Source organism: Notamacropus eugenii, chromosome 2 (assembly GCF_028372415.1).
Source record: "Notamacropus eugenii isolate mMacEug1 chromosome 2, mMacEug1.pri_v2, whole genome shotgun sequence".
In the NCBI taxonomy this organism is placed as follows: domain Eukaryota; kingdom Metazoa; phylum Chordata; class Mammalia; order Diprotodontia; family Macropodidae; genus Notamacropus; species Notamacropus eugenii.
In genome coordinates, this window is record NC_092873.1 from 24,801,668 (window position 1) to 24,856,000 (window position 54,333).

General features: G+C 52.0%; 1 protein-coding gene across 2 annotated transcripts; it reads left to right on the top strand.

The window, feature by feature from the left end:
• The first annotated feature begins 259 nt into the window (after nt 1-259).
• CARS1 (cysteinyl-tRNA synthetase 1) lies at nt 260-44,061 on the top strand. Of its 2 annotated transcripts, XM_072639458.1 has the most exons (23): nt 267-396; nt 7,575-7,820; nt 13,747-13,838; nt 14,845-14,933; nt 15,224-15,320; nt 15,974-16,072; nt 16,614-16,763; nt 17,336-17,476; nt 18,546-18,634; nt 23,236-23,357; nt 26,229-26,341; nt 27,259-27,387; nt 27,583-27,712; nt 28,740-28,843; nt 29,644-29,741; nt 30,872-31,061; nt 31,577-31,645; nt 34,058-34,139; nt 40,130-40,210; nt 40,429-40,496; nt 42,050-42,109; nt 42,294-42,377; nt 43,412-44,061. In XM_072639458.1, exons 1-23 carry the CDS (start codon nt 369-371, stop codon nt 43,544-43,546), a joined length of 2,496 nt encoding a protein of 831 aa, XP_072495559.1. In that variant the 5' UTR covers nt 267-368; the 3' UTR covers nt 43,547-44,061. The 2 variants fall into 2 exon arrangements, with proteins under 2 accessions (XP_072495560.1, XP_072495559.1); XM_072639459.1 differs by lacking the exon at nt 7,575-7,820 and having other exon boundaries at nt 260-396.
• The last annotated feature ends 10,272 nt before the right edge of the window (nt 44,062-54,333 follow it).

Consider the following 54,333-nt stretch of genomic DNA (forward strand, 5'->3'; position numbering starts at 1 on the left):
CGAAGGGCCGGCCAGGACCGCGGACAGCGCCGCCCCGCCCCTGCCCCAAGGGAAGCTTCGCGGCTCTCAGTTTCCCTAGGATTTCCCTGCAGGGCCGGGAGGGGCGGGGCCGGGCGGGGCGTCGACTCCCTGTTGGCCAGGACTACACTTCCCGGCATGCCTCGGGCCAGAGCGTTTCTTTCCCCTCTCCTCCGCGGGGCGTCGGGCGGTTGCCTGGCAACGCAGGGTGTCCCGGAAGCAGCGCCGAGCGGGGCGGGACTTCCGGAGCCGGGACTGGAGTTGCATCAGCTTGAGAGGCTCGGGGGCTGAGGGGCCAGAGGGGATCCCGACGTGAAGCCGCGAGCGGGGGCGGGAGAAGAGCCCGGGCAATGGCAGGAGCCGCGGGGGGCGAGCAAGGTGAGCGGGACCGGGGGGAGTGGAGCGAGGCCCCCGACGGTGTGGGGATCACAGAGAACAGGGGGTGAGCCTCCCGTCCGTGTGGGGGGCACAGAGAACAGGGGGTGAGCCTCCCGTCCGTGTGGGGGGCACAGAGAACAGGGGGTGAGCCTCCCATCCGTCAGGGGATCACAGAGAACAGGGGGTGAGCCTCCCATCCGTGTGGGGGGCACAGAGAACAGAGGGTGAGCCTCCCGTCCGTGTGGGGGGCACAGAGAACAGAGGGTGAGCCTCCCGTCCGTGTGGGGTGCACAGAGAACAGGGGGTGAGCCTCCCATCCGTCAGGGGATCACAGAGAACAGGGGGTGAGCCTCCCGTCCGTGTGGAGGGCACAGAGAACAGGGGGTGAGCCTCCCATCCGTGTGGGGACACAGAGGGCAGGGAGCGAGCCTCCCATCCGTCAGGGGATCACAGAGAACAGAGGGTGAGCCTCCCGTCCGTGTGGAGGGCACAGAGAACAGAGGGTGAGCCTCCCGTCCGTGTGGGGGGCACAGAGAACAGGGGGTGAGCCTCCCATCCGTGTGGGGACACAGAGGGCAGGGAGCGAGCCTCCCATCCGTCAGGGGATCACAGAGAACAGGGGGTGAGCCTCCCGTCCGTGTGGGGGGCACAGAGAACAGGGGGTGAGCCTCCCATCCGTGTGGGGACACAGAGGGCAGGGAGCGAGCCTCCCATCCGTCAGGGGATCACAGAGAACAGGGGGTGAGCCTCCCATCCGTGTGGGGGGCACAGAGAACAGAGGGTGAGCCTCCCATCCGTCAGGGGATCACAGAGAACAGGAGGTGAGCCTCCCGTCCGTGTGGGGGGCACAGAGAACATAGGGTGAGCCTCCCATCCGTCAGGGGATCACAGAGGATAGCAAGTGAGCCTCCCATCCGTGTGGGGACACACAGGCAGGGCTGGGAGTGAGACCTCCGTCCATCTGAAGAGCACAGAGGGAGGTTGGGGAGCGAGCCCCTTTCCTGCCCTTGGAGGTCTTTCCTCGGGTCCCCCAGCACCCCCAGTCCTGTGAGGAGACTGCACAGCTGGAGGGGGAGTCGCTAAGGCTGGGTCTGCGGAGGGGGTGGAGGCACAGGCAGATAGTGCTGGAAGAGGGATGTTCCCCAAGGTGTCTCAAGGAAGTTCAGTTTACCTCAGGAAGGCATGGAGCTGCCCGGTGCCCTCCAGCTGTAGATCCCCCAGTGGTTGGTCTGGGAGGGCGGCATCTCCCAGGTTTTCTTACAGCCGTGGGACATGGGGTGGGGGAGGCAGGTCCCTTGGGCGCAGTGCCTGGCTGGGCGCTGATGCTGAGAGGCTGCCTCCACCCCTGCCCCCTCCCTGTGGTGACCCAGGCTGGGGTCTGGGGCTTGGAATGGGGGTCCACCTACAGAATATGGCAGAGAGCCCTGGATGCCAAATTGGGGGTGGATCCTGGGCCTGCTCCTTATTGACCTCTCACAGCACCACATTGAATGTCTTCCCAGAGGCATCCTGCTTGCCTGTCAGAGTCGCCATCTTTTCCTGGGCCTCAGTTTCCCCAAATGTCAATGGTATGGGTGGGCTTAGTCCCCTTTTCAGCCCTCATCTGCTCTCCTGGGTGGCTCCCAGCAATCAATCAATAAAACCATATTAAGCTCCTGTCATGAGCCAGGCACTGGACTGAGGTACAGAAGGGGGCAGAGCAAGCTCCAGACAGGATAAAGCAGAGTTATTGAACGGAGAGAAGGCTTCCTCTTGGTGGGGGGATTGTAGCAGGGACTGAAAGAGAGCAGGGGAGAGCTGGAGTCAGTGTTCCCCAGGCATGAGGACGGCTGAGCCGGAGACCAGCAGTCCTGGATAGAAGAGGATGCGCTGGGGAGTCTGGACAGGTGGGCTGAGGACCCCATTCCCAAAGGGAAAGGTGAGCTTGGGAACGGATGACTGGCCTCCATTCTGACCTCAATATTTAGCCAACATGTGCCTAGAGTCCTGGGCCCTGTCGGGGGAGTAGAGGGGAAAATCTCTGCCCTCCTAGGGAACTCTGACAATAATACACGGTCAGGAGCTCCCTTCCTAGGGTGGTACAGACTAGGGAGGTTCAGGGCAGGCTACCTGGAGGATGTGACCGTAGAGGTTGAATAGAAATTCCAGGGATGCCTAGCTGGGGTGGAGGAGAAGGAAGGGCCCTGAATGCCAGACCAGAGGTTTCTGAACTGGTGAGCCCCACCACCTGATTCATGGGGCATGAAGAACTCTGTGGGAGGCAAGGGAGGCAGGCGAGGTGGAATGAGAGCATGTGGCAGATACCGCAGGGCTGGCCTCATAGGACTGCTAGGGAGGGGAGAGCCTCAGGTAACCCGTAAAAGCTCCCTTTGGCTGACTTTATGAGCATGCTCATCCCAGGCTCTCAATTCATTAACTGAAACCTCCTTGGTCCAACTTTATGGGATGAATCCCTGGAAACTGGTACAACCCAGCCCAAGCTTCTGGGCCAAGAGGATGATCTTGGCTTTCTCGGCTCTGGTACCCACTTAGGCTGCTGGTAGGCAGGCCTTGTGAGAGGGGCATTTGGATTATTCAGCCTGCCCTGGTTTCTCTGTGCCCTACTCTTAAGTCTTTATTTGGAGTTAGAGGTCCTTGCCTGGGGTGGAGCGAAGTTCAGGAGGATGGTCCTCTTTGCAGTATGGGAGAAGCTAATGGGGTCCAGCCCTGTTACTTACTGGGGAGACAGATCCAAGGGCTAAGTTGTTACCAAGAGAAAGGAGGTAGTTGGGTTGTCTGAGAGAACCGCAGCATGGCAGGGAAAAGGGGTCAGGCTGCTATTGTCAGGGACTGCTGTGGATGGAGCCCTGCACCCCTTGGGCCCCTCCTGGGACCCATGGACCCAGGCTTTCTGGTGAAAGCAGGAGTGACCTCATCTGTAAGATGTGGATGGTAACAGGCTCGTTGTGAGGATTGGATGAGATCCTACTTGTAAAGTGCCTGGCATATGGAAAGTGCTGTATAACATGTTTATTCCCTTCCCTTCCCCTTTAAAAGCCACACTGAGATTTTCTGTTTAATATTGGAGGCAGTAGAGAGCCCCTGGAGTCTCCTGAGCCACAGAGTGAAGCTTTTCCCCACCCCTCCTCCTTCTAGTACCTCAACAGCTCTTTGCCCACGTCCTCTGTCAGACTTGAGGGCTAGGGCTGGCTTTGGTCTTTCTTTGTATCCCCAGCCCTTAGCAAGGTGCCTGGTACACGTTTGTGGACAGACAGGCCAGGCTTTAGGAAGACCAGCCACTAGGGCAGCAATCCTGGTGGGAGGTGACAAGGCCCTGAGAGAAGGGGTCCTGTAGGGGAGAGGAGGTAAGGATGGCTGGGGCATGGAGGGGAGAGTGAGGACTCGTGGGGCAGGTGACTGCCAGATTGAGGCTGCCACTCCTGAAGCACAATGCTCAGCCACTTGAGGAGGAAGGGGGAACAGGCAGGAGGAGCTGGACCCTCCTGGCACGGCCCTGCAGGACTCAGGAAAAGCAGAGCACCCAGGCTTGCTGGAACGTTGTATCAAGTGGGAGCAGTTGGTTGCTTCCCTTCTATTTCCAAGAGGTCTTTGCTTTTCTTTACAATCTGAGAGTGGCCCAAGGGCCCAGGTACTGGTGTCTGAGCTGGAATTCCCAGAGACCCTTTGCTACCAGGATAATGCTAACTGGCCTCTGAGAAGGAGGGAAGCCTTTTGGGAATGGCCTCTTTAGCGACCTCTCTAGGAGGAGCTGACCGAAGGTACCCGTTCCTTCTTTCCTGTCTCTGGTCAGCCCTTTAAGCTTTCCTAGTGGGCCCCAAAAGCTTGTGTTAGGTCAGGCTCATTCTGTGGGTGCCACTAAGGAGTCAGACCAGGAAACAGAACAAGGTCGAGAAGTAGATAAGACCGACACCCTCCCATGGGTTTTCCTTTGGACTTGTGGTGAGTCACGGCTGTGCATTTTACAGGACAGAAGCACCCCAAGGCTTCTTGCAAAATCCAGGTTCCTCTTTGGGAGCAAACAACTGGGGCACGCCATCGGGGTGGCACTGCCCACCAGACTGCCGTTCAGTTTGACCATGCTCTGAATCAGGGTTGACTGTGACCTGCTTTCAGTGTGTGGGCAGCATGTGGCAGCCACAACAGTTTCCTTCCAATCTACGGGACTTGGCTTTTCCTCCACCTCTCACTGATGGCTCTGTGATCTTGTGGGTGGGAGGATATGCTCTCCTGGCCCCCCACTGCTGCTATTCTGCTGTGCTGATAGTATCACAACGTGGAATCCACGTGAGATCCACGGCTCCCTTTCCAATTCATGGATTCTGTGTGCCAGCCAAACTGTCTTGCGTCCTTTCCTTGAAACACTGCTCTCTCCTGGCCCCAGACCTGGAGTGCTGTTCCCTGCCCCAGACTCCAAGAATCCCCTGCTCAGGAGCACCTGCCTTGGAAGGATCCCTTCAGTCAATCAGCAGGCCTCGGCTGAGGGCACTGGACTGGGAACTGGGCTGTTACCCCTCCTCACACTTTGGGGTTTATTTCTCATTTGCTATCTCGTCTCCCCCTAATGTAGAATATAAGTCCATTGAGGACAGGCCCTATTTTTCAGCTTGTCTCTGTATCTCTCACATGCCATATAATACTTCACATTAAGGCAATTAAGGTCTGTTGGATTGGCCCAGAAGGAACTCCTTTAGGTAGGGACCTGCAATGTGACCCCTCAATCACTTGTTTATCCTATTAGAAATGAAGATTTTTCTTACCATGTGCCATAAGTTGTAAGCGCTTTGAGATCCTCATTTTAAAGGCACTGAACCAGAGGATTAGTGTGAGAAATATCACCCAGGAGGGGAGCTTCAGGTTCCCCCACTTTCCTTCCCACCCTCAGACCCTTTCTAAATAACAATCCTTGTTTGGTCAGCCTGCCCTCGGGTACCTTCTCTGCATTCCTCCATCAGTCCAGTAACGGTCTTGGTCCAGAGCATTAGGGACTCAGTGGTGCGAGGCTTGCAGCTTGGATCGTGCTAAGGGCATGCCTGGATTTTATTCTTTGTCATGTTCAGATCCCCTTGTTGGGAAAATGCCATCTGTGCCAGTGGGCTGTCCTAGGTCTAGGCCCCATGACCACTGCTCTGGGAGCAGCATCTCTGGAGAAGAGGCTGGGGAGAGCCAGGAGCACAGGAGGTGCTTAATTAATGCTTGGCGACTTGAGCCGCTGCAGGTGCTGGGGTGGGGGAGGGATATGGATCAGCATTGGTGTTAGTGGTCACCTAGGCTAGGTAAATCACTCCCTCCTCAACTAACTGCTTTTGTATCCTTAGAAACACAGCTCTGAATGGTGGGCCCAAAGCCCTTGAGAGAGCAGTGTCCTCCAGGCCCCTGTGCCCCCATAGAGAACAAGGCAACATCAGCATCCACAATGTCGGGCACTACTGGCCCAACCTCCTCAGCATCCACGCATACTGGGTGCCAGATACCAGGCTAAGTGCTATGGCCACAAAGAAAGGCAAGACAGTCCCAGCTGTCCCTGGGCTTCCAGGGAGACATGTAGATGGGGGTTAGGGAAGACTCCCCATGGAAGGGGGGATTTTAGCTGAAGAAAGCTGGTTCTTGACGCTGTCTGGTGATTTGACATTAGGGATGGGGGTGCTTTTATGGCTAGGAATAACATGAAAGGAAATGCCTGACTGTGCATTTTAGCCCATGGTTGTCTGGGCTGCCATTGAATTGTGGCCCACAGGTTCTTTTTGCTTTGACTGCCATCCACCAGGTGCCATCCACCAGGATACCCATGGTGCCTTTGGGCATAAATCAGGTGGCAGGAGTCTGGCCTTGACCTTGGACACATCACTTCTCGGCCTCTTGTCTGTGAAATGAGACTTGGGAGAGTACCTTGAGCCCCACCCAGAGAGTGGAAACCAAACTTGCTTTTAACTTATTGTCACACAGATTGATTAAGCTCATATGTGTATGGATGTCATGTTGAGGCCAGAGCAAGTTCAGTGGTTATGAAGATAGAATAGTTGTGTTGGCCTAGGAAGCCTGCTCCAAAGCCCCACCCCTCCCCCAAGGTGCCCTGGGCTTGGGAGCTGTTTGTTTGACATGAGTCAATGACATCTTAGCGCCCAGCCTAGAGGAGCTCATTTGGACCACCTGTGCACCTCTTGGCTATGAACCTGGGATCCCCAAGGATGGCTGCCAGAGACGTCTCCCTCCCCAGGGACACAAAGTGCATGAGCGATGGATCAGGGGGACGTTCTCTGTCAGAACCAAGGGAGGGTGACCCAGTAAGAGCCAGCTGGGGCTTCCTCTCAGGTGTCTTCTGCAGAACTCTGCTGTGTGATGTGCCCTTAATGAACTTTTATTAAATACAAGGAGGTGGGACACACACACACACACACATACACACACACACACACACACACACACACACACACACACACACACACACACAGAAGGAAGGAAAGGAGGGCAGGCTCACTTTACCCTGTATAAAACCACTATGCAGATTCTTACTAGTCCTAGAAATCATTGTGTTGGGAAGGTTTTCTACCCATTATTTCTTGAAGGCCCCTGGTAAGTTTGGAAGGAAAGGAGGGAGGTGGTGAGAGGCCCTGGAGTCCCCTGCCCATGCTCCAGCACACGCCCCTTCCTGTCCATGCACCTAACCAGTCATTCACCCCTCTCTGGCTCCTCACCCGTCCAAGGAGGGGCTCAGACAGAACGACATCAGGGGTGTTCTCCGGCTTAAAATGCTTTCAACTTTTCACAGTCAGGGTAAAGGGTTGGGGTCCTGGCCAGGGGGCAGGTGCTTGATGAGGAGGCCTAGAGAGAGTGAGGGGAGGCGGTGACAAGCTAGGGGATCAGGAGGCAGGACAGGCCCTAGAACAGTCCAAAGTGAGGAGAACATTGACTTTTCTGGAGCTTGTGCAAGACTTCCCATGTCTTGTTGCCAGGCAGGTCCCTAAACATCCAGGAATTCCTTTCAGTGATCATGGTGGACATGATACGGGAGAGAGGATAGCCCAGCCTGAGAGAGGGCCGAGGGTGGAGATGTGATTCTCCCACCTACCTCGGGCAGCCTGGCCTTTTCAACGCAGGGCTAAGGCCTTGGCAGCCCTGTCTTCAGGCCCATTTGCTGGACACGCCTTCCTCACTGATGTCTTGTCCCTCTGTTTCCACAGCTCTCGGCTACAGTTTTATTCTGAGCATTAGTGAAGAGGAGGCCAGGGTGAAGGCTTTGAATGAATACCTCAGCACCCGTAGTTACCTCCAGGGCCACACCTTCTCCCAGGCAGATGTGGAAGCGTTCAGGCAGTTTACAGGCCCACCCGGGGACCAGCATTTCCACGTGGCCCGGTGGTTCAGGCACATTCACGCCCTGTCTGGCGGGAGCCCTGGCACGCAGGAGCCTTATAGACTCCAAACAAGTGAGTAACATAGTGCGAGAAGGGGAAGCCAACAGGCTCAGTCCCTCAGCCACTCACACAGTCCTGTGCAAGGCTGGCTTTGTGTGCCCAGCACTCAAGGGGCATGGGACCCTTTCTGGGAGGCCTGGTCAGTCAATACCAGAGACATGTTTGCTTTGTATCACCCAAAGCCAAAGTCCCCTTGGAGATGGGCCCAAGACTCCCACGCACTCACTGGCCCACCCAGCTGCTGCCAGGGAGGAGCGACCCTTGTGCAGTTACTGCAACATGATGGGGAGCACCAAGACGGAGCTTTGGGCCTCTGTGGGTGCTGGCCAGATCCTGTCCTTGGCATCTGGCAGTTCTGAAATCCACCTCTTTGACATCATGTCTCTAACACTGGGGCAGACCTCGTCCCTGTTGGGGGGCCGTGGAGGATGGCCAAACTGGACAGCCCAGGGTCCCACGGTGTGGCAGGTGTTTGAGACCCCCCCATTCCCCCAAATGCATAACTGATAATCTGCTTCTGCTGATGGAAGGTAGGGGGAGTGAGCATTCAGCTTAGTCAGCGAGGTCGTTCTCTAGATATGTCTGTGGGCCTCAGTTTCCTCAGGGGTAAAGGGAGAGAGTTAGGCAAGGTGACCTGAGGTCCCATTGTGCCTGCCCTGACACAGTCTGGCTCGGTGACCTTTGGTTTTAGTGTGTGTCCGGATATGTGTGTGGGTACACATGCTGGAAAGCCTCTGTGAGTTGGGTACCTAAAGGAGAAGTCTCAGTTAGTGGTGGGCATCATGGGGGTTTGCCAGGATGTTTGAGATGATCATGTTCTCCTAGGGCTCTGACTCCCTCCTTCGCTCATTCACGATGACCACAGTCCATTTCCTGATCTGTGGTCATCATCTCCTCGGTGGCTAACTCCATCTCGTCTACACATTCCTTAGGACTCCTTGGGACCCAGGCTCAGTTGTTGGGACATCTCTATGTGGGTCTCTGCTTATGGGCCCAGTGGTGGCAGCCAGACAGCCCCCTTCCTGGTCTCCCAGCACCGAGGAGTCTGACTGCAGGTTGAGGTGGGGCACGCCTCCCCCAGGGCACACAGATGGCTTTGAGCATCATAAGCCTGGCGTGGCCTACCTGTGTCTAATGAGCCCCAGCTGTCAGTTAGCACCTTTCATCTTAGGCGTTAAGAGACTGGGTTTGTCATCTCCCAGGGAGAGAGTGAGGTGGTGGGGCGTTGGGGCAGGACTTGGCATGAAAGTCCCTGTAATTACAGAGAGCATTGAACTAATGAAATGAGGTCACTCTGAGAGTTAATGAGATAGTTAACATTGGTTGAATGTGGGGACATAGGTTCTGTCTGGAACCCGGGCCTCGGTTTCTACCTGGGCATTCACAGCCATAAAGAGCCCTGGGAAGAGTCACCAAGGCCTGGTAGCCTCTGGCTTCTCCAGATGCATCCTCCTCTGCCCAGCATGCCTGCCCATCCCCAAGTGGGCTTTCAGGGAAGTCTTGAGACCTAGAGTCTTTTCTGAGGCATCTAGTGACCCTTGGGCATGCACATGCACTATAAATTTGGGAGGTTTTTTTATTGCATTTCCTTAAGATGTTGCCTAGGTCAGAACTCCACTGGGCCCTCACCCACTCCCTCTTGTGCTTCCTGTCATCTGGCCTTGGATTCAGGCAGATGGAAGAGTCTGATGCCCCCCCACAGAGGCCTCAGGGACAGGCTGAGTGTGTGAGGTTCCCATTGGTTACATCGAATACCTGGGAAGTTCTGGGCTAAGCACAAGGTTCTGTTAGGTCAGGTGGGCAATGTGCCCAGAGTGTGGTTGGCATACTCTGTGCCTACCAGGGCTGTCTTTAATTAGAATCCTGAGAACACAAGCCATCCTGTCAGACTCCAGTATCATGATAATGTTGAGGTCCCCTGGATCCCACCTGGGAATTCACTGCAGCTTCTGAAGATAGAGAGGGAGGAAGGAAGACATTCTCTGGCTAGCTTCTTGTCACACACATAAGCACACATGCTGTCGACCCTTCCTCTCCTTTCCGCATCATTACCATCTCCTGCATCCCTCCACCTGTTGGTCTCAAAAAACATGGCGGAGGAGTAAAGGAATTCGTGAATGAATGCTTGAAAGTCTGTCCTATGTGCTGAGCTTTGTATCCAGGCCTGGGTTTACAAATACAAAAGCCAAAAACTGGGTGTGAAACCCAGAACATCCCTGTGCCCTTTCTCTGCCCTTTCACTGAGGCTACTTCTCTGGTGTTACTGAGTGACTCTCGGTAACTCTCCGAGCCACTCTGAACCTCTGACTCCTCATCTAGCGGGGGGTGGGAGTGGGACTCGCTCCCGTGACTTCTATTCCCTCGCCCTGCCAAGCCTATGAGCTTTTACACAGATTTATTGAAGTTGGGAGCCTTTGTCTTTGTGTCGCAGTTATTTGCTTCTCACTCCCCCTGGGAGGATAAATCTTCCCTTTGTCTGGCAGTATAGACATGGCCAGGAAGAAGGAGAAGATAGTTTGTCCTGTCTGCTTCCAAAACCTGGAAGAAGTCCTGTTCCTCACACTCTTGGCTCCTCCTGTTCCTCATGCCCTGGGCCCCTGCTTCCTCAGTCCTGTCCTTCACGCCCCCATCTTCCAGCTCCTTCACTGGTTTGCTTATCATAGGTGCTTAGTAAATGTTTGTTGATTTAAATTGACATCTGTGTTTTAGTTAGGACCTGACAGGGGCAGAAGTCAGTACTTCTTGCCTCCTTATTCCTAGAAGTCCCCAGATTGAAGTTAGCTTTGAGGGTGTGAGCAGTCATATCACATGGTTGGTGCTTAGTGAGCTGCTGACCACCTGGACTCCTCAGATTTTTTTCAGACAAATTACTTCCTCCACCTTGTACTTGTAAAATTGATTTTTCTTAACCTGAGTGTAAGAATTTGTGTTTATCCTTCTTAAACTTCCTCTCATTCAGTTTGACCTAGTGCTCTCTGGAGCCTGTCCGTCCCTTTGGATGCTGAGGCCATCAGTCAGTATGTTAATTCAGAACCAACTCAGTATTTGGGAGGCTCCAAAGGACAGTTTGGGAGAGGAGAGGTATTAGATTGACTATCGGATGCTAATCTACAGAGCGGTGTAGACCTCACTGGTGTGTGCCTGGGGAGCCTGGACAGTCTGCCAGTGCCACACCAGGAAACAGAATCACTTCCATTTGAATTGTCTTAGGAAGATTCTGAGGATCACCTGGCAAGATAAGGTACTAGACACTGAGGTCCTTACTGGAACTAAACTACCAAGCATTCAAACTCTGCTTCAGAGAGCGCAACTGTGATGGGCTGGGGCGGGCCACGCTGTTGCCAAAAAGACTGTTTTGTGGAGAACTCACATAAAGCAGGAGCTCACATGGTGGTCAGAAGAGGTGATACAAGGACATGCTCAAGGTCTCTCTTAAGAACTTTGGAATTGATTGCGTGACCCAGGAGACACTGGCACAGGACCACTCAGCATGATGTTCCCTCCTCAGAGAAGGTGCTGTGCTGTATGAGCGAAGCAGAACTGAGACAGCTCAGAGGAAATGCAGGAGATGCAAATTTAGAGAATCCACCCCCGATGTTCACACAGACTGTCTGTGCCCGGCCTGTGCTGGAGCATTCCCAGTTCACATTGGTCTGATCGGTTGCAGTTGGAGGCACAGTCACTGGACTCTAGCAAAGTGACCGCACTTTGGTTCTCTCTGAGAACCTTGGACGATGGTGGTTATTTTTCCCAACAGTCCTGGCTTTATCTGGGTCCCTGGGCCCTCCCTTGGAGACTTCATTTCGTGTTGATGTGCAGCGGTTAATGACTGTCAGCATTTGGTCCACCTGTATTTGTCTGGCAGCCCAGAGCTGCTTAACTTTTCCTCCAGACTTGTCTCGGCAAAGATCTGTGCAGTGTTCCTCAGCTCTCCAAAGAGCCGGTCAGACCAGGAGCTGAGGAGGTGAGCACAACCTGTTCTCGCCATCTCCAGCTTTGGTTAAGTTGGTCACTAGTCAATAATCCGTCCTCAGCCTTTTACCAGGACTCCCTATGCCTCCGCTGGTTCCATTCCATGCTCTTCTTTCTCCCTGGAGTCATTTTCCTTCCCCTGTGATGACCCGTTTCTGTTTGTACGCAATGCTCCCCCACCTCAGAAACCGCCAGGGCCAGGGCTGTGTGCTGGCCATCTCTGAAGCCCAGGGTCCGCCAGTGAGCAAGCATTCCGGTAGTGTGGAAGGGTCTGCTCTCTAGGCAGCAGATGTGAAAATCCGGGAAGGGATAAAGGAACCCAAGACAAGATTTCAGATTCAGAAAGCAGGGAGATAGGAATGAACGATGTATCAAACAGGAGGGAACTGAGACCTGCCAGTGCCTCTTAATCACTTTGTTGGTCAGTCAGTCACCAGCTGAGCCAGAGCATGGATTCAGAAGCATTAGATCCACTCTCCAGGGAGACTTTCGAGTCACCAATGACTGACCACATAGAGGAGAGTTTGGCTGGACAGAGGAGACCTGAAGGCAACCTCACCTGCTAGCAGGGGGAGCCCCAGAAGCCTGGGAAGTGAGGTGAGAGTGCCTACCTCCAGGGCTATTGCACACGGTGTCTGTAGATGGAGAATCTGCTGCCCTCAGGACAGTATAAAGGGGTTCAGGAGAAGGGGATGGGGCCAGGACCAGGCTCTAGGGTGCAGGGTTTTAGCTGTTGGAGTTTGCTCCCTGGGGTAGGGAAATGGGGGTCCTTACTAGGTTATAAGTGATCTGTCATGCCCCAGCCAGTTAGAGATTCTTGGTGGTGGCCGTTTGGTCTGTTTTGAAAGGGGATGGGAAGCAGAGAAGGGAGGCGCTATCGAAGATTCTGATTATTGGTGGGAGTGTTTGCCCAAAGCTGCACTCTGTTTGTGGAATTCAGAACATGTAATAGAAGGAACCTGGCTCCTTTGCCAGTGTCTGCTCAGTCTTTCTGGTTCCATTTCATGAGACACAGTTTTAAAAACTTTTATTCCTGTGCCTCTATGAAGTTGGATCAAGAGGCCAGGGGCCTGGCCTCCAGGTCAAGAGTCCAGCCTGGGACTCTGGGGAGAAGGCTAAGAGGTATGGGCCTGGCTGAGCCGGCCTGGCCAGCTTTTCTGGGCCTCCAGGTGGACAAGTTGGTGTCTAAGGCTACTTCAGCCCTCAGTCTCTGCCTCCAACCTTGGTGAGCCTGTCGTCCCTCCGGGCTCCAGGCCAGTCACAAAGAGGAAGTCATCCAACACTTGGCCACCATTTTGCCCCAGTAGAGCATGTGTCCAAAGAAGGTTCTCTGTATATAATCAGAGGTTCCCCCTTCCCCAAAGGATGAAGTTAAAGTATCATTATTAAAAACAAACAATTTAATTAAATTCTAGATTTAAGTTCTGCTAATGGTGACGTTGTTGCTTAGAAAGAGGGAGAAGTGTCTTAGGAAATCCATCTTCAGCCTAGTGCCAAGTAAGCGTGTGGATGCTGGCCTTCCTGATCAGTTGGAGGGAGGCGCCTTTCCAGTAGTGGTTTTTTCCCTAATGGTACTTCCAGAGGGAGCAAAAGCAGGGAGAGGCCCAGAGGCCCTTTCTGGTGGTTTCTTCAGGCTCTCCTGAGGGCAGACTTTAGAGGCCGGGGTGTGGAGGCCCTGGGTGGGCCAGCTCTGTGGCCTCAGGACAAAGGCTGGGGCCCAACTCTGCTGGAGTTTTCCCAATTAGTTGGGTATCTTCACCCAGAGGAGTCACTCAGCCTGCCTGCTCAGGCCTGCCAGAAGTGGGAGGACCCAGCCTGGGAAGTGAAGGACATTTCATCTTCACATGTATTTCAGCAGAGAACTTGATTTCCTTCTTAAAAGTCCAGAGGACACCTGCCCCTGCATGCTGACGAGTGTCCTGGAGCCTCGAAAGGAGGGCTGACATTCCTCTTGCTTCCTTTCCAGGTAAGGGCCGACGTGCCCAGCCTCAGTGGTCTCCTCCAGCTGGAACGGGACCTTGTAAACTGCGCCTGTATAACAGCCTCACTCGCAGCAAGGTGAGTGATCCCCAGACAGGGGGCTCCTGTCCTGGGCTCTTCCCAGGACACCCTCCTCAGCTTCTTCACTGACTTTCCCTCTCAGTGGACTCAGGGAGAATTTCTGAAGTCTGAATGAAATGCCTTTACTGGGTTTCTTCAGCATGGGAACCACATCTTAGGGATGCATCAGACATCAACCACGTGCTGATGTCCAGATGGGCCCAGCGCCGCTTGAGAAAAGCCTGGTGGGGCAGCCTTCCTGGACCATCTTAGCCTCAGGCAAACCAGAATGAGCAGAAGGGTGAAGCTGTTATTAGGTGGTCAAGGCTCGAGGCTTCATTTAGTGCCCATGAGGTGCCAGGCCCTTTGCTAAGAGCTGAGGTTACAAAACACAGGCAAATGCTCTCATTCTAAAGGGACACAGTGGATGGATAGGATTGTCAGCAGAGAAGGCATTAGCAGCTGGGGAGGACGCATTTAGGGTTAGGGTTACACAGGGAGATTGAAAGAAGCCAGGAGAGTGGATGAGCAGGGAGGCCCCTCCAGGCATGAAGGGGGCCCTGCAGAAGCCCTCAAGAGGTGAACCGCCTGTGGTGGGACTTGGGGAGCATACCAGCCCCATGACACATGAGTCCACCATTGCTAAAACTGAGAGGGGGTGGTGTGAAAGGCCCCTGGGCCTGTCCTGTCCTCCCCAAACTTGGGCTCTGGCCAATGGCCAGTGTCTGGGGGTGGGGCCTTTGGCCAGTGGTTGGGTTATGGTGGTGCCTTGTCTTGGGCAGGTGCTATCCAGTAGACTACAGCCCAATGTGGGCTTGGCTGTGACTTAGCTAGGTAACACTGCAGGACAGTTGAGGCTTCTGGCCTCATGCTGCACCCTGAGAGTCTGGCTGCTGAGGGGGAAGTGGCTGGTATGTCTTCCCTGGGCAGATTGAGGCTTATTCACCATCAAGCTGAATGGCCCCTGTCCCCACTGCGGTGCCCTGGATGCCTTCTGACCCCTATCTCTTCCTTCCTAACAAAGGATGAATTTGTGCCTCAGCAAGGAAGGAGAGTGACCTGGTACTGCTGCGGACCGACCGTGTATGATGCCTCCCACATGGGCCATGCCAGGTGAGGCCTTGTGCTCACTGTCTGGGTGATGTGCAAATCCAAAGCCCCCCAGGGCTGAAGCCTGGAGAAGGCTGGGGCTGGGGGAGGAGCTCCTGGAGGTTGTGGTTTTGACCTTCAAGGTCTTGTGGGCCCCACCTCCCACTCCCATGGTCACGGTGACTCGGGAGGCATGATATGTGTGCTGGGAAGCCCATGGGCCACAGTCAGCACATCTCAGCAAGCCTGACTGTCGCTACACTGGGCTGGGTGTCCCCTTAAGGAAGATTTTGTTCTTCCTTGAACACCCATAGGTCATACATCTCATTTGACATCCTGAGGCGAGTGCTGCGGGATTATTTTAAATACGATGTTTTCTACTGCATGAACATCACGGATATTGATGATAAGGTAAGCCAGAAAGAGAAGGAGTGAGGGGGGATCTTGAGGAGGTCATGGTCAGAGCATGATTTGGGCTGGGGAAGGGGGTCAGCCTGGTGGTTGGAAGGGCTGTGGGCACCCATGCCCAGTGCCCACCTAGGGAGCAGGCCTCATGAGGGGGAGGCAGCACAGCCACTGGGAAGCCCAGAACATAGTGGGGAAGCCTGAGGTGGAACTGGCAAGGCCCAGGGGAGTGAAATGAGCTGTCCAAGATCATGCAGTAGGGAGTAAGGGCCAGAGGCAGGAGGTGGCCACTGCCTACTGAGCTCTGCTCCATTCTCCACCACAGAGGCGCCCCCAGCTTGGAATCTGGAAAAGATCCCATCCCACCTCCCCTGTTTAATAGGGAAGGGAGCTCAGGGCATGAGGGCTCCAGGACTTGACTGAGGTTGTAAGCCCACTTCCCTTTTGCACTTAGAAAATGCCTACTATGTGCCAGGCATTGTGCAAAGAGCCTAGGGTACAGAGACAAAGCAACCAGTTTCTGCTCATCTGGGGAGACCAGGCATCTGGACAGAATAAGCCTGAGGGCTTTGGTGGGGCAAGAATTAGGAAAAGTGTACATAGTCAGCGGAGATGCCCAGAGTAGCTCTGGGTCACTGGATGTTCTTCCTTGCCCGCAGATCATCAAGAGAGCGCGACAGAACCATCTCTTTGAGCAGTACCGGGAAAAGAAGCCACATGCAACCCAGCTCCTTGAAGATGTGGCGACCGCACTGAAGGTGCGTGTGCGGTATATGGTGCACAGGCTTCCTGCCAGGTCCTGGCCACTTAGAAGTTTTCGGGGAAGACCCGGGACACTGAGGAAACCTCACGTCACCCAGAGGATTTCCTGGTAGTTCTATCCCCAGGGGCTGAGTGACCTCTTAGACATCTACAACCTCACTAGTGCTGATGAGTTTTTTCCTTCCACCAGTGTGGATTGCAGCCCCTTCAGGCCTGAAAATCCTTCCCAGCCTTGCGCTGGCCTCTTCAGCTTAGGGGTGCGAGGGCAGCCTGTACCCCCATTCCCTGAGAGCCCCCCCTTTACTAGGAGCATTCATGCTGTGAGCACTGAACATCTTTAAATAGAGGGAAACTTGAGGGGAGGGTCTGTTCCATCCTGACTGTAGGGGTCAGACTGCACACTGGGTGCTCAGTCAGGTCCAAAGGGCTGGTCCTTACTGTGTGGCCCTTGCCAAACTTCTGGTGAAAGGAACTCTGGGGGAGCGTCCCAAGACCCAGGGGCCTTTTCTGAAAGCCTTTCCTTCTTTCTTGGGGCAGCCCTTTACTCTCAAATTAGATGCGACCACTGATCCTGATAAAAAGCAGATGCTGGAAAGAATCCGGGATGCTGTGCAGCTGGCAGTGGAGCCACTGGCGAACTCAGTGCAAAGAAACAACTCGGGAGACGAGGTCGATGCCTGTGCTGAGGTGGGCCTTGGGAGAGCCCGAGCTGAAGGGGCCGACCCCTGAGCTTCCTGGCTTCTCCTGCCCGCATCCCTGCCCACAGGAGCTCCCAGTGCTGCCTGTGGGGCACTTGTCAGCTGGTTTGAGTTGCCTTTCCAACCTTAGTGCCCATCACTATCAGTAATCAGTAATCAGCAAGCAGCAATTAAACACCTCCTATGTGCTGGGGATCGCAATCTCTAGCCCACCAGCCTTGCTGCTCCCTGTCCTTTCCATCCCATCTCCCATCTCCACACCTTTGCCCAGCCACACCACATACATGGAGTTCACCTCCACCACTTCGTGTTTGATCCTTTGTTCCCAGGGTGGTATGGACACTTCCGGGCTTATTCTAGGTTCTCGGCTTTGTGCTGGGGTCTCAGGTGCAGGTTCCTGAGATGACAGCTCCCCTCCTTTGGTATCCCACACACTCAGACTACTCAGATTTCTTGAATTATCTACTTGGCTCTGAACATGAGAACACAGGAAAGCTAGCACAAGTAGGCAGAATGATGGGACTCGAGTGAGGTGGTCACTGGGCCTCTGTGCTCCCTCAGGTGCTGCTGGAGAAGGCCAAGGATCTGCTTTCTGATTGGCTCGATTCCCAGCTGGGCACCCAGGTGACAGACAACTCTATCTTCTCGGAGCTTCCGCAGTTCTGGGAGGCTGAATTCCACAAGGACATGGAAGCCCTGAACGTGAGTCTGGGTGGACTGAGGCGAGGGCAGGGCCGGGCAGGTAATGTATCTGTTCCTTCCCCCTGCTCTGGGGCACTAATATTAAGTGACCTGCGCTCAGGGAGTTCCTGCCCTCAAGAGGGAGATCCCAGTGGAAGGGAGATACCAGCATTAGGAGAGTACTCCAGGCATGTGGCACAGCCGGACAAAACACCTAGAGTCTAGAGATGGAGAACAGGGATTGGTGTGAGATCTCTGCAGAGGACTGTTTGAGTGGGGAGAGACTTCAGGCTGGGGAGGAAGGGGTAGTTGGAAACACTATCTCAAACCGGAGCCGATGGAGGAACAAATGATTGGGCTTGTCAGGTAGAGTTGTTAAGTTCCTGCTGTGTGCCAGGTTGGATCCTCACCAGCCCTGAGAGGCAGGTGATATTCTTATCCCCACTGTGCACAAAGGGTGAAGTGACTTGCCCAGGGTCACACAGCTAGAAAGTGGGTGAGGCGGGATTTGAACTCAAGGCTTCCTGACTCCAGGTGCCGTACTCTGGGTGTGGTGGCACCCTGGCTGCCTCTGTGTGTGTAGACTGTCTTAGGAGCTGTGTAGTTTAGTGGGAGGAGAGCTGGGGCAGGGCGGTCCGTCACCTCTCTGTAACTCAGTTTCATTTTGTTCAGAATGGGGATAGTCATCATCTTGCTCAACCCGTTTTTTCTGCTGTCATAGACATAGGCCACAGGCCATCTGGGGGGACCATAGTGCACAGGGCACCAGGCCTGGAATCAGGATGACCCGAGTTCAAATCCAGCCTCACCCACTTCCTAATTGTGTGACCCTGGACAAGTCACTTAACTTGTTTGCCTCAGTTTCCTCACCTATAAGGAAATGGCAACTCACTCCTGTACTTTTGCCCATCAATTCTCAGTGGGGCCATGGAGAGTCGGACCTGGCTGAAACAGCTGCACCACAACCTTGTTAAGCTCTGTCTGTGTCTGTGCTCTGCAGGGTTGTGCTAGGGACTCCTCTCTCCTAGAGCGAGGCGTCACAGGGGCTGCGTTCAGGCACCATCTCCATCTTGTTTCTCGTCACCTACAGGTGCTTCCCCCGGATGTCTTAACGCGTGTCAGTGAATACGTACCTGAGATCGTGCACTTTGTTCAGAAGATTGTGGACAACGGTTATGGGTGAGCAGCCCGCAGTGTGGTCCCCAAACCTGGCACTCTTTACTGTCCTTCTCGAGCTGACCTTAGTACCAGGCCCCAGCTGGGTCAGGGGTCAGGGACCTCAAAGGCCCTTCCAGGCCTTGGTTCATATCACTTTGTCTGGATGTTAGGATGCTTCCTTTGGCAAGGAGTGCAGATCAGGAGGGAGAGAGCCTGGGAGCAGACTAGGGAAGAGGCGATGTCTGCAGTTAGAGAGGATGGGAGAGGGGGCAGAGGGGCCCTGGAGCCAAAAGGGAGCCATCTGGGCCCGTGACTGATGGTGGACTGAATCCTGGGGGACTGGGGAGATGGACTCTTCTGCAGGAGGGGCAACTTCAGGGAAGATGTCAGGCTTCTCCCAGAGAGACCTGGCAGGTATAGACCGGTGGACCATTTTGAGCCGGTTTTACCTCTTTTAACCTGTGGCACAGTGCCTTGCTTGATGGGAGCTAACGAATTCAGTGTGATCATGGTGAGAGAAAATAGAAGAGGTCCGGGAGAGACCTAGGGATCCCCCTGCTCTGGGGGAACAAGACTGATGATGGTCCCCAAGAGATTGGCTGGTACCAGCTGGCATTGCCAATGACACAATCACCACGTCACCACGGCCACATAACGTGACTTTATCTTCAGGCAGCCAGGGTGGCTCACTGGGGAGCACAGGACCAGCTCCTGGGGCTCATCTGGATTGAGCCACTGAGGGTCTTAGTGAGTGTCACTGCCCAGGGTGCATGCTTAGGGACATCTTTTGTCAGAAGGCAGGTGACCAGCGAGTGAGTCTCACCACACCACGCAGTCTATCTACAGTTTGGGGCAGCTTACTAAGCCCCCCACATCTGGAAAGCTGACATGTGGCCAGGGGCAACTGGACCTTTCCCTGTCCCTTATCATGGCCCTCTGGGCCTCTGCTCCCATTGCTGGCCCAGGCATGTTCCCATCTTGGGAGTTTCAATGGAGGGTCCTGCCATCAAGGGAGTAGCTCTGAGGTTTCTGAGTGGTCTCTGCAGCCTGGTGCCCTCTTGACCCTGTGGCCAGGCGGGCCTTCTGCAGGTGACCTACCTGCCCTCTCCCAGGGTGCTAGGCCAACTGTCCTCACCAGTGATGCCCAGCACACAGTGAGCCAGGGCGTCTTAGAGGTTAGTTTCTGTGAGTGAAGTAAAAGCCACCCTGCTGTACAGGGCATTCTGGGAAAGAACCTTGGACTTGCAGTCAGGAGACGTGGGTCCAAATTGGGTCCCAACCATCAGTCAGCCAGCATTTATTAAGCGCCTCCTGTGTGCCAGGCCCCATTCCAGGGGTTGGAGATACACAGGAAGACAAAACCACCCTCTTTGCTCTCAAAGAGCCCCCATTACCATAAAGGAGATCAGAGGGTAACGAGGGGTGTGCAGAGAGAGTATGTGCCCTAGGGGCTGCAGAAGGTGGCAAGGTGGCGTGTGTGTGTGTGTGTGTGTGTGTGTGTGTGTGTGTGTGTGTGTGTGTGTGTGTGTAAGTTGCAGGGGGAAGGAAGCCAAGGGGACTGGGGGGGTGGGAGGAAGAGGCAGAGCCTACCAGGAGCAGAGGCCTCAGCCAGACTCAGTCTTCCCTTCTGGAATATGGGGGCTTACAGGGTGTACGGAGAATGTGAGTCATGAGAATGTGACTTTGCAGGTGCATCAGACGCTCTCTGAGTGATTTCGAAATTGATGTTCCTTCCCCAGGCCCAGATGAGCTGGAGCTAGGGCAGTTCCCTGGCCCATGGCACCCAGAGGGCTCTATCCCCCAGTGAGCTGGGGCTCTGTCTTAAGTGACCCCAGAGATGGGAGCCTGTGCCTGACCAGGAAGGGAACTTGGCCTTGCTCCAGACATTCTGGGACTTAGGGAACCCCCTGGAATTTGTGGGGCTCATCAAGGTGGCCTGGGTCCATGACCAGAGCGTTGAAAAAGATGGTACTTGCGCACCCCCTTGTGGTAGTGTCTCGCTCCTGCTCACTGAGGTCTGCCATGCGTTCTTTGGGCATGTGGACAGTGTAGATGCTCAGTATTTAATACTTGGGGCTTTCTCTGAAAAAGACACTGACACTGCAGCTCTCAGCCCAGGGGGAGCAGTAACGCACAAACAGTGATGCTCTGGGCTGGGCCTGGGACCCAGCTCCAGCAGACCCTCCCCCAGCCACCTCCTTGACCAGCATTGATTAAGTAGCTGCTGGGTGCAGTCTCTGAGACAAAAGAGCATTTGGGCCAAGTCCTCTCATGGGGAATGCACCACTTACATGCATCAACAGGTACAAGGTGAGTCATCGTGGTGGCTGGACTTCCTGCATTGGGATGGGATTGAGAGCTGAGGCTGGAGGGGAGGGGAGGTTGGCTGCTGTACAGGCACAGGACAGGAAGTGGGGTGTGGAGAGGCTTAAGGGGCCCAACAGAGGACTTGTGAGGTGGCTGGGAGCCACTGGAGGTGGCTGAGGAAGGGAGTGGCCAGACCTGCACTTGGGTGGCCTTGTGAAAGATAGATTAGCATAGGGAGAGGCTGGAGGCTTTTACAGCAGCTGAGGCTGGCAGTGATGAGGGCCAGAGCCAAGACTGTTGCTGTGTGAGTGAAGAAGAGAGACTGTTGATGAGTGATGTGAAATTAGCAGTCACAGGATTTGGTAATGGATTAGCTGTATTGGAGTGGCTGAGACCCTGGCGGCAAACCTAGGCAGCGGACAGGCTGGCAGCGCCCTCAGCAGCCATAGGTGGATGTGGGCCCAAAATGGCGGAGAAGTACAGATGAGCTTACCAATGCCACACCTCCACAGCCAGATCCTGTCCTGAGGCAGAAATCCAAGGAAGAACCACAGTGAGGCCTATTTTCAGCTGAGGTCAGGATAGGGAGACAGAGAGGGCTACAGCTATTGGGGATGAGGGCTCTGTGGGCCTTGAGCATCCCAGCACATGGGGACAGAGAAAGGACTGAGGCTGCACCAGACAGGGGCCTCCATCCTTGTGCAGGAGGTGGGAGCAGCAGGTACCAGCTGGCATCTGTGCCTCAGTCCCAAGGACCGAGGAGACCTTCCTCAATTAAGAAAATGAATTCAGAAAGATACACTGGGCATGCTATGAGAAGAACTAGAAAATGAACAGTTGAAGACACCCCCCCCCCCCAATTAAACAGCAAGACAAAAGTGTGGAAAATCAAAGGAGAGATTAACAAAATTGAAAGCAAAATTTGTTTGGGGGTGACAAAGCTAAGAGCTGTTTTTTTAAAGAGTAAGCTAGGTAAATCGTTACTTAACTTGGTTTGAAAAAAAAATACCTAAAAAAATGCAGAACAAATGACCAGCGTCAAAATTTATTTGTGCGTTTGCAGTCAATGAAGAAGAAATTAAAGAAGTTATTAGGAACCATTTCACCCAGTTATATGCCAATAAATCTGGCGATCTAAATGAAATGCGCAAGTGTTTACCGAAAATATTAAATTCCCACATTAACACCACAGGACACCATAAATGCCTAAGCCACAAGCGAGCTCCCAAAGAAACCTCCGCAGGCTGACTCAGCAATGTCTGGGGAGCGCTCAGGATGGGAGAAGAGAGTGCAGACACAGCCCAGATCACAAGGCAGGACTGGGGCAGAGAAAGAACCAAACCTTTAGTTCTGGAACACCTTTCACCCGCTGTGAATAGCCCCCTGCCCTCTCTGGGCCTGGAGATGCCACCTCACAGAAGGAAACGCTTCTGTGTGTTGTCTGCAGCGGCCCCTCCTTGGAGAAGGTGCGAGTCATTGAAGAGATCTCTCCAAGATATGCCTGACTTACCTTAAAATATATAGAATATAGACTTGGATTACATAAAATCTCGTCAAAAGGCATCCAAGCTGGCAAAATAGCAAAACCTTCATAATCTGATGACAATCAGATGAAAAATTTTTGGTTTTGGCAACATGTTATGTTTCCAGATTTTTGCATAGATTTTGATGGGAGGACGCAGTTGTTTCCTAACTGCTGGTTAGGCTACGCAAGGAGGCTGTTTGACTGAGCCCTAAATTCACACAACCAGAAGAAGAATGTTCTGATGTGCATTTGTGTGAAGGCCAGCTGGACCAGAGGGATTGTAAGGGGCTTCCCATGCCACCCTCGTAGCAAGACTTGCAAGGCTTTCCTTTGCCTCCTGGGATCCACTAACTTTAGGAATTTGTTTGGCCCCAGGGAGGAAGGTCAAGGGAAGCTCGGCAGTAAAACTGAGAACAAGCCAGCAGAGGCTGAAGAGTCAGGTCTGAAAGCTGATCCTGTGGAGGCTGTGCTCCTCTCCCTGCAGATCCCCAGATACTCTGCTCCACCCCCAGGACCCCAGGAGATGTTCTGGAGGACTTGCTGTGTGCCCCAAGCAGCTTTATGCTGATATTCCATAGATAGCATACATAAAGGTCATCTAACCAGCCACCTCATTTGACAGAGAAGGAAACCGAGGCCTGAGAGGAGTGACTTGCCCAAGGTCATTTGGGTAGAAAGTCGTCAGAGGCAGGCTTTGAGCCCAGGTCCTGACTCCAGAGTCATTGCATCTACCACTATACTGTGTTTTGATAAGACTATTTCTTTTTTTTTTTAATCTTTTACTTCCTAGTTACGTGTCCAATGGTTCTGTCTATTTTGATACCGTGAAGTTTGATTCTAGTGAGAGACACTCCTATGCCAAGCTGGTGCCAGAAGCTGTTGGGGATCAGAAGGCTCTCCAGGAGGGAGAAGGTAAGAAGACCATCGTCCCAGGGGCTGGTGCTGGAGGGAAGCCCAGCCTCCTCATATCTTAGAGACCTCTGGGTGATCCAGGTGGAGGCGTCCTTGGAACACCGAGACCTGAGCTGCTGGTTGCTGGCTGTGTGCCTGGGGATGCACCTTCCTTTCCTCATCTGCAGGATAAAGGTGTTGGAAAGACCCCCTTTCAGCTCTCACTTAGTATCTTGGGCATTTTAGCCTTGGTCTGCACTGGCCCAGTCAAGTGGCTGATGGGGTAGAGTGTCCTCAAGGATGGCCAGCGTATGCTCTTCTGACCCTGAGGGGAAGCTGGTGCCCCCTGGGACCTGGCCACTAATGACATTGGGCAAAACCTTCGTTCCCCTGAGCAGCCGTTGTAATCCCAGTGGTGAAGGCATGAGAGTGGCCTGGCCTCAACACCCTGACAGTCCCACGTGAGTGGATTTTAATTGGGCTCAAGTATCAACCCCCTCCATGTCTGTCATGTGCAGCAGGGGAACCGAGTAGGGGCATATCAGACTGGTGAAGCAATACCCTTCCTTGTGGGGGGAACCAGAAGGCTAGTGGGGAAGTCAGGAGTTGGAGGGTGGGCCAGGCCCCCAGACCCTGGTCCCTCGGGCACCCCTGAAGCACCCATCTTCTCCCTTTTGGGACACACAGGGAGGGGGCCAAGCTCTTTGGTGCTCCCAGTAAGGCAGGTGGGCACTGGGACCCTCACCCCCAGACTTTCTCACTCTGCCTCCCTCCCTTATGTGTGACAGTTGAGTTCCAGGGAAATCACTCCCCTCCCTGTTCCTCTCCTGCCCATTGCTTCTCACTGGCTCCCTGGTCACCTAGGGCTGTGCCAGCATAAGCCAGAGGCCACCAGGGAGAGGAAGCAATGTCACCGTTGGGTGTTGGGCACGTCATCATTTAGGGGGTTGTGATGAGTGCCCTCTGTCATGCCATAGCCCTTGTTCCCCCACCTGGGAACCTTCAGCTTGGCCTGGGCCCTACCGGGGGGCCGAGGCCAGCCCAGACCTCAGTATTGGTCTCAGCATTTGGCCTGAGTCCGGCTGGTTTTGGGGGCTATTTTCTTCAACATTATCACAATAATTATATTAATTTTGCTTTCTTCACTTTGCCTCAGTTTTTAAAAGTCTTCTCATATTTCTTGGAGTTCTTTATATTGGTCATTTCTTACTAAACCACCAACAAGCATTTATTAAGTAAGTACCCATGATGTGCCAGACACTCTTCTGGGCACTGGGGTTACAATCCCTGCCCCCAAGGAGCTTACATCCCGTCAGAGGATGTCACATATACACAATTAAATATACTGTGTGCAGAATAAATACAAGAGAGGGGAGGTCCTGGCAATTTGGGGGGGTCACCAAAGCTGGAAGGGGGGATCTGGAGGAGATGCCCTTAAAGGAAAAAAGGAATTCTCTGAGGCGGAAGAGAGGAGACAGAACTTGCTAGGCCTGAGGGATGGCCAGTGCAAAGGCATAGAGGCAGGAGATGGAGAGGTGAGTGCAGGAATAGAAAGAAGGCCCCTTGGGGCTGGATCACATCATATGTCCATTGTGGCTGGAAAGTCCAGCTGTCCAGGATGTTACAAGTCAAACTGGGTAGTTCACATTTGATCTGAGAGGCAGGAGGGAGTCAGGGGAGTGATGATTGGAGTGGAGGCCAGGAGGCCACAGTCCCTTCTGCCTGCCCTCAGCTGGCCCTCTCTGCCCTGCTTTTGTCTTTGATCACCTTGGGTGTGGTGGGTGTGGTGTGATTGACTTGAGGAGCTCTCCTCCCCTGGCTTGCCTGGGATTGGACCTGGTCTAGCCCCTCCAGCAGAGCCTTCCTGGGCTGCCCCGTGCAGGCAGGCCTGCTCAGATTAGTGCCACACGAGGGCACTAAACCACAGGGACTGTGTTAGTTAGTGCTTGGCCTGTCCTAGCATGTCTAGGCAATGAATGTCTTCCCTTGGGAGGACCTTCCTGTAGAAACCCCCTAGGGACAGGGCTGGTTGATCTTTATCTCCTTGTGGTTCCTCAGCTGATCCTTTAGAAAGTGGTTGGATCTCCCAGAGTCCCTTCTCACAATCTAGGGCGATGGCCCTCTTCTGAGAGCTTTAATTGGAGGGAGGTCAGCTTAAGGTTAAACAGTGTAGGTGGATGTGTGGATGTGAGCTCAGTGCCTTCCAGTTTGGGGTGGTCCCTGTGTGTGTGACTGACCTTGTCTGTGACCAGTCTCTCTGTATCATGCTCCTTGGGTTGGTGAGAGCACAGGACATGTCTAGCTTCTAATGGGGAGCTCTCAGGTCAGCCTTTGGGAAATGTTAGTGTTACTAGGTCAAGGTTCATCCATGCTGTTCTCTCTTTGTGACCCACTGAGAAACAGAGGCAGTCCCTTGTGTGTCCCCATGCTGTCTCCTAGACCCTTCTTACTGGTACTGGTGTTTACTGACTGTCCACGGCTTCCTGCCCCCTGTTTATTACCTTACTTGTTTCCTCTATCCCACATTCAACAAGGACTCGAGAATCATGTCACTAGTATGGTGGCCTATGAGCTTGGGCATCAAAATCCCCTCACCCCCCTCTCCCCCAACCCCAAAGGGGTCATCGCAAGGTCCCCTTGGCCATTCTCCCAAGCCACAGTCACATCATCCATTAACCTGAGTCAGTAGTAAAGTGCACTAATTTCACAAGTTAGAAGTCCCCCTGTGCCCCCTGCACTACTTCATCACCCAATGGGATTCGGCCAGACCCACAGGTAACCACTGTAGAGCTAGAAGCAGGACTTGAACCAGGTTATCAGGAAGCATTTTTGTCCTTTGATAGAGGAGGCACCTCCTCCATTTAAATAATGATGGCTTTTCTGCATTCTCAGGGGACTTGAGTGTTTCAGTGGATCGATTAAGTGAGAAGCGCTCTCCAAATGACTTTGCTCTCTGGAAAGCTTCCAAGCCTGGAGAGCCATCTTGGGAATGTCCTTGGGGAAAGGTAAGATGCATCACCCAGTGCCCTGCTCTGGGAAATAGACTTTACCATTAGCGAGGGATGGCAGGTTGTGATAGATGTTTGGGTACACACACACGCACACACACACGTCCATGATGCATGCACATACAGTATTGTGGAGGCAGCTAGGTGGCTCAGTGGATAGAGTCCTGGGCCTGAAGTCAGGAAGACTCGTCTTTCTGACTTCAAATCAGGCTTCAGATACTTACCAGCTGTGTGACCCTGGACAAGTCACTGAACCCTGTTTGCCTCAGTTCTTATCTGCAAAATTATGGGTGTGTGTGTTCGTCCTTCATTTCCGAAGAAGACCATGCCATCAGAAAAATAATGACATGACTCGCACTCGACTTTGTTTTGAGTGAGGGAGGGCTGTGCAGGTCACCAGCCTCACTTCTCCTCCAGAGCCATCTGAATCCAGTGACCAGATACTAATCAGGATGACTGGAGATGACCAAGGATGAGGCAATTGGGATTAAGTGACTTGCCCAAGGTCATACAGCTAGTGATTGTCAAGTGTCTGAGGTGAGATTTGACTCAGGTCCTCCTGACTTGTGCACTGGTGCTTTATCCACTGCACCCCCTAACTGCCCTCTGCAAAATGAACTGGAGAAGGAAATGGCAAAGCACTCCAGGATCTTCATCAAGAAAGCCCTAAATGGGGTCACGAAGAGTCAGACATGCCTAAATGACTGCACTCCTGGAGTACCTGTGACAGACCAGTCAAGGGCCCTGGTTGTCCCAGAGTTCTGGTGACCCCACTCCGGGTTTCCTACCCTGACTCCCAGTGCTGGTCTCAGATAGGCCTGGTAGAATTGGGATGGACTTCAAAGAGTAAGGCCAGAGACATGACAGCTGGCACAGAGTCTTGTCACTTGAAAAAAATGTTTGTCTTTATGCAGGGCCGCCCGGGCTGGCACATTGAGTGTTCTGCCATGGCTGGGACCATTCTGGGACCTTCGATGGACATTCACGGGGGAGGCTTTGACCTTAGATTCCCCCACCATGACAATGAATTGGCTCAGTCGGAGGTAAGTACCCAGCCCCTCCATTGCCACCATCAGTGCAATGCTCTGCTTTGGCTGGAGAGAGCCTGGCTCAGACCTTTGCTCCATCTTTGCTCAGCTACACGGCCTGGGGCCAGCAGAGCTGGCACACTTGTTTTTAGCCTTTGGTTCAGAAACATCCAGTTTTCCTGTCTTTACACCTTTGACTTTGCGTTGCAGGCATACTTTGAAAACGACTGCTGGGTGAGATACTTCCTTCACACAGGGCACTTAACCATCGCAGGCTGCAAAATGTCGAAATCTCTAAAGAACTTCATCACCATCAAGGATGCCTTAAAGAAGCATTCAGGTAAGGCCTGACCTTCCCTCCCCTGTGACATGGATGTGCCACCAGGGAAGCCAGCGGCTCCTCCTGCCCCTGCCTTCTCCTCTGCCCGCTGGACTTTGCTGGCCCTACTTGAGCATCCCGAGCACCATCTCTCTGTGGTGCACCCCTTGCTGGGGGATTGCCCAGTGCTCTGTCCTCAGCCCACTCCTTGTTTTCCCTCTGGTGGACCTCCTGAGCTTCCCTGGGCTGATCCCTCCTGTTGTGCGTCAGGCTCGCATCTCTCCCCGAGCTTCATTCTCATGTCACCAGCTGCTGCGTGAGAGCTCTGCCTGGAGGCCCCCACAGATGGTGCAAACCTGAAGTGTCCACACCCTGTCCTCTCCCTGCTTCCCAGACATCCCCTCACTCGCCACTCCCTCATCCCACATATTCAGTCCCTTCTGTCTCCACAACATCTTCTCATGTTACATGGCTCCTCCCTGTCTCCTGCTGGGGGGGATCTCCCTGCCCCAAATTTCTCCCCCTACTGCAGTCAGAGGGATCTCCCTAAGGGTCACCCCATAGTCAGGGAAGGCTCCAGGATCCAATGCTGTGCTGGATCTTCAAAGCCCTTCCTCTGCTAGCTTTGGCTCCCCTACATGCTCCATTGCTAGCCAGACTCTTTGCTCTTCCCAGTAGATGACATTCGTCACATCTTCCACCTCTGTGCCTTTGCTTAGGCCATCTCTGATGCCTGGGTGGGTTGTCCTGCCTCTCACTTGCCTCTTAGAAGGCCTCATGTCCTTCAGAACCTGGCTCAGGCGTCATCGCCCCTCTCCTCAAATTCCCATGTGTTGACTTTGTGTGTACAGCAGTGTGCATGTGTTGCCCCCCCTCCCAGATCATAAGCTCCTGGAGGGCAGGGGCACCTTGTGTGTGGCTGCCATGCCCCGCTGGTGCTCAGTTGACATTCATAGGTTTCATATCACGACTTTTTGGGTATCTTCAATGGGAAAAATGTCTTTTTCAAAGAAATCAAACCTCCCCATTCCAATGTGTCTCCTCACAGCACGCCAGCTGCGGTTGGCATTTCTAATGCACTCTTGGAAGGATACACTCGATTATTCCAGCAACACCATGGAGTCTGCCATTCAGTACGAGAGATTTATGAATGTGAGTGTAAATGTCCATCCTGAGAGCTGTTGCCCACCATGGGTCACCAGCATGCATTTCCTCCTGCCCCAGGAAGAGAGCAGACCCGGGGGCCACCCCCACGGGGCTTTACCTGTGCCCCGTGCATTTTCCTTGACAGCGCCTTCTCAGCTCTGAGCCAAGCCAGAAACCTGAAGTGGGCAGGCCCTGAGATGCTGGTCATCCCCTCCGAGCCCCCTGTGCTCCCCTGCTGCACTGGGCTCTCCCTTGGGGCAGAAAGCTGCTCAGGGGTGTCAGCTCCAACATAGGACACCTCATTTTGTAGCCTTAGGGGAGCATCAAAGAAAAATGAAGACCCCCCTCTGGGTTGTAGGAAATGATTTTTGTTCATTTGACATAATGTAAGTTTAGGCTGTGCTCAGCCTAGAGAGAAGCGTCCTCCTGGGCAAAGTCCCCTTGAAATCACGTTGACTGGGGTCTTGAACGAGGAGAAGGTCACAACTTGGTCACATACAGTTTTGCTCACAAAACGCTGGTTCTCCCACAAAGTCCCCTTTGACAAGTCTCATGGTGTAAGCCAATGGCCTGGCCTCCTATTCCCTTGGACAGGCTGGAAGGCCCTTGGGTGGGTCCCAAATGCGTTCCTTGCCCTCCGGGGTGGGCAGGGAGGCACCCTCAGCCAGCTCCTTTTTCCAAGGCCTTTGTCCTTGTTCAGACCTTTCCTGAAGGGAAAATGGCCCACAGAACCCGGCAGCCTTGAGAGAGCAGCTTCTGACTCTTTTCAGCTGAACTACAAGGGAGGTTTTCACTGTTTCCCATAGGAGTTTTTCTTAAATGTGAAAGACATTCTTCGTGCTCCAGTTGATGTGGCTGGTCAGTTTGAGAAGTGGGAAGACCAGGAGCTGGAGCTGAACAAAGTGTGAGAAGCATCCTTGTGCTTTGGGGTTCTCAATGTTGGTGACGAGCTTTAGGAGGGGAATGCTGTCTGTCTCCAGGGAGCGCCCCATCTGGCTGCCTGATGGGGTTGGGGGTCCTTGTCTAGCGGACAGAGGCTCCACAGCTGTGCGCCCCCAGGAAGCTCCACATCTGGCTGCCTGATGGGGTTGGGGGTCCTTGTCTAGTGGACGGGGGGGCTCCACAGCTGGCCAACTGACAGGATTGGGGTCCTCATCTAGCAGACAGGGGCTCCACAGCTGGTTGCCTCTGAGGGCTCTTCATCTGGCAGATGGGGGCTCCACATCTCTCCAACTGACAGGGTCAGAGTCCTCATCTGACGGACTGACCAAGGGGATATGCTGAGCTCCTGTCCTTCCTGTGGGGGCCCCACCTTCCCTGCTCTCCCCAGCACTACATTCACTCTCTCGCCATCTCCCTCACTCCCTCCCTTGTAGTGGCTTTGATGTCACATGTAAAACAATTCTAGTTTTATTTTCCTAAATTTCCTTTTTATTGTTTTTCAATTATCCAGTCTTTTTCCTCACCCCCTTCCTTCCCCTCCTAAAAGGAGGAACACAAAAGCTTTGTAGCCCAGAAGCCCAGACAGATGCCTACATTGGCCCTGTCCATTCTACACACTAGTCTGTCCATCCCCATCTGTCACCCTCCACCTTGAGGCAGCTGGGCCTCTGGGAGCCTTCGTGACTGCTGTGTTGGTCAGTGTTCCCAAGGCTTTTATACCTGCTCATTCTTACAGTGTCGATGTTCTAAGATAACTCGTTCCTCAGGTCCTGCTCACTTTCCTCTGCATCTGTTCAAATCTTTGAGCTCTCTCTGCAGCCAGCCCCTTCCTCCCTTCTCCAGCACAGCAGTGCCCAATAACAGAGCTAGTCAGTCACTTGTACGGCCCTGCCCCACTGACCGCCAGCCCCCTACTCTCAGTGTTTGGGTTCCTGTGAGTCCTTCTCCTGTTGGCCTGGGCCCCAAGGAAGGTGTAGCCCAGTGACTTCCCAGGCAGGACCCACGCTTTTCTTTCAGAATGACCAGACCAGCTCCCTACTCCACCAATGAGGCATCAATTTGCCAACTATTGCTTCTTCTTCTTCTTCCCAGTTTTTATGACAAGAAGATGATGGTTCATGAAGCCCTCTGTGATAATGTTGACACACGCACGGCCCTAGAGGAGATGCGGTCACTGGTCAGTCAGAGTAATCTCTACATCGCAACTCGGAAATCTGCCCGCAAGTTGCCGAATCGAGGCCTGCTGGCAAACATTAGTGCTTACCTCACCCACATGCTCAAGGTAGGTCTCCTTCTGCTTATGGTCTGGGGGAGTTTCTGGGGGCTTGGAGAGGAGCTCTTTTCTTGCCCCATGCCTGGCGGGGGGACAGGGGGAGGCTCTGCCAGTGGGCCTCTTGGCGGTCTGGGCCAGTTATTATAGTGCTGATATCGAGGCATTGGAAAGGGGGCTCTTATGCCTGTGATCTGTGATCTGCATTGTCCTTGGAAGAACTCTCTATATTTTCACATGGCATTTTGGTTACCAGGAAGGTGTCCAAGAATGAGCCAGAACCCCAGTACCTGAAATGTCAGTGCTAGAGGGAAAGGATACCTGACCCAGCCTTCATGGCAACCAGGGTGGAGCCCCTCCATGTGGGCACCTTTCTTGGACCAGACTCCTCAGGAGACTACAGACAGGGCTCCCTTGCATCATTTGGCATGCCCTGAGGAGATAGGAGCTAGTCATGGAAAACAGAGCCCAAGCCAGGCCACTCTGCCCTCAATGTGATGTCGCGTTTTCTTTGTCCCCCATGTTAGATCTTTGGTGCTATAGAGAGCGAGGAGATGCTGGGCTTTCCTGTTGGCAGAAGTGGATCCAACATGAACGTGAGTGGAAGCCGAGTCTCTCTCCGGGGACCCTTCTGAGGCTCACATTTGTGGGGTCTTGTCCGAAGCAGTGGGCTCATTCCCAGCCTGCTTGGAAGGAGCATCTCTCCTAGTGTTTCAGCTCCAAAGGAGGCTAAAAGTGAGCTTCCTGCCATGCCTGGAAAGGAAAGTGTCTAGAAAATGACAATTCCAAGGTTTGGGGGAACGATTGTAGACTTCAAATCCTCCCCATCCAAAGAAATGAGAGATTTAAAATTCAATCCTCATTCATAATACCAGTGCTGAGAACCATACCAGAATCCAGGAGACAAAACCTCTAAAAACAGTGAAGCTTTCACAGTTCCAAGATGTAATCAGGGGATTCCTGTAGCTCCAGGCATTTTCTCAAGAGAGTTTTCTGTGCTTTAGACCAGTCAGTGGCCTGAACATAGGGAGGAGAGAGGCCTGTATGGATGTCCTGGAGTGGCTGCAGCCCTTCCTAATCAGTTCTTAGGTAGAAAAGCCCTTTTTGGTGATCTTTCTTCTCTGAGAGATCAAGCATTCATCAGATACCTACTGTGTGCTAACTGGTGCACGTTGTAGCTGAACCTGTCTGGAGCAGTTGAGCGAGCAGAAAGGGGCAGGCCCGTATGACCTGTGTCCTTTCTGAGGCTCCTGGCACCGTAGAAGGACCACCCAGCATGCTCTCTCCAGAAAGCCTCAGACTTGGGCCATGAGCCCAGAGAGAGTGATTAGGATCACCTCCCACCCCTGTCTGCCCTTGTAAGTTTGGAAGGAAGCTCGGGAGCATGTCTCCCTCTTCCATGGGCATCTCAGTGTAACTAACATGGTCCGGCTCTCACAGTGGACTCAAAGCAAAATTGACTGTGTTTCTCCAGTCAAAGACAGTCACAGCAAATGTTAAACACAAGGGGAGGGCACTTCCTGAGGGCTGCATCGGAGCTGAGCTCTGAGGAAAACTAGGGATTCCAAGAGGTATGGCTAGGGGGGGACTGCATTCCAGGTGGGAGGGACAGCCAGGACAAAGGTCCAGATGCAGGAGAAGAGCCAGCAGGCCAGTTTTACTAGAACATTGATGGTGTGTGAGAGCCATGTGCATCTGTGCCGCTGAGGTTGGTTGTAGTCAGGAGTTGATGGGCTTTCATAGCCAAACAGCAGGAGTTCATGTTTGTCCCTAAAGTAAGAGGGGGCCATTGGAGTTTGTGGAACCAAGGAAGTGGGTGAGGGCACTGCTGGTATGTTGGGAAAACCTCTCTGGCATCTGGGTGGAGTGGAGATTGGGGGCCTCTGGGAGGAGGAGCCACTTCCTGTGTCCTGGTCTATCATAAGCATGGGTTCCCAAGACTCACGAGGACAGGCAGGCCCCCAGGCCTGGGGACCAGACTCCTCCAGGACTTCTTTGTGGTGCTTGGGAAGCATGGAGTGGGAGCCAGGTGACCTTGACCCAGTCCTTTGTAGAAAGGACTATGAAATCTCTGAAGCTTGGAGGGCTTGAACCCAGACGTGAGCAGTCCCAGATTCGATGTCACTGCAAATGAACCATCTGCTGGCACAGAAGCCAGCCTGGCGAGATTCTCGGGCCTTCTGTTAGTGTTTCAGTGAAAAGAGACAGTATGTCAGCACAGCCAGTGGCGGCCTCCTTCCTCCTGGCCTCAGACCAGACCTTTCTCTGGAAGGACCATCCTTCTCTGAGAGCTGAGTGCTGCCTTTGGAGCTGGACCTGGGGCTCTCCAGCCTCATGGCATAGGCCTGGCACCCGAAGGAGACGTGGGCCAAGGATAGGGAGAGGGCTGATGGAGCCTGTCAGGTTGCTGCTTAACCTCCAGAGGCAGCTGGCTGCACCATCACTCAGAACATGGCCTGGGCCCTTAGCAGAGAGAAGATGAGAATGCCCCATCCAGGATCCTGCCTGCTGGGGGTGGGTGGGCTGCTCCCCTGTGTTTCTTGGCTCCTTGGGGGTCAGACCCAGGCCTGCAGAGCTTTTGAAATGAGAGCCCCGGGCCAGAGGATCCAGAGGCCCTGCCAGAGCCCAGGCCTGGGTTTGCAGGGTCTATCCTAGGGAGTGTTTTTAAACTCACTGATCCCCGTAAAGAAGGGAACACCATGGTTTATACTCATTGTGTCTAGGAGTCACAATCGGTAAAGCTAGGCTGATCCTGCAGTCAGGAAGACCCGAGTTCAAATCTGGCAGCAGACTCTGACTAGCTGGATGACCCTGGGCAAGTTATTTAACTTCTGTCTGCCTCAGTTTCCTTGGCTCTAAAGTAGAGATCTCAATAGCATCTCTCTGGTCTGTTATGAAGATCAGATCAGGTGCTGTTTGTAACATGTGGAGCAAGAGCTTGGCATGCAGTAGGTGCTTAATAAAGGCTTATTTTCTTCCTTCTGCTGATCCTTGGATGTCTCCTGCAGCTCGAGTCCACAGTGATGCCCTATCTGCAGGTGCTGTCAGACTTCAGAGAAGGGGTGCGGAAAATCGCCCGGGAGAGGAAAGGTGAGGGCTGCTGGCTAGCCCTGGAGACGGGGCTCCCTGGGAGGAGGGAAGGTTGCTCTCCTAGGGCCAGGCCTTTGGAATTGCTCCTTTGGTGGGTGTGTCCCTGGACATTTCAGAGTGAATTGTTAAAGTTGAAGTGTTAAAATCTAAAGGGCTGCGAGGAGCAGGGCTGGTCTGCCAAGCCAGGCCACCCTTGAGCATTTACTGAGCACCTGCTATGTGTCAGAGATAGGGCATCCCTGCTTCCAAGGAGCCAACCTCCTCTGTAGGTGGAGATACCATTGTGTCCAAAGGCCCAGGAAGCTGCCGAGGAAAGGTCTCAGGTCCTGCCTCAGACACTTCTCTGTGACCAAAGGCAAGTTGCTTTAGCCCTCTAGGCCTCTGTTGGCTTATCTGTAAAATGGGCCTTTCCAGCTCCATGAGCTTCTGAGGAAGGGAAGGCATTTCAGGCACAGGCACAACTTGGGCAAAGGGCTGCAGACAGGACCTGGAGTGTTGTGTAGGAAGAGTAGCAAGAAGGCTGATGCGGTGACCTGTGGAGAGTCTGAAGGGGAAGAGTCAAGAGGCCTAGGGGATTGTGTTTGACTACGGAGGTCACAGGAAGCACTGAGGGGATGGGTATGAGCTTGGAGGGGAGGTGGATGTGGTCTGAGCTGCCCTTGAAGGAAAGTTAGAGGCTAGCGGCCCTAGCAGGCACCCCTCCAGGATGCCATTCTGGGTCTGACTCCTGTACTAAAAGCCTGCACAGGTGAGGGCGGGAGGAGGGGACCAAGCTGAGGGTCCGTCGGGCCGTCCCAACAGAAGAGAGAAATGAGCGCCCTCCCTTAGTCGCTCCTGGGAATCTCTCGGGCACTTTCGCTTTAAGGTGCTTTCAATCAAACGAGAAGTGGGTTTGTAATTCCTGAGTGTTGGCTCGCTGTTCAGCAGGTGTCTGCAGCCCAGGGAATGAGCATGACCATTGGACATGGGAAAAGTCTGCTCTTTTCTTGTTCTGTGTGCTTTTGATAGGGTGCTTGGGTGCTAAGGGCCCTTCCTAGAGGCAAGGCGGGGGTAGACTGGAGGACTTGGTGAACCCTTGGTACTGACATGGAGGCTGGTGAGCTCAGACAGGCTCTGAGAAGAGGTCCAGGGTCCTGGACCGTTGGGGCTCAGGACATCATGTTTCTGCTCCAACCTGCAGAGGGCTGTTCATCTGGCATGGTCATAGGATTTCCCAAATTACCCACAACCTCCTCCTCCCCCCCCCCCCAAGGGGATTAAAGAGCCAAGCATCAGGAGAATGTGTTTCACATGAGTAAATGGGGGAAAAGAAATTTGGGAAGGGAATTTCTCTGCCACAGGCTAACCTCAGGTATGCTGCAGTGTGTGACATTTTAATAATGTGAGGGGGAGATGGTAGGATCTCCACCATGAACTCCTAGCTGGATTTGACCCAGCTGAGGCTGGAGGGTAAAGCCTACCCCCCTGATCTGGTCTGGTCTGACCAAGGATAGCCTAGCCTGGTCTGGGCCATCCTGGTCTGAGCTGGGCCATTCTGGCCTGGCCTGGCATGGCCTAGCCTGGTCTAGTCTGACCTCGCCCAACCTGGCCTACCATGGCTCATCCTGGCCTGGCCTGGCCTACCCTGGTCTGAGCCAGCCCATTCTGGCCTGACCTGGGCTAGCCCAGCCTGGTCTGGTCTGACTTAGGATTGGCTAGCCCAGCCTCGTCTTGTCTGACCTGGCCAGTTGCTATTTCAGTAAAATAGGGCCGGGAGGATGCTGCTTTGTATGCAGATTTTTTTATTTTTTGTAAATATTCCATTAACCTTGCCTTGGAAAAGGATGTACGTATTAGAGACATGCTCTTTGCTCTTTACTTTTGGCCCAAATCTCTGTCTCCAAAACAGGTTTGAATTATTAATGGAATTGGTCCTGAGGCAGACTTTAAGTGGTCCTTGAATGAACCTGAGTGCTGGAAGCTTCTGGAAGAGGCTGAGTAGCTCAGCTGATGCCTAATCCTGTAATCCTCTATGTCGGACAGCAGCCTCCTACCTCCAGCCAGCCTCTCTCTGCTCTGCTGGGCTGCTGAGAATGGCTGGGGAGGCATGCTGGTCCTCCATGACCCTGGAAGCTTGGAGGTGCCATGTGCTAGCTCGGGGGGCCTGAGGAGCAGAGAGGGAAGGGAAGGGGAAAGGATGCCTCCTCTTCAGAGCCTAGTGGATGGGCCTGCTCCTTACTGAGCTGAGCCCTTCCATGCTAAAGGCCAGGCTGCTGCCAGCACTCAGCATCACGCCAGCTGCAGCCTCTTCTGATCCTCTGCTTTCAGAATCTGGGCAGAGCATGTTTGCCAGAATCTCTGGAAGATGCTGACAGCAGCATGGCCTCCTCCCTAGGACCTGTTTCTCTTCTCTCTTTCCTTTCCAGTAGAGCATCATCTCCACAAGGGCAGAGGTTTGCATGTAGTAGGCGCTTGATAAGTGTCTGCCTGAGGAGAGAGAACCCCAGTGCCCTGGGGTCATCACGGCGCCCTCCTTCCCTGGCCTACTGTGACCCTTGCCCTCATCCCCAGCGCCCTGTGCTGTCCTGGGCGGTCCTCACCACCCACCCTTGTCCTAGCACCAGCCTGGGTGTCAGCTGATTCATTCCTCCACTTCCTATACAGCTTTTATACAGGTTGGATGATTGCCATGCTTCCTTGGTTTCCCTTGTAGCCTTCAGAGTTTGATTCCTGAGAGAATGATTCTCCCAAGGCCTCTGTTCTGGGCTCTCTTCCACCATGTTTGCCAGCTATGCCAGTGACCACCAATTCTTGGTTGGTTGTTATCCTTCATTCCCAAAGAGGACCAAAATGACTTTGCTAGAGTCAAGCTCGGATGCTCCACCACAGATCAGACACAGATAGTCCATGGGAACGTTTGAGGTGGATTTTCTAAACTTGTGTATCTCACCCTTCACGGGTCCTAATGCCTCTCCTGACCTGCAGGCCCACATCACTACCTGTCTGCTGCACAATTCCCTGTGGGCATACTGTAGGCACTTTAAAATCGGCCTGTCATCAGACCACTCTCATTCTTGTGCCCTTTGAGCCCAGGACCCCTCTGGGCACCATCGTCCTTCCATTCTCTGGATTCATGGCCTTGGCGTTGTCTTTCTCAGTCCCACAGCTACTCAACTGCCCTGGCTCCTCCATTCTGCCTCTGTCTGCTTCTCTCTGCTGCCATGGCCCCTCCCCTTGAGCAGGGACTCACATCTCTCTCCTTGGTCTCTTCTCTTCCAGTCCTTTTTCCACACAGTTAGTGCTCCCAGAACATGGCTCTGATCATGTCACTACCACAGGTAGTGCCCCTCAAAAAGACTCAGGCTTCAGATAGTTCTAGGAGTCTGGTATTGAATACTCTCCCTTAAGACTCATTTCATAGACTCCCTTCCCTCAGTCTCCACTCCTGTAAAATGGGCTGTTGGCTGATTCCTGCACACAACATCCCCTCTCCTGCCTTTGCCCCAGTGAATGGGACCCCATATCTGGAATTCTCTTTTCCTCCCCTCTCCCTGTCTGGCCACATTCTCATAACCCAAGGCTTTCCTTATTTGCTACCTGTTGTTGGCTCTGGGTCCTTTGACTTGGTACAGTTTTGTCCTTGCTTATCTCTACCTCCTTCCCCCGGCACACTGTCACTGTCCCGAGGCCAGAGGCCAGGGCCAGGCTCCTTTCGTTCCACACTCTCAGTGACCAGCTCAGGTGCCTCATGAGGATGAGTGGTTGGGCTGCATTCCCCTTCTTCCTGGACTGCCTTCTGCTGGAGAATCCAAGGCCAGGGTTCACACCAGCCTTTCTCTGGACCCTGGAGAACTCTTCTTTGTCTTCTCAGCACTTTTGAGAAGCTTCTTTGGCAGTGAGATAGAAACTACTTCAGGAGAATCTCCAGAGTCATTTGAAAGGGTTGGAAGTTCTCGTAACCAGATCTCCGAGATTTTCAGAGCTGGCCTCGGTGACCTCAAAGACATCTCACTGAGCCCACACCTGAAGAAAGATTCCCCATTCCAAGAAGCTGTCAGCTGGCTTCTGTCTGCAGCCCTCTGGGAAAGGGGAATGCACCACTTCCTCCATTTGTGGAGAGCTCTCAGTTGTACCAAAGTCTTTCTAATGCTGAAATTAAAGAGGACCTCTGCCCTCTGGGGCCAGCCGTCCCCTCTTCTGCTGGACCGTTACTGTCTGGGTCCCGAGCTTTCTCATCACCAGCTATTTTCTCTGGTTCTTCCTCATCCGAGCTGTCTCCTCCCTGACCTTTGTAAAGCATGAGGCCCATAACTGAACCCATGCCTGGCAGGCTTCTCTGTGCCCATTCTGGTCAGGCTACATTGACAGTCAACAGGAAGGAACATGGGGGAATCTTTTCCCAGCTCCCTGCGTTTACTATCTGCTTCCTTGTATGGGTGTTCATGGGCTCTTTTCCCCATGGTGCTTGGCTCACAATTGGTGGAATCCTGCTCCACTGCTTTGGAGGGCTGACTTTGACTGAGCATCCCTGTGTAGTTTGCATAAGCAGGGAAGTGCCATGGGCTAGGATCTGGCTCTGAGGAGCCATCACCACTTGGAGGATCTTGGGCCACTCTGGCATCTCCAGGCCCCATTTTACTGTGGGCAGGCTCTATTGTGAATACTGGGAGAGAACCACAGTTTAGCTCAGCCAAAATGCATGCCTTCTTGGAACGTAGGATCCACTGGAGAAGCAGAAGGCCCATGGTTCTATCTGCCTGCATCAGAGAAGTGGCAGGGGGTATTGTGTGGACCTGAGAAATCCGGGAAAGCTTCCTCTAGGTATTGGGCATTAAAGAACAGGGTGGAGTAACTCTGCCGGCTAAAAGACCTTTCCACTAAAGTCATTAACCTCCTACTGTGTACACTGTGCTTCCTGCTGGGCACTGGGAGGGCAGAGAAAACAAACTGGGCCTACCCTCAGGGAGCTTCCTCCTGGAGAAAGGGAGAGGAGGGCAGAAAGGTGCATTTACAGGGCACAGGGCTCAGGGTGGCTCCAAATGCAGTGTTCTCAGGCTGTGGCATGGCCTGGAGCACCAGTCAGGGCAGCCACTGGTGAGGCATGAGGGTATCGTCAAAGAGAGTCAGAATGGCACATCCTGATCTACCCCTGAACAAGATGGCTCTGGCAGACCCTGTGCGGCTGGCTGGATATGGCAGGCCCCATGACAAGGCAGTTACAGTGGCCCAGGCCTCTGACGGGGTGATTGTGTTGAGAACAGAGAGAGTAGAGTCCATAGATGGTGAGAGACAAGAGGCAGGAGATGGGGAGCAGCTCCGCCCTTTGTCCCAGGTGAGGGAGCTCAAGACCCTGCCCTGCCCTTGTAGAGACACTGGAGGATCATGGGCTGGCCCCTGCATCTTGGCAGTTTGGGAGCCCTGGGAAAGCGCCCAGGAGGTGGGCAGCACTTGAGCCTCTCCCTGCCTCACTCTGCCTGGGCGGTGATTGACATTTTTTTCTGTGACAAGAGTAAAGAGATTCCTCCCCTGCCCTGTTCACCAGACTTGGTTTTTTGGGACTTTGAGCTCTTGCCAGCACTGCTGTCCATCCCCGGATGAGGGAGGTTTGTGCTGCCCTTTTCTCCTGGCTCCAGATGGCCAAAAGAATGTGCTCCTGCCTCTGAAGGTTAGGCCAGCAGAGCAGGGGGGTTCTCAACATGTCCTGAGCACTGGGTGCTGAGGAGCAACCAGTATAGCCTGATGTCTGGGTTAGAAAAGCAGTGGCAATGCAGTGATGTCCCACCCTTGGAGAAGGAAGGAAAGGAGGGAGGGAGAGAGAAGGCATTCACTTGGGTCCTCCCGCTCTTGTTCAGTTATCATTCCTGTTGACTTAAATAAAGCCCCTAGTCCCTGGGGCCTTGCTTTCTAGTTGAAGGGTCTCCTTCCCAGAGCCCTTCAGGGCCTCCCTATCGAGCTACCCAGTGTGCCTGAGTATGGTAGTAGATACTGACCCCTTGCTTTGTGTTGCTCAGTCCCCGAGGTGCTGCAGCTCAGTGATGCCCTTCGTGATGATGTCCTCCCAGAGCTCGGAGTGCGATTGGAAGACCATGAAGGTACCTTGGGCCTGTTGGGGAGTGTTCCTAGGGTCCAATCCAGGTAGCTTGGAGCAGGGAAAATATGCTGGCAGGAATTCTGCACAGCTGATTATCAAAGGAAGATGGGAAATGTGGCCTGGGGCAGGTGTCTAGGCTTCTCTCCCAGGCGTCCAAGATGAACCCCAGGACCCTTCCCCTCAGGGCCTGCTCCCGTGACCAGACAATTTGCTTTCCAGGCCTTCCGACGGTGCTCAAATTGGTGGACAGAGACACTTTATTAAAGGAGAGAGAAGAGAAAAAAAAGGTTTGTTTTTGTTACTGTACAACCTTGAACTGAAAAGAAAAGGAAGCCATTTTCTGTTTGAAGACATTGAACGGTGGTGGTTTTGTCTGGGAGGAAAGGGCCGTGGAAGGAGCGGCCCAGGAATGGTCTTGGGAGCAAAGGGAGATGAGTAAGACTGCTGGGCAGGTCAGGAGAATGGAAAGCCACGGGGGTCAGAGCGGGGGCCATCCAGAAACGAACCCCATTGGTCCCGAGTTCAAATGAAGGACAAATAGCTGGAGTTAATTCACCAGAGTGAGGTGTGCGGCTCTTGGTGAGCGTCCATCACGACTCTCTTGAGTGACAGACAACACCGACTCCAAGCCCTTGGCGCCTTAGGGAGACCATACAGAGGGGAATGAGGCAAAGACCCTGTGTTCAAATCCTCCCTCTGACACTCATCATTTCCAAGGACTTCAGTCTCCATGTCTGGAAATGAGAGGATTTGACCTGGTAGCCTCTAAGTTCCCTTTTAGCTCCAGAATGAAGGTCCTGTCTGCTTCTACTTCTTTGTTCATGTTGGGCCCCTCCTGAAATGCTGCCCCCCTCCTCCCCCCCTTCTCTGTCTCTATCTCTTTCTATCTTTGTCTCTCTCCTCCTCTCCCTCTTTCTGTCTCTCCTCCTCTTTCTCCCTTCCCCCTCTCTCTCCCCTTTCTTTCCTCCCTCCCTCCCTCCCCCACCCTTGTCATATACAGAGTTCCAAGGGGAACTATACTCTTTCTACCTCCTCCCCTCCTCCCTGCTGATAGGGGGTGTTTGGTTAATGTTTTTGGTGGTTAAAAACGCTGTTTTCTCCACAGTAGCAGAGACAGGGTGCTTAGCAAGCAAATGTGGACAGTTTCCTCCATGAGCGACAGGAGGATGCTCCCAGCATGTTCTGGCTGCCTGCTGGTCTTAGGGAGCACCAGCTGCAAGGCGCTCATTCTAGAGAGTGAGGTGGTGACTGAGCCTTGGGAAAGCACCTCATTGTCTAGTTTCCCCCTTGAACATGCTCTTGAGTTTGGCTCTGAAGGAGGCCAGAGAGGTTTAGGGTCTCCTTTGTCCCCTGCATTCCCTGGTGTCCCAGAGCAGGAAGCGTTCCCAGGGGACCCTCCTCTCCTTCCTCTTCTCTGTCTCCAGGCAGGGCTGGGAATTGGCAGTGGGACATTTTCATGAGTCATTTTGATGCTCTTTTAAGTCCCACAGTGAAGCTTCTGCTCAGGGAGCATTTAGTGTTGGCAACTGATGTCATCTCACGACGACAGAGGCTGAAGTTAGGAAACATGCCAGTGCTCTGGCCAAAGGCCAGCTACACTTCTGGCAATGGCCTCTCTCTGCTTTCCTACTCCCTGTGGGGCAATAAGGAGATGCCCATGGGGGCCCACCTCCAGGCCAGGGAGGTGCATGTGCCCGGTACTGGTGCCCTGCCGTGGGCCAGTGGAGCGGAGGCCAGCCTGCCCTCCCCTTAGGACTGACAGCTACAAACTCTGAGCTCACCCACCCCTGCCACGTGCCTGTGACAGCCATAATGTAATAATGCGCTCCCCCTTCCCCAGGCTGAAGAGGAGAAAAGAAAGAAGAAAGAGGAGGCCGCCCTAAAGAAGCAGGAGCAGGAGGTAAGTCGTTCACGTGCAGTGAACACATTGGGGTGAGAGGCTGCGGCCTCTGGGGCGCTCTGGCCATTTCCCGGGAGCAGCTTGAGGGATTAGAGGACCCTTTGACTTTGCTGGGTTCTCTGAATTGTCATGAAAACACTGGAGCTGTCTGTTGTCAGTAGTGACTCATGTCTGTGTGTTCCAGGCGGCCAAACTCGCAAAGATGAAGATTCCACCAAGTGAAATGTTTCTGTCAGAAAATGATAAATACTCCAAGTTTGATGAAAACGTAAGGAATCTTTTTATCTCTACCAGTCGGCCATTGGGATCCTTAAGCTTAGGAAGGTTAAGATAGCCAACCAAGTTTTTGTTGTAAGAAAGAGGGTCACTTGACCATCTGTTTCACTGGTATTTTCTCCCACTATCCATTTCCCTGCCAGAGCAATCCAAAGAGCCTAGTTCCTGGTCCCCGTAGCATGGGCTCTCCCACACTTCTACTTCCCTGTCAGGTGTCAGATCCACCCTCCTCCTCTGGGCCTGAGGAGAGCCGGCCTTGTATGGAGCTAAATTGAGTGCTTCTCAGTGAACACAGTGGGCTGACCCAACAGCATATCCCAGATAAATGCATCTCCCATCTTCCCTGAGGAAAATTTATATTCCAGGAGTATGCCTTCTGTTTCAAATTACATTTAGCTTTCAGGATCTGTTATGTTGCTTCCTTTTTCTATTTATAACTTTCTAGCCAGTTTGACAGAAATGAAAAAACAGGTAGTGCTTGACTCCTTCCTGCTCCCAGATTCCTGCCTCTGCTTCCTGTCTTCCTAGATGAAAGTCCACTACATGGACTTTTATGAGAAGAGACATGGATCATTCCTTTTCTTTTATAAATGAAGAGAGAAAAGTACAGGCAGATAAGATATGAGAGAGGCAACATGGGATAGTGGATGGAGAGCTGTCCTTGGAGTCCATCACATCCTGGCTGGGCAAGCCATCAAATCTTTCAGTAACTTTGGCAGTTCTCTAGGACTTCATAAGTGGCCAAATTCCATTGGCAGAGGGGGCTTCCTTATCAGGTGTTCCCCAAACCAATGAAATTATAAGTCTGATCCCAAAAAAGTCGACCCTAAATGCACTCTATTGCTGTAGAATGTCAGAACTGGCAGCCAACCGCTGGCCTGACCCAAGTCCTAGTCTTAGTCAGTAGTGCGGCCTTTTACATCCATCCTGGCCGTGAGACACCTGGGCAGAAAGAGGGGAATGGTGTATTAGGAAGTTACCTAATTACAAGGAGATTCTGAAAGCAGTGTACTCTTAATCTTTCAGGGATTCCCCACCCATGATGCAGAGGGCAAAGAACTCAGCAAAGGACAAACAAAGAAGCTAAAGAAACTTTTCGAAGGTCAGGAAAAACTCCATAAAGAGTATTTACAGCTGGTTCAAAATGGCAGCTTAAAATGAGAAGAGAAGACAGAGGGATTTTCTTGAAGTAGCCCAAGGTGAAGGAGCGACTCCTCTGTGCCATCAGCCATCTGGCCAATGGCCGGCCAGCCCACCTACTGAAGCTTTTGTTGTGTTGACCATTTCTCCAGTGGCCCAGACTGAGGGTTTGGACGGTGCAGATACACATCATGCATTGTCCACTTTAGCGTTTCGGAAATTAAATGGCCCTAAGGACTCTGAAGCTGAGCCAGCTTTCCTCTCCCACGTGGCCTGTGTGGCGCTCCCAGACCATGATGCTCAGTCAGCAGCTCCCAGATGAGGGGCCCCCTCAGTGTGACGGCTTCAGCCGACTGAGAAAACTGTCTCCCAAGCTGATTGTTATCCAGATAATCTCAGCTGTGGTCTGAGGGCAGCGACCTGAGAGATGTTAGGAGGTGAATAACATGGCCAACAATTGTATAACAGAACACACGGAGAGACCCTAAACAAAGGTTTGCCTTTTCAGTCGTAATGAATAAATCCTTCACCAGTTCCGTTGTGTTTCCAGTTGACAATTACACTTAGGACCAGGCAGCAAGGAAAGTGATAGCTCAGCACTGTGTGTGTGTGTTGCGGGGGGACGGGGGAGGGGGTACCTTCATGCCGTCAGCTATGAGCCAGGGGGTGTTAAGAAAAGTGCTGTGTTTACTATTAGAAAATCTGACATGTTCCCCTGGACACCAAGTCTTCTTCAAAGATTCCCTGAATCAGACTGCTTCACTCTGAAAGGGTCACACTCACCATTGGCTCCTCCCTCCCCTGAGGTGCCAGACTTCTGAGAATGAGCCCTCTGGTCCATACCTCTATGACAACAAAGTACAGTGATCCCAGAGAGGAGAAGGGACTTTCCTAAATTCATGAGGGGCTAATGAAGGGCTGAGTCAGGATTCTAGTACAGCCTAAATCCCACACTCTTCTCACGCAGCTGGATTGGTCCTCAGACAACAGGGAGCTAGGCCCTTTGTGTCCAGGCCTGAACCAGAAGCTTGCATCCACTGGCATGATCCCTCATCTTGGTTAGGGGCATTACATGTGAGAAAAGACAATGATTAATTGGAGAGGATCAAGAGGAGGTAACCCAAATGGTGAAAGTCCTTGAGTCCATGTCATACACAGCAGATATTTAGCCTGGGGAAGGAAGACTGGGGAACCTGATAGCTGCGTCCAAGTATTTGAAAGGCCATCCTGAGGAAGAGGGGTTCAATTTTTTTCTGTTGGTCCCCGGAAGGCAGAACCAGGAACTGTGGGGGTAGGTTGCCAAGATGTATGTTTCATCTTGAGAAAACTTCCTAACAATTCAGGCTACTTAGGGGCTTCAGGAGATGTGAGTTCTGCCTCTTTGGAGGTCTTTGGACACAATTTAGACGCCCACCTGTCAGGGGTGTTTATATTCAATCTGTTAACAAGTAACCTTATGCTGGGCTCTTCCTACCCTCAAGGAGCTTATGTTCTATTTTGGGAGACAACATGTAGACATACATACAAATAAATACACATAATATCTGTAAACTAGATACAAAATGACAGGGAACCGAGAACCAAGAAAGGCTTCACTTAGAAAGTGACTGGAGCCAAGCTGTGAAGGAAACCAGATGTTATAAAAAGTGCGAGGGAGGAGGGAGCGAATTCCAGGTCTGAGAGACAGCCAGTGAGTGTGAAACTTGGAGATGGACAATGGAGTTTGGGAGGAGCCACTGACCTGAGGAGCCCTGAGAGGCTGCCGGGTGAGGTAGGTAAAGGAACAGAATCACGTGTGTGCCGACGGAGTCAGCGCTGCTGAGGGTTCTTCCAGTTCAGATTCTGATAACATTTACAAAAGATTTCCTTTGCCCTACGGAAGCAAAGGGGTCTAAAAAAGAGACTTTGAGAGGGGAGGGTCAAGGACTCATCCGTCATCACTCAGCATCATGGCAGCGGAGCTGAGCCTTCACCTCGACTTCCTGCTCTCCCAGCCTCATGTTCTATCTTCTGCATCAATACTTCTCAATTTTGTGAGTCTCAGGATATCTTTATCCCCTTCAAAATTATTGAGGACCCTTCAAAAAGAGCTTTTGTTTATATAGGTTGTCTCTACTAGTATTTACCATGTTAGGAAGTAAAACTTTTTAGTAATATTTTGGAAAGAATCTTGACTGCAGAGCCCCTGAAAGGAGGACCCTGGGAGACAGCTAGGTGGCATAGCGGATAGAGTGCTTTTCCTGGAGTCAGGAAGACCTGAGTTCAAATCCAGCCTGAGACACTTACTAGCTATGTGACCCTGGGCAAGTCACTTCACCTCAGTTTCTCCCCATTTGTAAAATGAGGATGATGATAGCACCTTCTTCTCAGGGTTCTTGTGAAGATCAAATCAGACCATAATAAAGAAGCGATGAGTGCAGTGTTTCGCATGAAGGAGGTGCTTAATAAATGTTGATCTCCTTCCTTGCACACTTTAATAACTGCTGCCCCATGCTGGAATGCCTTCCTAGAACCCAAGATCATCTCCGGAAAATGGTAAAGCAAAATAAGAGAACTTTAACAGCAGTGACTCCATTATCAATAGATTTTTAACAAGGCTGATGAAGAAGGGCATAGCTAGCCTTTTCAATGGGAAGGAGCAAATTCTGAAATGAAAATAAAATCAAATTTAAAAAAGATTTAGACCATAAAGTTGACAGTATTAAATACTAGACCTTTGAAGAAAGCATGCCCTCTGTGTGTCGTAGCCCTGCAATGGTTCCCCTCAGGCCCAGAGGAAGCCTCCAATGTGGTGTAGCCAGGATTATGGCCCCCTTCCCACCTTCCTCTGTAAGGAAAGTAGTTTGCTTCTTGCCTTGTTTTAGCTTCATCTGCTACGAGGCAGCCCTCGTCCCCCAGCTCTCCTTCCCCTGACAAGATGACCCTTTAGCTTTCTTTCCCCTTTGCCTAGTTTTGGAACTTGAGTAACTCAGTCCTTTTTCTTCCTTTTATCCAGTTAGAGGAATCTTCTTCTTCTGTTTTCTCTCTCTTAAGTTGTCAAGCCAGACCCTCCTTCCATTCTTCCCCTTCAACTTGTTTCCAACTATTTTTCTATGCCTTTTTTCTAAAAAGGATTTCCTTTCCTCATTCTCTTATTTGTTTTCTTTCTGTGTTCTAGGCTTTAATTCTTTGATTCATAGTCTCATACTTACTTATTCTTTCATTAGTCTCTATTTTCCTCATGGAATTAGGCTTCAGGGGTGCCCGTTGGGTTTCCCTCTTCACCATTTCTCACTTCTTGCCTTGTAGATCTTACCCTTGACCCCTTTTTGTCTCTTGGACTTTACTCATCCCCCTTCCCCTTCCCAGTCTTGGAAATCCCCATTCTTGTAGGCAATCAACGTCTTGACCACTCTAGGAATTTGCTGTGTCCCTGAATGTGCCATTTGTGTCTATCCTTTGCCCTCTCATGATCTTTCTCCTCATTTCCCATGGAATCCCTTCCTTCCATTCATTCCCTCCCACTCTTCTGGGGGCCACTTACCCCCGGGGGGGGTTCGGATTCCCTTTGTCTTGAGACCAAAAGGAAGGAAATAAACATGTATTAGATGCTGACTAGATGCCAGGCACTGTGCTAAGTGCTTTAAATATATTCTTTCATTTCAGCCTCACAACAACCCTATGAGCTAGGTACTGTTATTATTTCCACCTGACAGTTGAGGAAACTGAGGCAAACGGGTTAAGTGACTGCCCAGACTCACACAGCTTGTAATTGTCTGAGGCTGAATTTGAACTTAGGTCTTCCTGATCTCTACAGGCAGCTGCATCCTAGGCAGGATGAGTAGTCTCTTTAAGCACCAAATCCCAGCAGGTCAACATCTTCATTTATAATGTCTCTCTGTTCCCATAAGAGAGTTCTTCACTGGGACCCCCTCCCACCACTGAAGCAAGGTTCAGCCCTTTCTTTTCCCCCTCTTGCACCCCCTTTTTAGTCCCATCCTTTGCCTCACACTTTCTCCTGTGAACTCTTCTTCCCTAGTTCCTGCAGGAGATATTGACTTCTCCCCTTTTACGTCCTCCAGATCTTCAACTTAGTCCCTCAAGAAACAATGATTTCCCAGGTGGGCTGGGCAGGGGCAGGGGAGGAGGGCTGCCTCCAAGTTTGGACCATGCTATTTCAGGCCTGTTTCTCCACCATCACTCTGACTAGATTTCTACTCTCCCCTTTTGTCTCATGTACTTTTAGAAAGAAATCTCTTCATGGTCTCATTACTTTGTTATTTGCTGTTAACCCTATAGGTGTCTTTCTTTTTTTTTTCCTAAGGTAGTTTATTTCATTATCTGTGCTACCTTGGTTGCAGGTTCATTTACCTGGTACTTCTATTGTCTTAAGTGTAAAGCAATTGGCTGCTCAGCTCTGGGTTTTCTTTGTAGCAACACTTTAAATGCTGCTTGAACATCCATCGTTTTTCATGGGTGATTAGTTTAGGGTCTGCAGGGCGTGTTGTCCTGGGCTGTGCCTTGGGCCCCCTTGCTCTTCCATCACACATTATTCCATTCCCTCCTTTGGTTTTTTGTGGGTGAAGAAGAATATTCTAATATTGGAGGTGCCCCTCATAGGCCCATGCTTTTGAAGTTAGAAAGCATCAGAGCCAGAGAGGGAATGCTGACTGACCTGGACTTTGCATAATATGGAGGCCCCAGAAAGAATTCACCAACTGTCCTTTTAGATAAAGGTACAAGAAGAATATTTCTACCAAATTATGTGTACATCAAGATTTGCTTTATGTATCTACAAAACTGGATGACAGCTACATAAACACCGTTAATAACCAAACATGCCAAAATTGAAGAAATCTTTCTCCTCTTGTCTACAAACGTATATAAAGTATTCTTTGGGTAAGGCAGTGCGCTTAGGGAAGAAATACAAAGGCATGGGCCAAGGGCAAGAAAAGTTTGCAACCTAATAGCATAGATGAGGCTTGTAGATAGATAAAAATAATACTTATGTTTCACTTAAGGAGGGGGTGAAGCTTCTAAACTCTGGCCACTGCATGTATCCTAGATTCCTGGAAAAATCTAGAATATATTCAAGGGATGGCTACTCTCTAAAAAGGGGGGCTGTGCTCCCTGAGCCAGCAGGGAGAGCTTCCTGAAGGGATAGCTCACATCATAACTGTTGCCTTTTGTAATAAAATCTGAGAGATCCGGGAAATGCCCCAAATGGGGTTTATCTCAACTTTAGCAAAGCTTTTTATAAAGGCTCACGTTATTCTGAGGGAAGAGATAAGATGTAGGTCAGATGATAGATGTGGTTAGCTGAATTCCAAGCTATTTCAATGGCTGCACCCAAAGGATACTTCATCTTTTGATAGCTGTTGGGAAGGTCTCCAGGGGAGTAACTCTAGGGATCTGTGCTTGGTCTTCTTATCAGTGACTTAGATAAAGGCAAAACTAGCAGGGTTACCAAATGTGCCGATGCCACAGAGCAGGGAGGGAGAGCTGATACACTGAAGGTCAGTCTGTGTCCACTAAGAATGTATAGGGCATAGCACTGAGCTGAGCCTAAGGAGATGGAATTCAATTGGGATAAATGTGGCTATGGTGCAGAGGCAGGGATGCAAAACATCAACTCTATAAGTAGAAAATAGAGGAAGCATTGGGTAAAGAGTTTTTTGTCCACTAAAAACCTGGGAATGGTAGCAGATTATCAGCTTGGTGATACCATCTGACCCCCAAGAAAGCTAATGGGAGCTGCATCTGAATGCCGAGCTGCACAGCTCCCTAGAATAAAGGGGATGAGAGAATCTTCTTTGTCCTGGTGCACTGTCCTCAATTCTGGGTACCACACGCTAGGAAAGATTTTGTCAAACTGAACCGTGCCCGCATGACAAAGGGCCTCAACATCCTGCCATCACCAAGAAGACTGGGTGAAAGCACTCGAGGTCTTTTTAGCCCAAAGAAGAGAAGACCTCAGGGGGCCATACTAACCATCCCATGGATTGGTCTAGGGATGCTTGGCCCCAGAGGGAGGTATACTTAAGCTTGATGTCAGAAAAAAACTCAGAACTGGAGTGGATTGGGCTGCCTCAGGACATTTTGTAACAGTAAACTCTTAGGCAGTAGAATTAAATGGTGCCCAAACTGAAAGCATCTAGTCAAGCAAGCATTGTCTGATAATGGCAAACAGAAACCACTCGCTGGGAAAGGGGCAACACAGACTCTTAATTCAGTTAGACCTGTAGACCCGAGTCATGGGCTCATGGGGGAAACCGGGAGGGGGTTCCCTCTCACTTCAGGTCTGTAGGCTCAGGCTGGATGAACCAAGGAAGGGGAATGTTGGACAAAGCGTTTTTGGTCAAGTGCAGCTTGGACCTGTTGGCTCCTGAGTTCTATTTCAAAAGGGCAGTGAGAGTTCAGAGAAAAACAATGACTTCTGGCTTAGGGCATCAAGATGTGTGGGATACAGTGATCCTTACTCAAATTAAACTCAGAGGCTTCTCAAGGTAGAAGGCAAAAAGGAATTTATTACAATCTCATGAGAAGGGGCACTTCCACAAGACCATGGGTGGTGTCAGCAAGGGAGTGCACCTGAGCAAGGTGGAGTACAACATTATATGTTCCCTAATGCAGAAGCCCACTAGCCTCTCTTCCCATTGGCTGGGAATCCAGGCATACAGTCTTAGGGCAGGAATCTACCCCAAAGACAAAGAACACGGAAAGGATCGTTGCTCACCAATGAGGGTTTTTGTTACCAAATATGGAACTTAAAGAGTGTTGAGGTGGCATGAGGGGTGGTGAAGGGGAAAATGAAGGGGGAAGGGTACACCAGGCTGCATGACAGGAACTTTGGTGGTTCTCCTCCATCCTGCAGCATTTTATTTGCCTAAGGGGGATACTTATTTTAGCTTTGGCAGGAAGGGTGGGGGTTTTGGGGAATTCATGCCTGAAGGGTCTTCACTTAACCTGATTTCACTCAATAGACAAGGTGACACTTGAGTTGGCCTCAAAGGATTTGTGGAAATTGTAGAATAAAAGCATTCCAGGTACAGGAATGGTGTGAGCAGAGGCCTGGAGATGGGAAAACAAAGGGCTTCCAGTGGGATTCTATCTCCCTTATCCTTCTCTGACAGGTTGGTTTTAGAAAAGCTGGTTTGGAAGAAAATTTTCTCAGATGAAGGCTCTCCCTTTCCCCTCTATGAAAACTGAAAGTCCTCTTCTATTGACTTAATTACATAGTAGGATTCTCTGAGTTGAATGAGACCCCAGGTAACCATTGTTAAGTTCATTTCCATTGGAAATCAAGGTCACAGAAATGGTTTGAATGTGTTTGAAGAAGGGAAAATGCTTCACCACCGACTTGGCTTTTCATCCTTCTTCCCTGCCTGCTCCTCTGGCTGTGAGGGGTTGGTACAATGCCCTGCCCACTGCTCTTTGACAGTGGTGGCTCTCACTTCAGAATCCAATTACAACCTCACCTTCAGAAAGCCACTGGTGGGAGACAGACCCCACCTATACACCCCAGCATTGACCACTTGCATGCCAATTATAAATGAATAGTAGGCATCAGTACCTGGACTCCCCCTCTGGAACAAAACTCAGTCCCCTGAGGGTGACAGGGATTGGGGCTTTCACTTCCACTTTCCTGCAACATTGGCCCTATGGTCTGTCTAGAGACTGGACTTGGGGCTGATGAAGGCCATTGCTCTTCTTAAAAGAACGTGGTGTGCCAAAGAATTCTTTTTCCAATGTTCCAGGCACATGTCAGGGGGGAGCATTATTACCTAATCCCCTTATTATTATCTGTAAAATGCCATCGGGTGGCATTGGGCCACATAAAATGCAGTCTCAAGTTTCCTTGGGAATTCTAGGGATGCATCCCTGTGGTCATAGGCCTGGAGGGATTTTCATTTGTTAAAAAGAGAATCTTCTTTGGCACAAAAAGCAGTGCTAAGAAGGAGACAAAAAGTTTTGCATGGTCAATGTAAATGAAATAAAAAAATCTCTTCCTACCATTTCAGAAAAGGGTGACCATGAAGTGGTCTGTAGAGCAGGCCATCCAGGGCTCACCTGAGAGAAATAGGGCCACATTGGGCCAGAAAGCCCAGCACCAGAGGCTAAAGCACACACAGTGGAGAACATTAGGTGAAGAACAAAGGTGGTGGGGAACAGAAACAGTTCTGTTGTTGGAGCATCCTACAGCCTGCCTGGACAGAAGACTGTCCAGGGAGCACATCACAAGCCCAGATTTGAAAAGAACAGATGTCAAAGGTTTTAGAGGAAGGAAACTTGGGATCCCATGAACTAAAATTTCCTAATGGGTTCCACAGCCCAGGGGGGATGGGGAACTAGAATGAATTTCTGAAGACATCATGACGAACAGTAGTGGACTTTTGAGTGGCCTGAGCACTTAGCATGAGCCACCAGCCTGGGATGGGGTGCTCCAAAGCTGGGTCTCTTCAGGGACATTGAGAAAGGGCGGAAGTGTGTCTAGGAAATAGGAGATCCTCTGCCTGGATCAGTCCACACAAAAGGATTCTGTTCCATCTCAGTACCTTCCTTGGGGAAGGACCTTGGATTTCCCCCAGAGGCCTCTGTGGGTGCAGGAAGTCCGGAATTTTGTCCTAGCAGAAAAGACAGTGGGAACAGGGCCGTTCTTGAGTACGTGATGGTTGTGATGTGACTTGGAAGGTTCCCCCCGGGTTTCCAATAGATTAGATCTACAATTTTCTCTCTGACCTTTAAAGTCCCTCATGAGCTGCTTCCTTTCTACCTTCCCAGTCTCCTGCCTTGCTCCCCCATGTACCATGTGATCTAGACCATTGGCCCCTCTGCTGTTCCATCTCCCAATTCTGGGCATTTTCTCAGGTTGTGTCCTCTACCTGGAATGCCATCCCTCCTCATCTCAACCAGCTGGCTTCCTTCAAGTCTCAGCTAAAGTCTCACCTTATGGGGGAAATAATTCCTGATCTATTAAAATGTCAACTTATCAGAAAGTTTTTTTTTCCTTTCTTTGTATCCCCAGCATTTACTACATGCTTGATACATAGTATCAAATAAATATTTTTTGACTTGACACAAGGGAATAAATGCAAACCTCTATCATTTGTTGGAGATACAGCCACAAATAATGTCTAAAAGCTAGCGTCTAGAACTTGACCATTGGGTGTGATAGAGAAAGTACTGGAGAGGAGGACAGGAAAAAAGCCATCTCAGGGTGTGTCTCCCCTGCATGCTGACCCCTGTATGAAGGCTGATAACACCCATAATCGTGGGCTAGCAGAGAAGCAGCCTGAGAAGTTAAAAAGCTGTGACATCTTTGGGTGGAGCAGGGAGAACAGAGAAGTCTAATCTTTGTATCCAGACCTTGTCCAAGCTCTGGGAGGGGAAAGCCCACAGGAAACTGCTGTGCCATTGCACTTCTGAGAACTGCAGAGTTGGAAAAGGCCTCAGTGGCAAATGCCTTCAAATGACTCTCTGCTCAAGAATCTTCAGGGGCTCCCAATGGCCTCTTCCTGGCACTCAAGGACCTTCCCCACTTGGTACCATCTTGCTTTTCCATCTTGCATAATCTGCCCTCCACACATTCTATGTGTCAGGCTGACTGGAAGACTCTCCCTCCTTCCAGAATTTTATGTTCCTTTTGTTTGCCATCTCTGGAATAATCCCTGTCCTCTCCTTGACCTGCTGAATTCCTAGCCACCCCTTAAAGCTCCATTCAATTAACTTCTCCTGAGAGCTTTGGCCATGTCCCTCTCTGGCTTCCTGGATCATCACAGACTCACTTTGTGTGTACTGAGGAGGATTATGAGTATGGAGCTCCATGAATGAGACCACAGATGTAAACCATTCTGCAAACCAAAGTGCTACAGAAATATCCCTTATTCCTCCTGGGACTGTGGTTGTCCTGTGCCTGGACAGACTTCCATGAGCAGGGTCAGTCCCCCTAAACTCAGTGTCCACTCTGGCCCCATGCACCACACACAACAGATGCCCAGCAGATATCCACTGCATTAGTTGACTGGGAGCCTGAGGGATGGGAAAGCGTGAGTCCTGTCCCTTCCAGAACTGTTTGTTAGGATGGGATGAGAGACTGTCTAGAAAGGGCTCTGTATGTCACTTAGAGACAGCCACCCCCTCCTTTCATATCCAAGACAGAGGCCCAGAGAGACTGAGGGGCTTGTCCCCAGCTGCCCAGATCTGAGCCTTGTTCCCAGCCTGTGCCAGTGAAGGGGGGTGATGCAGAGTCAGGGGAGCCGGAGGAGATGATGCTAATCGATAAATATTCATCAAGCCCTTATTATGTGCTGGGCATGTGCTCACGGTTGTCCATGTGATAAGAAGTAAAAGTCAGTCTCTGCCCTCAAGGAGCCTGCAGGCTAATAAGGAGACATCTGCACAGCACATGCAGACCTAGCAGAAAGGACGGACAGAGCCTGGGGAGGGAAGGGTGGATCACAGCTGGGACTAAAAGGAAGCCAGGAGAGTGTTCCAGGACCAGGCCACAGCCAGAAACGAGACATGGAGGCGCTTACTCATGGGGTAGTGTCCCTGGATCAGTACAAGTCAGGAAGGAAGGCCTAGGAAGGCTGCAAGGGCAGGAAGCTGCCAACCACAGGGGTTTATTGAGGAGGGGGTGAGGAGATCAGACTTGAGGGATGGGGGTGGGGAGACTGAGGCAGGCAGCGTCCTCCCCCTCGCAATGGGGGTCTGTGTCGAGGGAGGGAAGGTGAAGTACTGGAGAGGTGTGGGGAGGGTAGGTTCTAGAGGACTTGGTGCCCCGCTGGCTCTGAGGGATGAAGGATGAGAGGGTGAGGAGCCCAGGAGGC

What these genes read in the sequence shown, in the direction of transcription:
- CARS1 (XM_072639458.1), top strand. Translation starts at nt 369, where the DNA reads ATGGCAGGAGCCGCGGGGGGCGAGCAAG. An exon ending in ATGTGGCGACCGCACTGAAG is followed by an intron (nt 16,073 to 16,613) that starts GTGCGTGTGCGG and finishes TTCTTGGGGCAG; the next exon opens with CCCTTTACTCTCAAATTAGA. An exon ending in TAAAGAAGCAGGAGCAGGAG is followed by an intron (nt 42,110 to 42,293) that starts GTAAGTCGTTCA and finishes TGTGTGTTCCAG; the next exon opens with GCGGCCAAACTCGCAAAGAT.